General features: G+C 38.7%; 1 protein-coding gene across 3 annotated transcripts; it reads left to right on the top strand.

The window, feature by feature from the left end:
• Positions 1–14,406: 14,406 nt before the first annotated feature.
• LOC123610873 (cell surface glycoprotein CD200 receptor 1-like) lies at positions 14,407–42,897 on the top strand. 3 transcript variants are annotated; one of them, XM_045502050.1, is made up of 7 exons: positions 14,407–14,504; positions 26,997–27,080; positions 31,650–31,709; positions 34,663–34,983; positions 35,104–35,352; positions 39,692–39,815; positions 40,681–42,897. In XM_045502050.1, exons 1-7 carry the CDS (start codon positions 14,459–14,461, stop codon positions 40,685–40,687), a joined length of 891 nt encoding a protein of 296 aa, XP_045358006.1. In that variant the 5' UTR covers positions 14,407–14,458; the 3' UTR covers positions 40,688–42,897. The 3 variants fall into 3 exon arrangements, with proteins under 3 accessions (XP_045358006.1, XP_045358005.1, XP_045358007.1); XM_045502049.1 differs by lacking the exon at positions 40,681–42,897 and adding an exon at positions 39,942–40,113; XM_045502051.1 differs by lacking the exons at positions 14,407–14,504; positions 40,681–42,897 and adding exons at positions 17,660–18,002; positions 39,942–40,113.
• Positions 42,898–69,609: the final 26,712 nt, after the last annotated feature.

Below are 69,609 nucleotides of genomic sequence, written 5' to 3'. Positions count from 1 at the left end.
CAAAACACAGAATGTTTGCCTCATTTAGACTATAATCTTTAGAGAAACTGAATTGGTCTTTCCTTCCTCATGAAACCATCTCTAATTCTTGACTTTCCTTTTTTAATACCATCATCATTTTCCTCTTATGTGGTCTTTATTTATATTTATAATTATTTATTTATTTCTTCTTCTTTATTTCTTCTTTATTTGTATGTTTATAATACTGTATTTATATTTATCCTGATTTTTCTGTGCTTATATTCCGCCCCCCCCCCATCTTTTTAGATGTTAGGGAGCTTTAAAAGTTCCATTTTTATTGTACTAGAAATTATACACTACATTTCTATTCTTTTGAGATTTCACTCCAAAGTTTATGCTTTGGACCATCACCTGCAAAGAATGAAATTTGATCTTTATCTGACACCATATTAAAAAACTAACCCCAATTGTATCAAAGTCTTAAGTATGATTGCTAAAATGATCAAAATCTAAGAAGTGTAAGGTATTAACTCTATCTTTAGATTTGGCAATGATTTTTAGATATGGCACCAAAAGTCCAAGGATCCGAAGAAAACATAGAGAAATTACAGTTTATTGAAATTAACAGTTCTTGTCTACAATGTTTTGTGTATCAGAATACATATCAAGAATGAAAAACAGCCCATAGAATGTGAAAAAATAATTGCAAATAATAAATCTGATAAGATTTAAGTATTCCAGAATATATAAAAAATTTTTTACTGCTCAAATCAAACAACCTAATTAAACACTGGCTGAAGACCTTTAATAGGCTTTTTTCCAAGGAACATTTACAAATAGTCAGTGATAGTTGGCTAAGAACACATGATAACATCGTCAGTGTTATTCATTACTAGGGAAAGGCAAATGAAAACTACAGTGAGATCACTTCACACCAAATAGGATGGCTAATCATTCTGAAAATAACAAGTGTAGGCAAGGATTGGAGGAATTGGAATTCTCATGTATTGTTAGTAGAAAAGTTCCATGGTGTTACTATGATGAACAACAATTTGGTGAGCGTGTAATAACTGAAACATAGAATTACACATGGTTTAGCAATTCCACTTGTAGGTACATAGCCAAGAGAGTTGAAAACAGGTGTTCAAACAAAAACTTGTATGCTAATGTTCATAGGAGCACCGTTCACAATAGTCAAAGTAGGAATCAATCCAAATCTCATCAGTTGTTGGATGTATACACAAAGGTGGTATATCCATACAAGGGAATGTTATTAAGTTATGGAAAGAAAAGAAGTACTGATACATGCCACAACATGGATAAACCTTTAAAATACTATGCTACATGAAAGAAACCAGACATAAAATACCAAATATCGTATGATGCCATTTATCTGAAATATCTAGAATAGGCAAATCCATTGAGACAGAAAGCAGATTAATGATTGCCAGGGTGTGTGGGGTGAATATTTATGACAGCAGAGTTTCTTTTTAGGATGATGAAAATCCTCTGGAACTTTGTAGTGGTGATGATTTCTTTAAATTGGGAATTACTAAATAGCACTGAATTGTACACTTTCAAATGGATAAAATGGTAAAATTTGAGTTATGCATAATTGCCACAATAAAAAAAAAGTTTGTTTTAGTTACTTGTAACACCCAAGGGGAAATTATTTAGGCATAATTATGAAAGAGAGAATGGAATTTTCTTTTAATTTTTATTTTTTAAATTCAATTTTTATTTTGAGATGATGGCAGATTCACAAGTAGTTGTAAGAAATAATCTAGAGGAATCCTATGTGCCTTTTACCCAGTTTCCTCCAGTAGTAGCATTTTGCAAACTATAGTACAAAAACAACTAGGATTTCGACATTGATCAAGATACAAAACAGTTCCATCACGTCATCTTCAAATAGGAACAGATTTCTTTTTCTTTTCTCATCTGTATGCCCTGTATTTAGTTTTACTGCTTTATTACACTGGCTAGAACTTTCAAAATTATATTGAATAAGAATTATAAGAGCAGGCATCCTTGCCTCATTCTCTCTTTTACGTGGAAAACATTCAATTTTCCACAATTAATTAATATGTGAGCTGTAGGTTTTTATAGATGCTCTTCATCAAAATGGGGAAGTTTCCTTTATTCCTTTTTCTTTGAGAGGTTTTATCATCAATTTGTGTTATGGTAATAGATATGTTGAAGCCCTAATGCCCAGTGTGAGGGTATTAGGATGTAAGGCCTTTAATGAGGTCATCAGGGTGGGGCCCTAATCTAATGTAACTATTAGTTTTCAAGAAAGAAGAGACACCAGAGGTGTCTCTCATGAAGCACCTAGGCAGGAGAAAGCCATCTGAAAACAATACAAGAAAGAAGCTGTCTCTTAGAAAGAGAAAACTTACCAGAATCTTGCTGGTACCTTGATTTTAGACATCTATCTTCCAGAGCCGTGAGATAATAAATTTCTCTGAAGTCACTAAGTTTGTGATATTTCGCCACAGCATCCAGAGTGGACTTATACAACTGGTTGTTGAATTTTGTTAAGCGCTTTTTCTGTGATTGATAAATGCGCTTTAGTTACCTGTCACATGGAAGAGAAAAAAAAAGAAACTTTAAGGAAACTTACAGAGAATGGAATTTTCTTTTTTCGTTTTTTGTTTTTGTTCTTGTTCTTGTTCTCCTTCCTCTTCCCCTTCTTCCCCTTCTCCTTATTTTCCTCTTCCTCCTCCTCCCCTCCTCCTTCTTTTCCCTCTTCCCTTTCTTCCCTTTTTCCTCTTCTTCTTCCTCTTCTTCTTCTTGTTCCTATGTTGTTACCCAAATCATGCATTTAAATTCTACTGCAAAATTTGAGTAAACAATTCCAGAAGAATTCAAAGTTTATGTATATTTTGATGGCTGTATTATAAACTGTATCTCTACCATTTAAAATTGTATGTTGAAGAATAGTTCAGAATAATTTTTGACAATATTCTCACATTCTGTGAAAGGATTAAATATATTTGTTCTTTTAAGAAATAATGTTATCCAGAAAAGTTTTGAGCATCATAAGGACCATAAAAACAAATAATGCTCTAGAATATCACATTCAATATCTTATTTGTCAGCCACAAGGGCTGGTGACTACTTGAAATGTGACCAATCTCAGTTGAGATGTAAGATGCGACAAGCTGTCTTGGGAGATGTGCTAAGGACATGTGCAACTGGCCATCTGCAATGGTAGGAATGAAAAATGGCACTATTAGTTTGGAAGAGTATTAGTTTTCTAGGGCTGCCTCAATCAATTACCACAAACAGAGTGGCTGAAACATCAGAAATGATCATGTCATAGCTCTGAAGGCTAGAATTCCAAGATCACGGTGTCAGCAGGGTGGGTTTTTTCTAAGCGCTATTTGAGAGTTTTCCCAGTGCTGTTTTTGTTCATTTTTGAGGCCCTGGCTAGAGGCAGTTAGTTCCCCTTGTTGAGCACTTAAGTCCACATCTCAACCACTTCCTTATGGTGGCTCCTACTCTGGGTCAACATGTACCTACCCTGATTGCCCCAGGACCCAACACCAGATAACTAGAGATAGCACTTGTGCCCTGGATCCCATGAAATCATTCAAATTAGCCAATGCATGGGAAATCAGGAAACCTAGTAAACTCTGCTCTACGTAAGCTTCTCCCTACAGTTCTCACTGTCACCCTGAACCTGGTTCATCCCTGCATGGCCAAGCATGGCAGGTGTCTTTCATTTGGAATTACCATAGACAGTTTGCCTTTCATCTATCTGAGTGTCATTGTGTTGTGTCCCATCATCAAAAAAAAATCTTTGATCTTATAAAACATTGGCACTGTGGGCAAGATTGCATGGCCACAACTGCTTACTCTTGCATAACTTCTTGGGGGTCTGCTTTTGCCTTACTGATTTATTCCAAACCACCAGGAGAACAGCTTAGGAAGGAAGTGTTGCCTGTTGGTAAGCTTGTGCTTTAACTTGCAGCTTGTTGCTGTGTCTGCTGGTGGTTTCCATGTGTCTCCTTAGCCAGATTTTCTTGGTGTTGGAAGATTAAGAAAAAACAAACAACAGTCCTAAATGGCTAGACTCCACTTCCTGGATACTGTCACCTAAGGGCAATGGCACAAATAGGAAACACGGGCCACACTTTCCAGGGTGCAGCCATAAGTTGTGTTTTCAGTCTGCTATAGACTGCATATTTGTGTCTCCCTCACCCCGATTTTTGTATTGAAACCTATTTTTCTGATGTGATGGCATTTGGAGGCAGGGACTTTGGGAGCTAATTAGGTCATAGGGACATAGCCTTCATGAGTGGGATGAGTGCCCAGAGAGACCGCAGAGAGCTAGCTCATCCTTTCTACCATGTGAGGACACAGTGAAAAATTGGTCTATGAACTAGAAATCAGCTTCTCAGCAGATACCAGATTTGCTGGTGCCTTGTGTTTGAACCTCCCAGCCCCCAGAACTGTAAGAAATAAATTTCTACTGTTTATAAGTCACCTCGTCTGCAGTGTTTTGTTGTAGTAGCCTGAAAAGACTAAAATAGTAGGCATATACACTCTGTCTGACACAATAAGTAATCAACTAAAATTAAATTAATAAATACATAAATATACACATTATTTCATAAAATTGATAAAATCAGAACCCTGAGCTTCAGGTAAAATAGTTAATATGGCTCAGTGTAAGTTAAAACAGGTCCCTTAATGATTGAAACATTCTATAGGACCTAATCAATAAAAAGGTCATTATTCCCACTGACTCCCCGTTTGACAGCTCAGTTTGGCCTGTTCTTAAATCCACAAAGAATGAATGGTGCCTCATGCTAGATTATTCCAATCTTGATGACATTGCTGCCCCCCTTACAGCTCAATATCAAACATTATTAAAAATAGTAACATCATCTAATATGTTTTATTCAGTGTTTATTTCAACAGCTTCTCAGTTTGTCGTCAGCTCCAAAGGAACACAATATACCTTTACTGGACTGCCCACGGAGTACCTCAGCAGCCCTGCCATTACACACAGGTTTTGCAGGCAGGACTCTTTAAATAATTTATTTACTTAAATTCAAGTTAGTTAACATATGGTGTAGTATCGGTTTCAGGAGTAGAACTGAGTGATTCATCACTTACATATAACACCCAATGGTCATCTCAACAAGTGCCCTTAATGCCCATCATCCATTTAGCCCCCATCTCCCACCCCTCTGATTACCCTCAGTTTGCTTTTTCCGTATTTAAGAGTCTCTTACAGTTTACCTCCCTCTCCTTTTTCCTTCTCTTCCCCTATGTTCATTTGTTTTGTTTCTTAAGTCCACATATGAGTGAAATCATATGATATTTGTCTTTCTCTGACTGACTTAGTACAGCCAGTCTGGAAAACAGGGTGGAGGTTCCTCAAAAAATTAAAAATAGAGCTATTCTACGACCCAGAAATTGCACTACTAGGTATTTATTCAGGCAGAATTTTAACTGTATCCACCTTTCTTCATGAACACAAGTATGACATTACATTAATAACATTCTCATCCAAGGAGTTTTGTTTAACATAATCAGTAAGGACATATAAATCCAACGTCTTTTAATACCTTTTGGGTTCTGGAGGCAAGATATTCCTCATTTACTAATTTTATTTAATCTCCCTGAAGCTGCTACCTATAAATGAGGTCATGTCAAGTGACATCCAGCCCCAACAAAAGGTTCTACCATACATCTGAATTAAAATCAAAAGGCCCTCCCAAGAGTGGTCTCAGAGACTCATTCACTGTATGGTCTTTAGCTGCCTCTTTTCATACCTCCTGGAATCTTTGGACTGATGGCCGTAAATAGCCCACAAGTTTCTGACACAAAAACCTGACCCTCCCCATTTGTTTAGTTCATAATCCTAATATACAATCTGTTCTCTGGCAAAATGTTCATCCTTACACTCCCATGTCTAAGGAAAATCTGGTAGCGGTTACTACCATCTGTGTCATTCTAAAAAGTTAATGGATGTTGTTTCTTTCCCCAGGAAACAACTGCCTTATACGGGTCTATTCCCACCACCCCCGCACCCCCTCCCCCCCAGCGGTGGCGGGGAGAGGCAGCCACTCCCTGGTGCCTTCTCCTGCTTCCCACCTCTAGTTTGTCATCACAACCTCCCACCTTGCATCTCTGACAGTGGCCACCACAACTTGCCCTTCCTCTTGGTTACAAATGTCACTAATCATTATATGCTCCTTACAGAACTATATATAGTTCATATCCTCCAGCAATGTATCTGCTGGACTTGCCACCTTGAACCAAGTAACTCACCAAAATATTATCATCATAAAATGTATTCTTCAGGGAGCAAGGGCCAAGATGGTGGAACAGCATGGAAGTTTTTTTTTTTTTGCGTCTCTCGTTGCTGAAATGCAGCCAGAGCAACACTAAACCCTCTTGCACACCTAGAAAACTGCTCTGAGGATTAATACAACAACCTGCACAACCTGAACCACAGAACTCGGCAGATACACAGTGCAGAGAGGTGAAGTGGGGGGAGAGAGAAGCCACAGAGGGCAGGGAGCTGTTTTTGCTTGAGGAGAGAGGACAGAGACAGGGGGAGAGTATGGGAAAAGCACCCCCCCCCATAATCAGCTGGAGAGAAAGTAGAAACAGCCACAGGGACTGAACAAAAAAAGGGAGAAAGGAGAAAAAAGAGGTTTTAAATTCCATCAAGACTCATAAACAGGGGGAGCACAGAGTCTGAGGCTCTGCAGCTTGATACCTGGTGGTGTTCTGGTGGGAAGGATGAATTCCCAGGAGCAGAGAGTGAGGTCCAAGGGGTCCATGGCCACACAGGGAATGGTGGTTCCACTGTGGGGAGGACATTTAGTAGAGGCTGTGTGGCCACCCCACGGGCAAAGGTTCCAATGGACCCCAGAGAACAACCACATTCTCTGGCATTGGAACAAGGATGTTAAGGGTGAAGCCTGGTGCTGGATGTGTGTTGTGATTTTCCATAAACCCTGAAACACTGCTTTTACAAGATTGTGTGAACTTTTTCTGGGGTAGGCTGGCACCCAGCCGCAGTCTCTTCACACAAGCAGCAGCACAGTCTCATGAACGTTCCTGGGGATGGGCCATACTGGCCATTGCTCAGTGAGACCCTCCCCCAGAGAATCTGAGCAGGTCAAAGCCACAGTTCCTTAGAAGTGGGGTGAGGGGGTGGTGGAGGGAGGGGCCAACATGGTGGAGAAGTAGGGAGATCTGAAGTTCCCTCCTCTCTCAAACAAAGCCATCTTGAGGCCAAAGGACTTTGAACCCCAAGACTCCTGAAGGAAAAGAGGCAGAGTGGCTTCCAGGGACCCACTGGGACAACCTGATGAGCCATAGGTGGGGTGGCTTCAGGGAACAGATCAAGGGCCCACAGTGGAGGTGGGACATGCCTATACCAAACCACACCCTCTGCACCTTGTAACTGTGTATCTATGGGAGCGGGATTGACACTGATGAACCAGACAGCTTTCCTCCAGACCAAGGCTGTTGCATTGCCTGGTTTAATTCTCAGACAATTCTTATTGTCTGAGAGTTTGTTTGCTTGTGTGTTTTTGTTTTCTGTTTGTACGTTTGTTTTCCTTTCCAGGACTACTTCAAGGAACATATCAAAGCACACCTGGTGGAGGGTCCAAAACATCACTATGAGTAGGGAGATAAAGTAACCAAAGTCACAACAACAGAGAGCAAGTAACACTCTCCAAAAAACACCTCCTGAAGGGCCAGGCCCTAGACACTATATGACCCCTTTTCAATATAGTAGTGCTCTCAGGAGCAGGGCACATAACGAGCTATTAAAATTATAAAGGACAGAAAACTAGCAAAATGATGAAATGGAAGAATTCTCCTCAAAGAAATTCCAGGAAGAAGTGACAGCTAAATAATTGCTCAAAACAGATGTAAACAATATAACTGAACAAGAATTTAGAATAATAGTCATAAGATTAATTGCTGGGCTTGAAAAAAGCAAAGGAGACAGCAGAGAATCTATTGTTGCAGAGATCAAGGAACTAAAAAATAGTCATGATGAATTAAAAATATTGTAAATGAGGTGCAAAATAAACTGCAAGCAGTGACAGCAAGAATTGAAGAGGCAGAAGGAGGAATAGGTGAAATAGAAGACAAAATTATGGAAAAAGAAGAAGTTGAGAAAAAGAGAGATAAAAAAAATTCTGGGTCATGAAGGGAGAATTAGAGACCTAAGTGATTCAATGGAATGGAATAATATCCATATCATAGGAGTTCCAGAAGAAGAAGAGACAGAGAAAGGGGCCAAAGCTGTACTTGAAAAAATCAGAGCTGAGAGCTTCCCTGATCTGGGGAAGGAAACAGACATTGAAATCCAGGAGGCACAGAGAACTCCCTTCAGAGATAACTTGAATCCATCTTCTACATGACATACCACAGCAAAACTGACAAAATACAAAGATAAAGAGAGAATTCTGAAAGCAGCTAGGTATAAATGGGACTTAACCTACAAGGGTAGACACATAAGGGTAGTAGCAGACCTATCTACTGAAACTTGGCAGGCCAGAAAGGAGTGGCATGAAATTTCAATGTGATGAACAGAAAAAATATGCAGCCGAGAATCCTTTATCCAGCAAACTTGTCATTCAGAATAGAAGGAGAGATAAAGGTTTTCCCAAACAAAACTGAAGGAATTCACCACCACTAAACCAGCCCTATAAGAGATCCTAAGGGGGACTCTGTGAGTGAAATGTTGCAAGAACCACAAAATACCAGAGACATCACTACAAGCATGACACCTACAGATAACATAATGACTCTAAACCCATATCTTTCAATACTAACACTGAATGTAAATGGACTAAATGCTCCAATCAAAAGATGTAGGATATCACAATAGATAAAAAAAAAAAAAAATAAGACCCATCTATTTGCTGTCTACAAGAGACTCATTTTAGACCTGAGGACGCCTTCAGATTGAAAGTGAGGGGATGGAGAACTATCTATCATGTTACTGGCAGTCAAAAGAAAGCTGGAGTAGCCATGCTTATATCAGACAAACTAGATTTTAAACTAAAGTCTGTAGCAAGAGATGAAGAAGGACATTATAGCATAATTATGGGGTCTATCCATCAAGAAGATCTAACAATTATAAATGTTCATGTCTACGCACCAAATTCAGAAGCACCAAAATATATAAAACAATTAATCACAAACATAAGGAATCTTATTGGTAAGAATGTGGTAATTGCAGGGGACTTTAATACTCCACTTACAACAATGGATAGATCATCTAGACAACAAATCAATAAAGAAACAATGGCCCTGAATGATACACTGGACCAGATGGACTTGACAGATATATTTAGAACTTTTCATTCTAAAGCAGCAGAATATACATTCTTTTCAAGTGCACATGGAACATTCTCCATGATAGATTACATACTGGGTCACAAAACAGCCCTCAATAAATATGAAAGAATTGAGATCATACCATTCACACTTTCAGATTACAATGCTATAAAACTTGAATTCAACCACAGGAAAAAGTTTGGAAAACCTCCAAATGCATGGTTAAAGAACACCTTACTAAAGAACTAATGTGTCAACCAGGCAATTAAAGAAGAAATTAAAAAATATATGGAAACAAATGAAAATGAAACAAAACAATCCAAAACCTTTGGGATGCAATGAAGGCAGTCCTAAGAGGAAAATTGCAATCCAGATCTATCTCAAGAAACGAGAAAATCCCAAATCCAAAAACTAACAGCACACCTAAAGGAACTAGTTCCTAAAGGAACTAGAAGCAGAACAACAAAGAAACTCCAAAGCCAGCAGAAGAAGAGAAATAATAAAGATTAGAGCAGAAATAAACAATATAGAATTAAAAAAAAACCAGTAGAACAGATCAATGAAAAGAAAAGTTGGTTTTTTGAAAAAAAAATTGATAAACCTCTAGCCAGACTTCTCACAAAGAGAAGAGAGAGGACCCAAATAGATAAAATCACGAATGAAAATGTATTTATCACAACCAATCCCTCAGAAATACAAGCAATTATCAGAGAATACTATGAAAAAATATATGCTAACAAACTGGATAACCTGGAAGAAATGGAAAAATTCCTAGACACCCACACACTACCAAAACTCAAATGGGAAGAAATGGAAAATTTGAACAGAGCCATAACTAGTGAAGAAATTGAATCAGTTATCAAAAATCTCCCAACAAATAAGAGTCCTGGGACAGATGGCTTCCCTAGGGAAATCTACCAGACATTTAAAGCAGAAGTAATACCTATCTTTCTCAAGCTTTTCCAAAAAATAGAAACGGAAGGAAAATGAAGCCAGCCTTACCTTGATTCCAAAACCAGACAGAGACCCCACTAAAAGAGAATTACAGGCCAATATCCCTGATGGACCTGGATGCAAAAATTCTCAACAAGATACTGGCAAATCGAATTCAACAGCATATAAAAAGAATTATTCACCATGATCAAGTGGGATTCATTCCTGGGCTGCAGGGCTTGTTCAATATTCACAAAAAATCAATGTAATACATCACATTAATAAAAGAAAGGAAGAACCATATGATCCTCTTAATAGATGCAGAAAAAACATTTGACAAATACAGCATCCTTTCTTAATAAAAACTCTCAAAAAATCGGGATAGAAGGAACATACCTTAACATCATAAAAGCCATATATGAAAAGCCCACAGCTAATATCATTCTCAGTGGGGAAAACTGAGAGCTTTCCCCTTGAGATCAGGAACATGATAGGGATGTCCACTCTCACCACTATTGTTTAACATAGTGTTGGAAGTCCTATCATTAGCAATCAGAAAACAAAATGAAATAAAAGCCATCAAAATCGGCAAGGAAAAAGTCAAACTTTCACTTTTTGCAGACGACATGATACTCTACATGAAAAACCCAAAAGACTTCATCAAAAGACTGCTAGAACTGGGTACAAAATCAGTGTACACACATCTGTTGCTTTTTTATACACCAATAATGAAGCAACAGAAAGATAATTAAAGAAACTGATCCCATTTACAATTGCACCAAGTATCATACAATACCTAGGAATAAACCTAACAAAAGATGTAAAGATCTGTATGTTGAAAATTATAGAAAGCTTATGAAGGAAAATGAAGAAGACACAAAAAAAATGGAAAAACATTCCATGCTCATGGATTGGAAGAATAAATATTGTTAAAATATCAATATTACCCAAAGCAATCTACACATTCAATGCAATTGAACAAACAATCCTAAAATTTGTATGGAACCACAAAAGACCCTGAATAGCCAAAGTAATATTGAAGAAGAAAACCAAAGCAGGAGGCATCACAATCCCAGACTTTAGCCTGTACCCCAAAGCTGTAATCATCAAGACAGTATGGTACTGGCACAAAACAGACACAAAGACCAATCAAATACAATAGAGAACCCAGAATTGGACCCACAAATGTATGGCCAACTAATCTTTGACAAAGCAGGAAAGAGCATCCAATGGAAAAAAGACAGTCTCTTTAGCAAAGCTGCTAGGAGAACTGGACAGAAACATGCAGAAGATTGAAACTGGACCACTTTCTTACACCATACACAAAAGTAAACTCAAAATGGATGAAAAACCTAAATGTGAGACAGGAAACCATAAAAACCTTAGAGGAGAAGGCAGGCAACAACGACTTTGACCTCAGCTGCTGCAATTTCTTGCTCAATACATCTACAAAGGCAAGGGAACTAAAAGCAAAAATAAACAATTGGGACCTCATCAAGATTAAAAGCTTCTACCCTGCAAAGGAAACAATCAACAAAACTAAAAGGCAACTGATGAAATGGGAAAAGATATTTGCAAATGACATATCAGATAAAGGGTTAGTATCCAAAATCTATAAAGAACTTACCAAACTCAACACCCGAAAAACAAATAATCCAGTGAAGAAATGGGCAGAAGATATGAATACATACTTTTCCAAAGAAGACATCCAGATGGCCAACAGACACATGAAAAGATGCTCAACGTCACTCATCAGGGAAATACAAATCAAAACCCACACTGAGATACCACCTCACATCAATAGGAGTGGCTAAAATTAGTAACTGAGTTAGAGTGGCTACAACGAACAAATCAAGAAATTACAGATGCTGGCAAGGATGTGAAGAAACGGGAACACTCTTGCACTGTTGGTGGGAATGCAAACCGGTGCAGTCCCTCTAGAAAACAGTGAGCAGGTTCGTCAAACAATTAAAAATAGAACTACCCTGCGACCCAGCAATAGTACTACTAGGAATGTATCTAAGGGATACAGGAGTGCTAATGCATAGGGGCACATGTACCCCAATGTTTATAACAGCACTTTCAACAATAGCCAAATTATAGAAAAAGCCTAAATATCATCAACCGATAAATGGATAAAGAAGATGTCGTTTATATATACAATGGAATACTACTTGGCAATGAGAAGGAATGAAATCATGCCATTTGCAGCAACGTGGATGGAACTGGAAGGTATTATGCTGCATGAAATAAGTCAGTCAGGGAAGGACAGATATCATATGTTTTCACTCATATGTGGATCTTAAGAAAATTAACAGAAGACTATGGGGGAGGAGAAGGGGAAAAAATAGTTACAAACTGAGAGGGAGGGAGGCAAACCACAAGAGACTCTTAAATACAGAGAACAAATTGAGGGTGGATGGGGGGAGGGGTGGGGGAGAGAGAAAATGGGTGATGGTCATTGAGGAGGACACTTGTTGGGATGAGCACTGGGTGTTTTTGTAAGCCAATTTGACAGTAAATTATATTATGAATGAATGAATGACTGAATGAACATGTACAACTCATGATTTTAACATAATTTACAACTCAACCAGGGTATTGTTAGGGATCCTGAAAATTCCTGTTATCAAGGCTAATGCCATATAATGGTGACCTTGGCTATGGACTGGCCTACAAGGACTATACTTGTTTTCCTCTCCTAATAGAATGGTTTGTATTCTGTTTAGGGCAACTTATGTATTCAAATACCCCAAGTGAACAAACTGAAAACTGATGTGAAGATCAATGAGTCAATTTTATTATAGTTCTTAATTTTCAAAAAATGCTGTCCTGGTCCATTTTTGAGGTTTTGTCTAGAGGATGGTCAGTTCCCCTCTTGAGCACCTGATTAAATCCATACCCCACTACTTTTCTTATCCAGGCTTTCATATTCCAGGCCCCAGGGCCAAGTATCAGACAACTAGGAACAGGCTCATAGACAACTATGCCCATGAACCTGGGAAATTATTCAAGTTAGCCTGTCTTGGAGCCCTTCAAACCTAACCTGATCTCACCTGCCATATATCCACTTCATTCTATAATTTCAGCTTGGTTTTAGCCTATGAGTTAGGGCAAGGCCTATGTGGCCCTCCATGGCAACTTTCTCATTTTTGGAAAAATAAGTAACAAACAGATATGCTTCTCATTTATTAAAATGTCTTTGTGTTGTGTCCTACCATCAAAAGAATCTTGAAACTATAAAGCAAGAAAAAATAATCTATTCCTTGCTTCTCTCCTAGCTTCTGGTGGTGTGCTGGAAATCTTGGGAGTTCATCGGCTTGTGGGGGGTGTGCCTTGATCTCTGCCTTTATCTCTACATGGCATTCTCCATGTGTGTGTATCTGTGTCCCATTTCCCTCTTTTTATATGACACCAGTTATTGGACTACAGCCCAACCTATTCCAGTGCAGTCTCATCATAACTAAGTACATCTGCAATGACCCTGATCAAAATAAGGTCACATCTGAGGAACTGAGGGTTAGAATTTCAACATATGAATTTTGATAGAACACAATTCAACTCATAATAGAAAGTCTTTATTAAAGCCACACATTATGTCTATCCTATGGCCATCAATTTTAATATTTTGGTATATACCCAAGATATTAAATACCTAAGTAAACCAAAAGATATGTACAAAACACAAATGTTCATAGAAGCTTTATTTATGTTATTCCTGAAATGGAAAATCCAAGTACACAGCAAAATGGATGAATAAATTATGGCATGATGAAACCAAAAAACCTTTTCACAGTGTTACAAAACTGAACTATGTAAAGAATTTCATTTATATGGAGTACAAAAACTAGCAAAATGGTGATAGAAGTCACAGGAGTGTTTCTTTCTGGGGAAGGGATATCAACAGAGAAGGAGCAGGAAGGAAACTTCTTGAAGAGTGGAAATGGTCTTACCTTGGTTTTGGAGGTGACTATCTGGGTGCATACACATGTAAAAATTCATGAAGCTATCCACTAAAGATTTGTGCATTTTACGCTGAGTAATTTATGTTTCCCAAAATGCTACTTTCTAAATGAATTGCTATATAAATTATTTCGTCACTTCAGTACTGTGGGAGAACCAATGAATTGTAGGTATTGGCTTTTTTTTTCTTTATCACTGAACAAAACTCAACGACATTTCCCATCCGTGGCTAGTCCGTGGCTAACCGCTCCAAAGACATACTGTGGGGAGAATGTCAGCTTTGAGGGTACTGATCTCCATCAATGTTATAGTGTCTGGTAAGTATGATTTTTCAGAAAAAAGTAAAGATATTTTCAGTGGTGACAAGGAGGCCCTTGATCCATTCATAAAATGTTTTATAATTTGTCCTAGCAGCGGTGATAAATTTGTTTATTATCCAGCAAACCTTCTGATTTTCTTATGTCAATGGTGCACTGACTAGTTGTCTGGCTGAGTCCAGGGTAATATGGGGGCCCTGGAATGGAGTGAAACTGAACTTGTGTGACAAGGAAAAAGGTAGTGTTTCCTCCAGTATTTTGGTTTATATTTTTCTTGTCTCTTGGAATTCTTATATCTTGGACCTTATGTGTATTCATGTGTGACTATTGTTTTTCCTTTGATATTTCTAATATTTTTAGCTCACAAGCTAACAAAGAAACCCTAAATTTCTACTTGGGGTTTTTAAATTTTAAAATAGAGGCAAAAAGTATATGGGGAAAATTTGTTTCAGAAAACAAGGATCAGAGAACATAAGAATATAGTAATGATTATCTATTCAAAGTGTCTGATTTCAACCTCACACCAGAACAAATGGAATGTTATCCCAAAGCATGAACAGTAGAACGAATGAGTGGAGGAGCTAAAATTAGAGCAGACTCAGGCAGGTGGAAACAAAACCTTGAATGCACCCTGTCTTTCCTTATAATCATCCCAAAGAAATTCTAAAACATTCTGAGCAACACTGGCTTCCACATTTCCATATATGTCTGGTAAAGGGAGAGGAGAACCAGTTCTTAAGAGAAAGAAAGATGGGAAATGAAGGCCATAAAAAGTTGAAAGAAATTGGGAAGAAGGTAGAAAGGTAGAAGAAGGTAGAAAAATTTGGGAAGAACTCAGAAGACAGTGAATAGCAGATTTGACTCATGAAAGCACTAGAGAAATATTTAGATGTGGCAGGAAACAGATGGCGACAAAAAGATGTAATTGAAAAGAGTAATTAAACCTGTTCATGTAATTGACTCCATTACATATTTGGAGGGGAAAAACTGTAAGATTGCAATATGTATTTGATAAAATTAAATATCCACTTAGTATAAAAAGGTTTTGTTTTGTTTTGTTTTGCTTTTTGTGTTTTAAGACTTAATTTTTTTCAGTGCAGTTTTAAGTTTACAGCAAAATTGAGAGGAAGGGGCAGAGATTTCCCATATACCTCACCTCCTAACCCCACCTAGGCACAGCTTCTATTTCATTATCAACATACCCTCCAGAGTGTTACATTTGTTACAAGTGATGAACCTACCCTGACACATAATCATCTCCCCAAGGCCATAGTTTACATAGGGTTCATTCTCAGTCTTGTGCATTCTGTAAGTTTGAACAAAGGTACAATGGCATGTATCCATTACTATAGTATCATACAGAGTAGTTTCACTGCCCTAAAAGTCCTCCGTGTCCCCTGTATTTATCCTCCCTCCCCTCTAAACCATGGCAACTGCTCATCTTTTTAGAGTCTCCACAGTTTCTGCCTTTTTCTGAATATTTTATAGTTGGAATTATATGGTATGTAGCCTTTTAATAGGCTTTTTTTCATTTAGCAATAGGTATTTCAGTTTCCTCTTTGTCTTTTCATGGCTCTATAGGTCATTCTTTTTAGCACTGAACAATATTCCGTTGTCTGCATGTATCCCCATTTATTCAGCCATTTACCTACTGAAGGGCATCTTGGTTGCTTCCAAGAGTTGGCAATTCTGAGTAAAGTTGTTATTTTCTGACTTTCATATTTCCTTCTCCCTGAAGAACTTTTAACATTTCTTACAAGGCAGTTCCCCTGAAAACAATTTCCCTCAATTTTCGTTTGTTTGAGAAAGTCTTTTATGTATCCTTCACTTGTGAAGGGTAACTTTGTAGGATACATAGTTCTAGGGTGGTGGGTTGTTATTCTATTAACATTTTAAATATTTTACTTCGTTCTTTTTTTCCCTTGTATGGCTTCTTAAGAGAAGTTGTATATAATTCTCATCTTTGTTTCTCTATACGGTGTTTTATTTCTCTGGTATTTTTCAGAACTTTTTATCTTTGATTTTTCTATAGTTTTCATATGATATGCCAGGTCTAGGTTTTTTTCTTTGGCATTTTTCCTGCTTGGTGCTCTCCAAGTTTCCTAGATCTTTGGCTTGGTATGGAGTGAACTTGGGGAAATTCTCAGTCATTGTTTCAAAAATTTCCTCTGTTCTTTTCTCTCATCCTCCTCTTCTGATTTTTCCATTACACGTGTTTTACCCATTTTGGGAGTTGTCCCACAGTCCTTTGATACCCTGTTCTGTTTTTTTTTAAGTGTTTGTTTTCTTTGTTTTTCAGTTTTGGAGGTTTCTATTGATATATTCTCTAGCTTAGATAATCTTTCTTCAGCTATATCCAGCCTATTAATAAGGTCATCAAGGCCTTCCTCATTTCTGTTATAGTGTTTTTGATTTAATTTTGTCAATTTTGCCTCCTGTATTTTGAAGCTCTTACTAGGTATACAAGCATATCTTGTTTCATTGTGTGTCACTTTATTGTACTTTGCATATATTGTGGTTTCTACTAATTGAAGATTTGTGGCAAGTGTGCATCGAGTAACTCTATCAGCACCATTTTGCCAATAGCATCTGCTCACTTTGCGTCTCTGTGTCACATTTTGGTAATTCTTGAAATATTTGAAGCTTTGTGATTACATTATATTTGTTGTGGTGATCTGTGATCAGTGATCTCTGATGTTACTATGCAATTGTTTTGCAGTGTCACTATGTCCACGTGAGATGGTGAATGTAAGTGGAACGTGTGTGTGTGTGTGTGTGTGTGTGTTAGCTATTTCCCCATCTCCATCTCCCTCTCTTCAGACATCCCTTTTCCCTGAGACACAACAATATTGAATTTAAGCCAATTAATCACCTCCCAATGGCCGCTAACTACTCAAGTGAAAGGAGGAGTTGCATATTTCTCACTTGAAATCAAAACTTAGAAATGATTCATAAGCTTAGCGAGGAAGGCATGTTGAAAGCTGAGACGGGTCAAAAGCTAGGCCTCTTGTACCCCCAGTTAGCCAGGTTATGAATGTGAAGGAAAAGTTCCTGAAGGAAACGAAAGTGCGACTCTAGTGAACACACTAATGATAAGGAAGTGAAACAGCCTTACTGCTGATAAGGAGAAAGTTTCAGTGATCTGGAAAGAAGACCAACACAGCTACAACATTTCCTGAAGTCAAAGCCTAGTACAGAGCAAGGCCCTAATGCTCCTTGATTCTATGGAGACTGAAGGAGGTGAGGAAGCTGTGAAAGAAAAGTTGGAAGCTAGCAGAGGTTGGTTCATGAGGTTTAAGGAAAGAAACTGTCTTCATAGTAAAAATGCAAAGTGAGGGTGAGGAGTCAAGATGGAGGAAAAGTAGGGGGATCAGAATTTCCCTCCTCCCTCAAACACAGCAGTATTGAGGTCAGAACACTTGGAATACCCAGGAAATCAATCTGTGGAGTGGCAGAAGGATTTCCACAGGTGGAAAGAGACAGCTTGGTGTGACAGAGGTATGTATTTGCAAATTGGGAGAGTTAAACTGTCAGTGTAGGCATGGAGGGGAGGAGAGCCCTTCTATGCAGAGACAAAAGGAAGTGAAGAGATGCTGTAGAATTGTGGGATTGCATTTAGACAAGGGAAAAACCTCTCCGGACCACGGATGAGGAACAAAAAATACAGAGAGAGCCAGTTTCTAGTTTACAAACAGCCTTAGGAGTAACTATTAGGGTTTTCATGGTTGCACGACTTTCTCTGGACTGAAGCCTGCTGTGTGCATGCACGTGCTGCGGGGGGAGCCAGCCCCGGGCTTGGTGACTATCTTGGGGGTGCACTGGGAGTGAAGACTCCCCTTCCTTGGAGTACTGTGGGAAGAGGGCTTCTTGCCACCCCTTCAGATGCCAGCCAAAGGCTTTTTATCAGCAGGGCTGGGTCCATGTGGTGCAGGATGCTTTACAACCTTGGATTTTGGATCCCAGAGGAATGCCTAGGAGGCCCAGGAGATTGTGAAGCAGAACAGGCCACCAGTGCCACTCTGTGAGGGGTGCCTGAACAGTATGGTTCAAGACACCTGTCTGGGGAGGAGAGATTGGGGTGTCACCACTTTCTCTCCAACGCCAACTGGGTGGGGCATCAAGGAACAGGACAGCGGGCCTAAGTGGAGGTGGGATCTGTCTACATCAAATCCTGCCCCTCCATGCCTGGTAACTGCTTATCTACTGGGATGGAACTGACACTGAGTGAACCAGAGGGACTGTCCTCCAGACCAGCACAGCCACCGGTCCCAGGCACCAACAGACAACTGTCCCGTGGGTTTTGTATGTTAGTCTGGCTTTTAAAAGTTGTTTTTTTCTTTTATTATTTTTTTCTCTTTTCTTTACTTCTCTTTTCCCTTCTTTCTCCTTCTATGCCCCCCCCCTTTTTTCTTTTCCTCTTTCCTTTGGGATCAGGCTCATAGTTCCTGATTTGATTTTTGGTCTATTCTTACTATATGTATATGTATACGTATATGTATATGTATATGTATATGTATATATGTATATGCATATGTATATGTATATATATGTATATGTATATATGTATATGTATATATATATATATATTTACTATACTCTACTTACTATACTGTACTATATACTATACTTACTGTTTCCCTTTCTTTGTTCTGGTTGTTTGTTTAGTCAGGCATTTTCACTCTATTCTTTTTATACTTATTCTGTATCTCCTTCGTTATTTTCCTCTCTCTTTCTCTCTGGATTAAGCCTTACTAAACCTTAAGTTTGATTCTCTGCCTGGTCTTTTATCTGCCTCCCGCCTCATTTCTCTCTTTGTATGGGATAAGGCTCCCCCCCCCCCCATTTTTCCTTTTTTCCAGGGTTACTTCAATGAACAAATCAAAGCACATCTGGTGGAAGGTCTAATCCACTACTATGAGCAGTGAGATAAAGCAAGCAAAGATGCAATAACAGAGTACACACAACACACTCCAAAAACACTTCCTGAAGTGTCAGATTGGGGACAGTGTATGGCCTCTTTCTAATATAGTACTGCTTGCAGGTGTGGGACACATAACAAAGTATAAAAGCATGTAAAAGACAGAAACTAGCCAAAGTGATGAAATGGAAGAAATCTCCTCAAAGGAAATTCCAGGAAGAAATGACATTCAGAGAATTGCTCAAAACAGATATAAACAATATATCCAAACAATAATTTAGAATAATAGTCATAAGACTAAGAGCTGGGCTTGAAAAAAACATAGAAGACACCAGAGAATCTATTGCTGCAGAGATCAGGGAGTGAGAAATAGTTATGATGAATTAAGAAACGTCATAAATGAGATGCAAAATAAACTAGATAGAGTGATAGCAAGGATGTGAGAAGCAGAGGAGAGAATAGGTGAAATGGAAGATAAAATTATGGAAAAAAATGAATCTGAGAAAAGAAGAGAAAGGACATTACTTGATTACGAGGGGAGAATTAAAGACCTAAGTGATTTAATGAGATGAAACAATATCTGTTGCATAAGAATTCCAGAAGAAGAAGACAGAGAGAGGGGAAGAAGGTTTATTTGAACAAATTATGGCTGAGAACTTCCCTAATCTGGGGAAGGATGCAAACATCCAACTCCAGGAGTCACAGATAACTCCGTTCAAAATCAACCAAAACACGTCAACATCATGACATACCATAGTAAAACTGGCAAAATAGAAAGATAAAGAGAAGGGCGCCTGGGTGGCGCAGTCGGTTAAGCGTCCGACTTCAGCCAGGTCACGATCTCGCGGTCCGTGAGTTCGAGCCCCGCGTCAGGCTCTGGGCTGATGGCTCAGAGCCTGGAGCCTGTTTCCGATTCTGTGTCTCCCTCTCTCTCTGCCCCTCCCCTGTTCATGCTCTGTCTCTCTCTGTCCCAAAAATAAATAAACGTTGAAAAAAAAAATTAAAAAAAAAAAAAAAGAAAGATAAAGAGAGAGTTCTGAAAGCATCTAGGCACAAATGGGCCTTAACCTACAAGGGTAGATACAAAAGGGTAATAATGGATTTATGCACTGAAACTTGGCAGGCCAGAAGGGAGTGGCAGGAAATATTCAATATGCTAAATAGGAAAAATATGCAGCCAAGAATCCTTTATCCAGCAAGGCTTTCATTCGGAATAGATGGATAGATAAAGTCTTTCCTAGACAAATAAAAACTAAAGGAGTTTATGACCACAAAATCAGCCTTGCAGGAGATTGTAAGGAGGACTCTGTGAGTGGAAAGTAACAAAGACTACAAAGGACCAGAGATATAACCACAAGCATGAGTCCTCAATATAACACACTGAGACTAAATCCATATCTTTCAATAATCACTCCGAATGTAAATGGATTAAATGCCCCAATCAAAAGACAAAGGGTATCAGAATGGATAAAAAAACAAGGCCCATCTATATTCTTCCTACAACAGACTCATTTTAGACCTGAGGACACCTGCAGATTGAAAGTGAGGGGTTGGAGAACCATTTATCATGCTACTGGGTGTCAAGAGAAAGCCAGAGTAGCCATATTTATATCAGACACACTAGATTTTAAAACAGACTGTACCAAGAGATGAAGAAGGGCATTATATCATAATTATTGGATCCTATCCATCAAGAAGAGCTAACAATTATAAATGTTCATTCCCAAACATGGAAGAATGCAATATATAAATCAGTTAATCACAAACATAAATAAATGTATAGATAACAATACTGTGAGTGTAGGGGACTTTAACACTCCACTTACAACAATAGAGAGATCATCTAGGCAGAAAATCAGTAAGGAAACAATGGCTCTGAATGAAACTTGGACCAGATGGACATAACAGATATATTTAGAATTTTTCATCCAAAAGGAACAGAATACACATTCTTCTCGAGTACACATGGAACATTCTCCAAAAGAGATCACATATTGGGTCACAAAACAGCCCTTAACAAATATAAAAGGATTTATATCATACCATGCATATATTCAGATCACAATGCTATGAAACTTGAAATCATCTAAAAGAAAAAAAATGGAAAGCCTCCAAACACATGGAGGGTAAACAACATTCTACTAAAGAATGAATGGGTCAACCAAGAAATTAAAGAAGGAATTTAAAAATATATGGAAGCAAATGAAAATGAAACCACAACAGTCCAAACCCTTTGGGATGCAGCAAATGCAGTCCTAAGAGGAAAATACATTGCAATCCAGGTCTATCTCAAGAAGCAAGAAAGGTTTCAAATACAGAACCCATCCTCACACCTAAAGGAACTAGAAATACTGCAGCAAAGAAAGCTCAAAACCAGCAGAAGAAGAGAAATGATAAAGATTAGAGCAGAAATAAACAATATAGAATCCAAAAATACAGTAGAAAGTTCAATGAATCTAAGAGCTGGTTTTCTGAAAGAATAAACAAAATTGATAAACCCCTAGCCAGACTTCTCAAAGTGAGAGAGAGAGAGAGAGAGAGAGAGAGAACCCAAATAGATAAAATCTCAAACGAAAGAGGAGAGATCAAAACCAAAACCACAGAAATAAAAAAATTATTAGTGAATACTATGAAAAGTTATATGAGAACAAACTGCAAAATCTGGAAGAAATGGACCCACACACTACCAAAACGTGAACAGGAAGAAATAGAAAATTTGAACAGACCCATAACCAGAAAAAGTTGAATCAGTTATTAAAACTCTCCCAACAAATAAGAATCCTGGGTCAGATGGCTTCCCAGGGGAATTATAGAAGCCATTTAAAGCAGAGTTAATATATATTCTTCTCAAGCTGTTCCAAAAAATATAAATGGAAGGAAAGATTCCAGACTGATTTTCTGAAGCCAGCATTACCTTGATTTCCAAATCAGAGAAAGACTACACTAAAAAGGAGAATTACATGCCAATATCCCTGATGAACAGGAATGCAAAAATTCTCAACAAGACACTAGCAAGTTGAGTTCGACAGTATATTAAAAGAATTATTCACCATGATCAAGTGGGATTCATTCCTGGGCTGCAGGGCTGGTTCATTATTCACAAATCAATCAACGTGATACATCATATTAATAGAAGAAAGGATAAGAACCATATGATCCTGTCAATAGATGCAGAAAAAGCATTTGACAACATACAGCATCCTTTCTTTATAAAAGCCCTCAAGAGAGTCAGGAGAGAAGGAACATACCTTAACATCATAAAAGCCATATATGAAAGGCCCACAGGTAATATCAGCCTCAATGGGGAAAAACTAAGAGCTCTCCCCCTGAGATCAGGAACACAACAGAAATGTCCACTCTCACCACTGTTGTTTAACATAGTGTTGGAAGTCCTAGCCTCAGCAACCAGACAACAAAATGAAATAAAAATCATCCAAATTGGCAAAGAAGAAGTCAAACCTTCACTTTTGCAGATAATATGATAGTCTACATGGAAAACCTGAAAGACTCCATCAAGAAACTGCTAGAACTGATACATGATATCAGCAGTCACAGGATATAAAATCAGTGCACAGACATCAGTTCCATTTCTATACACCAATAATAAAGCAACAGAAAAAGGTATCAAGGAGTCGATCCCATTTACAGCTGCACCAGGAACTATAAAATACATAGAAATAAATCTAGCCTAAAAGGTAAATTATCTGTATGCTGAAAACTATAGAAAGCTTATGAACAAAACTGAAGAAGACACAAAGAAATGGAAAAATCTTCCATACTCATTGATTGGAAGAACAAATATTATTAAAATGTTGATACTACCCAATACTACCCAATGCAGTCTACACATTCAAAGCAATCTCAATTAAAATAGCACCAGCATTCTTCACAGAGCTATAAAAAACAATCCTAAAATTTATTTGGAACTATAACCAACCCTGAATAGTGAAAGTAATGTTGAAAAAGAAAACCAAAGCTGGAGACATCACAGGCCTGGACTTTAGCCTGTACCCCAAAGATGTTATCATCAAAACAGTATGGTATTGGCACAAAAACAGACACATAGTCCAGTGGAATAGAATAGAGAACCCAGAAATAGACCCACAAATGTATGACCAACTAATCTTTGACAAAGCAGAAAAGAGTATCCAATGGAAAAAAAGTCTCTGGCAAATGGTGCTGGGAAGACTGGACAGCAACATGCAGAAGAATGAAACTGGACCACTTTCTTACACCATACACAAAAATAAACTCAAAATGGATGAAAGACCTAAATGTAAGACAGAGAGCCATCAAAATCCTACAGGAGAAAGCAGGCAAAAACCTCTTTGACCTCGGCCACAGCAATTTCTTACTTGACGTGTCTCTGAAGGCAAGGGAAATAAAAGTAAAAATGAACTACTGGGACCTTATCAAGATAAAAATACTTCTGCACAGCAAAGTAAGCAATCAACAAAACTAAAAGGCAACCAACAGAATGGGAGAAGATATTTGCAAATGACATATCAGATAAAGGGTTAGGATCCAAAATCTATAAAGAACTTATCAAACTCCACACCTAAAAAACAAATAATCTCTTAAAGAAACAGGCAGAAGACATGAATAGATACTTTTCCAAAGAAGACACCCAGATGGCCAACAGACACATGAAAAGATGCTCAACATCACTTATCACTAGGGAAATACAAATCAAAACCACATTGAGATACCACCTCACAACAGTAGGAGTGACTAAAATTAGTAACTGAGGAAACAATGGATGTTGGTGAGGATGTGGAGAAAGGGGAACCCTTTTGCAATGTTGATGGGAATTAAAATTGGAGCAGACACCCTGGACAACAGTGTGGAGAAATTTTCCTCAGTAATTAAAAATAGAATTAACCTATGACCTAGTAATAGCACTACTAGAAATTTATCCAAAGGTTACAGAAGCACTGATTTGTAGGGGCCCATGTACCCCAATGTTTATAGCAGCACTATGAACAATAGTCAAATTATGGAAAGAGCCCAAATGTCCATCAACTGATGAATGGATAAAGAAGATGTGGTTTATATATTCAATGGAATACTACTTTGCAATGAAAAAGAATGAAATCATGCCATTTGCGGCAACGCGCATGGAACTGGAAGGTATTATGCCAAGTGAAGTAAGTCAGTCAGAAAAAGAGAAATATATGTTTTCACTCATATGTGGAATTTGAAAACTTAACAGAAGACCACAGGGGAAGGGAAGGCAAAATAAGTTACAAACAGAGAGGGAGGCAAAACATAAGAGACTCTGAAATATAGAGAACAAACTGAGAGTTGATGGGGATTGGGGGTTGGGGGGCGGGGGAAATGGGTGATGGGCACTGAGGAGGGCATTTGTTGGGATGAGCAATGGGTGTTGTATGTAAGTGATGAATCACTGGAATCTACTCCTGAAGCCAAGAAGACTACGTAGTATATGAGCTAACTTGACAATAAATTATTAAAAAAAAAAAAGTGCAAGCTGAAGCAGCAAATGCTAATGTTGAAGCTTCAGTAAGTTATCCAAGAGATCTAGCTAAGATAATGCATGAAAGTGACTACACTAAAGAATAGATTTTTAACCTGACAAAACTGTCTTATATTGGAAGAAGATGTCATTTAGGACTTTCTGATATTCTCCCTTTTTTGTATTCTGTACATTTGTGTTTTTCACCATAGTTTTCCAGGTTGAGTAAGTAGAGAATCAATGAGTAAATTGAATTCTGTTGTATTCTCCTAATCTGCCTACTTACTTTCTGGGGAGTCAGGTATAGGGGAAGCACATATTTCTTGTTTTTTTTTTTTAATTTTCTTTTTATTTCTTTAAACATCCTCAACACATTTATTTTTATACCCTATGTTTCATAATTCTAATATATGAGATTCTGAATCTTATTTTCTCTAGGAATAACAGACGGCAGCTAATGAAAATAATATTATCTGACTTTATGGTTCCTTGATTCTTCCTGCGTTTTGTAATTTTGAAATGTGAGCTCATAATTGTGTGGCTTTGAGTCTGAAAACTGGTTTGAATACAAAAACCTGATGAAGTACCATGATTTTCCATTATGGCAAATAACCAGAGTCTTTACTCACTGCTACCGACTGAATGTGTCCTCCAAAACTCCTATGTCAAAACCCAATCTCCAATGGGATGCCATTTGGAGACGGAGGCTTTGAGAAGTAACTTTGTCATGAGGATGGAGCTCTCAGATTAGTACCTTTATAAGAAGAGACCCAAGAGAGCCTGCTTTTTCTTTCTCTCTCTCTCTCTGCCACTACGTGTGTGAATACAGTGAGAAGACAGCTATCTACAAGCCAGGAAGTGGGTTTTCATTGGACACCATGCCTGCTAGTGCTTTATCTTAGACTTCCACCTTCTAGAACTGTGAGATAAAGTGTTTGTTATTTAAACAACTCTATTTTTTTGTTGTAGGAGGTAACACTGATGCAAGACACTCATTTATCCTTCATCTGGTCATATAGGCCAAACCATACCGTCTTTGGCTTCCCTTTTATTTTACCCCTAAGAACATTAAGATTTATTGAGCTTTTGCCACAAATTCTTCAGGTCAGAGCCTCTTGGTTGTCATTATGGCCTTGATACTGTTTATGATTATCTATATTGTCCCTGACTACTAAGTGCTATCAACTTGTCTTGGCATTACAGAATCCTATCACCCTCTCTGTGGCCTGCACCATACTTTTCCACAGATGATGGGAACCTCTGTAAATAGCGTGCATGGATGTCAGCAGTCACTTGATTCTGCTGGATTGGGAGAAACACTTCCTCAAAACACTTCAGGCCACTTCTCTCTTGTAAATAAATAAGAGGGTTTCAGAATTCTGTCTGGTTTTGTGGGATGGAGAGAAGATACAGAATCCTAAGACTTCCACCTCAAGAATGAGCCTGGGGATGGAGAACGTGCTTTCTTAGGAAAGGACTGAGAGACATCCCAGAATCTCTAGCTTGGTTGACAGGTGGATATCTTTTTCTGAAGAAGCCAGTCAGTAAAGACTGGGGGAGGTGATAGCTTCTTCAAGTGTGAAGACACTAGTAATGCAAAACTTTCAAAAAAATCAAGGAAGGGTGCCTGGGTAGCTCAGTCGGTTGAGCATTTGACTTCGGCTCAGATCATGATCTCATGGTTCATGAGTTCGAGCCCCACATCAGGCTCTGTGCTGACAGCTTGGAGCCTGGAGCCTGCTTCGGATTCTGTGTCTCCCTCTCTCTCTGCCCCTCCCCTGTTCCCTCCCTGTCTCTCTCAGAAAGTAAAATAAACATTAAACAAAATAAAAAAAAATTCTTTGACTTAAATGTAAACACAGGAGGGTGCAGACACTCTGGATCTAAAGTAGGGGTATGCCAAACAGGTAGGAAGTTCAGGTCAAAAATTCATCCTGGAGCAAATCGTTCTGAGACTGGCTTGCCTGTCATAATTTATGTTTTTATTGGTAACTGCAATCCAAACATGGCCTGAAGAAAGTGAAAAAAAGTGTGATTTTAGGTACAAGTCAGAAATACTAATATGTATTCCGCTAATCACTCCATCTTGTCTTTTCAGAATGCATAAATGCAGAAACGAGAACTCTGGTTACACCAAGCAACGGATTAAGGCCAAAAATGAGCAAGGACAATGACAGTGCAGGTAATGGTCATCTTTTAATGACAATTCTACTAGACATGAGCTTGATGCTGGCATAATTTTCATGTTTTAGGATCTTCAATTCTTATACGTATTTATAGACTGTATTGTCTAAAATTGTCTAAATAAATATTTATTTTATTATTTAAGAGTGCTCCTAAATTTTTCATTCTAAAATTATTTCTTTGCTTCTTTAATACAGAATATGCTTTATTAGTCAAGAATGTGATCCCTAAGTGGACCAATGGCATATCAAAAATTTTTTCATTTAATTTTTAAAACATAAGTTATTATGTTTCAAACATGGATTTAAAAAATTAGGTCTTAGCAGATATTAGTAATTCATTTTCTGTGTTCCTCACCCAGGTCTACTGTCTCCCAAAGTTGCCATTACAGTTAGTTTTTTATTTTTACTTTAAAATTTTATTTTTTTTTATGTATCTTACTTCATTGAAAAATGCATTCCTGGACTTATAAATATACTTTCTAATTTCATTCAGTTACTCACTCTCTAGAAAAATTCAGTTTCAGGTCAACTACAGAGTAAAATAAGAAAAATAATTTTATAAACTATAAATCTAAGGGTTGGGGACAATGCATAGATGGTGCCCCCTCCCCCAAAATGATAGGTTGAATGGCGTCCCTCTTCCCCCAAAGAAATATCCAGTTAGCACCTGTGAGTATGGCCGTATTTGGAAAAAGGGTCTTTGAAGATGTTATTAAGCTAAAGCTCTTGAGATGAGATCACCCTGGATGAGAATTGGGCCCTAAAGCCATGACAAGAGTCCTCAGAAGGGAAGAGAAAAGACATAGGAAGAAGGCAGTGTGAAGAAGGAGGCAGAGATTGAAATGAACATCTACAAGCCAACAAACACCAAGGATTGCTAGCAGCCCCCGAAAGCTGGAAGAAGCAAGAAAGGATTCTTCCCTAGAGCTGTTGGAAGAAACACAGCTCTGCTGACCCCTTGAATCAGACTTCTGGCTTCCAGAAATATAAGGGGGAACATTTCAATTGTATTATGTGACCACGTTGGTTATTATATGTTAAGGCAGCCTGAAGGGACTAACATAATGAGTAATTAAGTTACTTTTGTACTATACATATATTTAAAAGAACACAATTCACATTTCTCTCTCTCTCTCTTCACACACACACACACACACACCACATTGTGAAAGAGTTAAGTTGAACTTCTGACATTAACAATGTGAATTTATAATCTTTTTTTAATGTATATTTATTTTTGAGACATAGAGAGACAGAGCATGAGGAGGGGGAGGGGCAGAGAGAGAGGCAGACGCATCATCTGAAGCCAGTTCCAGGCTCTGCAAGTACCCCTTCAGCACCTTTCCCTCTCTCTTCCTCCTCTGGGATACCAATTATGCGTATATTATTTCTTTTTAGCGTATCACTTAGTTCTCTAATTTTCCCCTCATACTCCTGGATTTTTTTATCTCTCTTTTTCTCAGCTTCCTCTTTTTCCATAACTTTATCTTCTAGTTCACCTATTCTCTCCTCTGCCTCTTCAATCCGAGCCGTGGTGGTTTCCATTTTGTTTTGCATTTCATTTAAAGCGTTTTTCAGCTCCTCGTGACTGTTCCTTAGTCCCTTGATCTCTGTAGCAAGAGATTCTCTGCTGTCCTCTATGCTGTTTTCAAGCCCAGCGATTAATTTTATGAGTATTATTCTAAATTCACTTTCTGTTATATTATTTAAATCCTTTTTGAACAGTTCATTAGCTGTTGTTATTTCCTGGAGATTCTTCTGAGGGGAATTCTTCCGCTTGGTCATTTTGGATAGTCCCTGGAGTGGTGAGGACCTGCAGGGCACTTCCCCTGTGCTGTGGTGTATAACTGGAGTTGGCGGGCGGGGCCGCAGTCCGACCTGATGTCTGCCGCCCACCACTGGGGCCACAGTCAGACTGGTGTGTGCCTTCTCTTCCCCTCTCCTAGGGGTGGGATTCACTGTGGGGTGGCATGGCCTGTCTGGGCTACTTGCATACTGCTAGGCTTGTGATGCTGGGGATCTGGCGTATTAGCTGGGGTGGGTAGGCAAGGTGCACGGGGGCAGGAGGGGCAGGCTTAGCTCGCTTCTCCTTAGGTGATCCACTTCAGGAGGGGCCCTGTGGCAGCGGGAGGGAGTCAGATCCGCTGCCGGCGGTTTGGCTCCGCAGAAGCACAGAGTTGGGTGTTTGCGCTGAGCGAGCAAGTTCCCTGGCAGGAACTGGTTCCCTTTGGGATTTTGGCTGGGGGATGGGCAGGGGAGATGGCGATGGCGAGCGCCTTTGTTCCCCACCAAACTGAGCTCTGTCGTCTGGGGGCTCAGCAGCTCTCCCTCCCTTTGTCCTCCAGCCTTCCCGCTTTCTGAGCAGAGCTGTTAACTTATGACCTCCCAGACGCTAAGTTGCGCTTGCTGTCGGAACACAGTCCGTCAGGCCCCTCCGCTTTTGCCCGCCAGACTCGGGGGCTCTGCTTGGCCGGTGAGCCGCCCCTCCGCCCCGGCTCCCTCCTGCCAGTCCGTGGAGCGCGCACCGCCTCGCCGCCCTTCCTACCCTCTTCCGTGGGCCTCTCGTCTGCGCTTGGCTCCGGCGACTCCGTTCTGCTAATCCTCGGGCGGTTTTCTGGGTTATTTAGGCAGGTGTAGGTGGAATCTAAGTGATCAGCAGGACGCACGGTGAGCCCAGCGTCCTCCTACGCCGCCATCTTCCCTCCAGTCCAAGTTCCAGGCTCTGAGCTGTCAGCATAGAGCCTGATGTGGGGCTCGAACTCATGAACTGTGAGATCATGACCTGAGCCGAAGTTGGACACTTAACCAATTGAGCCACCCAGGTGCCCTGAAATCTATAACCTTTCTGAACTTCCAGGAAAAATTTGGTTTCAGATAAAGAAATTAAAGAAAGAAATCACAGGACTATTCATTGATCAGAAGTTTGACACATTTATTTTGCTACTTTGATGTATACAGAGCTTCAAGGAAGACTGCGAAAGAATGGTTTCTATTTTCAGTGAAGATGTGATACTTGATATGAAATCAGCCTTCTATGGCAACTAGCTGCCAGTCGAGATAATAAAACTAAAGGATTCTATATCAACAATTAATGAAACTTAAAAAGTATTTCCAACATCATAAAAATAATCAGGAATATTTGTGAAAACAAGTATTTTTTTTCCCTCTTCTGAAAATAATTATTTTGCACACTTAAGAGTACCTTAGAACATGTGGGTTTTATCTTTGGTATGAGAAGCTTCAGGGGTAATTGACTGGTATTTCTTCTCAGGGCATTCTTTGGAAGGAGGCATATTTTGCTCAGTTGTAGGAGAATTTGGTATCTGATTCTAGAGGCAGATTTCTCCATGCACCTCCACTCACTGGAATACCTTTTTAACCATAAGGTCTCTTTTTTTCTTGTTTTTTTTTTTAATTTACTTTAAGTTTTTTATTTATTTTGAGAGAAAGAGGCAGAGAGAGAGATGCAAGGAGGGACAGAGAGAGAGGGAGAAAGAGAATGCCAAGCAGCCTCCACACTGTCAGTGCAGAGCCAGCTGTGGGGCTCAAACTCAAGAACCGTGAGATCATGATCTGAGCTGAAATGGAGAGTCAGATGCTCAACTGACTGAGCCACCCAGGCGCCCCAGCAGAGGTCTCTTTCACACTCCAGCCTACTGGGAGATCATTCAACACAATGCTTGAAAACTTCTCTCAAATCAGTTATGAAAACATCACTTAATGCAAGACCAGGCTCTTCTAACAGAATCCCATACGACCCAGACGTGGATTTAGTTATATCTGCTAAGAACTAACTTGCTAATATTCCCACATGAGATGGCTAAAAAGAGAAGCCGGTGAAATGGTAAAAAGATAACAGTTTGTAGCATGAACATTATGTACTTTACCACTAAAAGTAACTATGTCTACAGGGCATATGAAGTAAAATCCAAAGGATACAAGAAAACCCTTTAAAGGTATCAATCACGACTAAATTCTTTGAACTTTCCATAGACAACAGTCTGTATCTTTAAAATAGGAGCAGTTCTCAGGCCTGTAGAGGCCAAAACGCCCATGAGAGAAATCCCTCATATACTGAACTAACCTTTGTCTGTCATGGTGGCCTTCATCCCCAGACAGTTCCCTTAGCTAGGGATGGAGAGGGGGGGCGCTCATTGCAGTTTTCTTATTCTTATCAGTCCTATTAGTTGCCCTCAACACTTCACTTAAGGCAAGGAAAAAGGAAGGAAAGAAGGAAAGGATGAGAAGGAAGGAAAGAAGGAATGATGGGAAGGAAGGAAGGCAAGAGGGAAATAAGGAAAGAGGTACCATTTATGGCAAAAATAAAATGGGAAATTTACTTCACTTGAGGGAGAACTTGGAGTTGTCAGTGGAGATTTGGTTTATTTTTTACACATAATATTGGGATAACTTGTAATTTCTTCTTTGTAAAGCTTTTTGTGGAATTAGGTTACAGTTAACTAATTTTCTGTCATGTTATATGTAAGATGTGGATAAACAGTGCCTTGCACTCCATTTAAGTCCCTAAAGTTGGTTTCATTTACTTTTCTCTCAACATTTTCTAGCTTCAACCAACAGTTCACTTATGGACAGACAACACAGAAGTTTCATATTCCCTATGGAAGGTAATATGTTTTTAATTTTTTTCTAGAGGCCAGAACTAAAGGGAAAAAGTGTTGAACTTCCTTAGAAACATGGTTGATGGTCTGGTCACGGGGCCGTCCTGAGCCTGGTCTCAGTACTGAGGTGTGAGGGATCCTGAATGACCCTGGGCCTCCTCACCCCGGGCAGTGCACATTCCGTCTGAGGATTATGGAGCTCTCCCTGTCAGGCACTGTGCTAGGCCATGTGGGGAACACGGGGACAAACAAGAGTAGCTAGAGCACCAGAGCGCCCTAAGGGGCTCTTTTCGAGGGGGAGCCCAGAGGTCAGCACAGATGGCAGTTGACGGAGGAGATGAGCACTCACATCAAGTGTGCTGGGAGTGTAGAGGAGAAGGCGAAGCAGCAAGGCTCTGAGAAGGCTTCACGACAGGTGCAGCGTGTGAAATGGCTCTTAGGGGAAGAGGAGCGTTTTCGTGGACAGAGAGTGGTCTGTAGGCCACCCCAGTCTGCAGGAACGATGTGAGAGGAAAGACCCAGATATGCAGCGGTGCTTGGTGTTTTCTTTGCGAAGTGTGGGGGCGACTGAGGCATGATAAGATGGCAAAGGTGAGTCCATCTGCAAAAGAGGGCTTTCAAAGGCAACACAAGACATGTAAGTGCTGTCTTCGGGCAGGGAGAGGTCTCTGAGGGGTGTGAGATGGAGGGGATCACACCCGTGTCCCAGAATCCTGGACCTGCTGCAAGGTCAGGTGTGAACCGAAGAGGGGAGAGATTTGAGACGGACACAGACGTCAGGAGACTTCTGCAGGAATCCGGGTGTGTGGTGATGGGGTCGTAAGCTAAGATCTGGCAGAGAGGACAGAAGGGAAAAGCCCAAAATCTCATAGGGATGGGTCTGTGTGCAGAAGGGCTGGAGGAGCCTGGAGGAGAGTCATAGACACAGGATGCAGAGAAGCTGGAAGGTGACTGCTGGTTCTGGAGCCAATAGGAGAATCCATCCACCATCCCGTGACGTAGGAGGTGAAATGACGGTAGCTGATCACAGGGCTGTGAGGAGATTATATTTGTTAGACAGGTGCCAACCCCACTGAGTGTGGAGGAATGACTGGTCACTGGCAAATTATTGCAACAGGTGTGAATAGAGAAAGAGGAGGACAAAGAAAGTGTGAATAACAGGAATCACAGAAGTCCCATCACAGGTGAAGGGGGATTGCTGGAGGGTCCTAGAGCAGAGGAAGGTGAAAGAACAGAGATTGTCCATGGTGCTTGCGATGCTCACCCTGGGAGCTACTTCTCTGGAGACGGCGCCCCTGTTAAAACGCGTATGATTATTTGATTATCTAGTAATTTCCTTTAAAAGAATAGAGTCTGATCGTGAGGCTCAATAGCGGGCAAAATATTAAAACCTTAGACTGTTCACAGGCAGAAGTGCAAACCCCTGAGAACACAAAAGAACATTCACAACGTGTTCTTCAGCCTTTTCCCTTTCTGGTTTCATCTTCAGCATCCTGCCCTTGAGCACCTGAATGTTCACCCACACCCACCTCTAGCTGCTCTCCAAGCAGCCACCTTCGTGCTTGTTTATAACCTTGGCAAAGGTGCATTTTCCCTGTGCATGCGGGTTGCCACTTAAATCATGGATTTAACTGCTCTCTTAGACCTGCTTTCAAATCCTCCCCCTTGCTTCACATAGTTATGGGATTGTGATTTGTTTGTGAAATGCAAGGGCGTGAGTCCATCACGCAAGAAGCAAGTGACACCAGAAGAGGAGAGGAGAGATTTCAACTGCAGGGTTTAGCACTCACAAGCGCCATCTGGATAGCTTTGCCCTCTCAGCTGGTTTTGCTCATGTGAGAGTGATGAGCTCCCTGCCACTCACCTGCGTCACTGGTGCGTCCCAAGCGATGCCCCAATCTGCTCTCAGCGAACCCCTCCCAGCCATGGACACATTATGTCGGTTTGTGGGAGAGCCAGAGCTTATATATTGCAGAATACTTGTAGGTTGCAGGGCTTAATTTTTACTTCAAAAGATGGACAGAAGGAGTGAACTTCTCCATTTATTCCTCGTAATTAGGTAGAAAGTCAGACACAATCTGTGAGCTAAGTTCACAGGCGAACTGTTTGGCGGGATACATGTGATTCAAAGGGAAGGAAGGATGGAAGATCTTGTTGATTTTATGACTGTGTGATTCTCCAAATAAAAACAACTCAAAAACTGTGCAGCTTGGTCAACCGGAATACCATGCTATTTATAATGAAAGTACCACATGCTTCTTATATTTATGTTTGTCTGAATTCCCACCTTTGGAGATAGGCATTTCATTCTGACATTAAGTGATTTATTGTCTCGCACTGAAATGTAGGAGAGAAAATTTTTCTCCTGTCTCAACTTTTCCACTTTTTATCCTGAGAAGCTTGAGTTATTAGAGAAATCTAATAGTCTCCATGGCCGAAATATTAGATATAATGATTTTGTCCATTAATTCTATATCGTGTTTTTTTGTTTGTTTCGTACATATCAAAACTTCTGAATCAAATTTAAGCCCTTAAAAATTTCTTTAAGTTTTTTTAAGTTTATTTATTTGGAGAGAGAGAGACCAGGAAAGGGGCAGAGAGAGAGGGAGAGAGAATCCCAAACAGGCTCTGTGCTGTGAGTGCAGAGCCTGATGTGGGGTGCAAACTCACAAACTGTGAGCTCTTGACCTGATCTGAAATAGAGTCACTCAGCTGACTGAGCCACCAGGGGCCCCAGGCCTTAAAATATTTCTAACACATATAATAAATATAGATTATCTAAAAACACACAATATAGAAGAAAATGGGTTTATCTTTGGAATACTTTTAATATGTTATATACATTTTGTGCGTAGCAAAATCATGTTCTAGTATACTTTATGGAATATGTTGTAGAAAATTTAACATGCATTTCTTTATCAACCTTTTCTTTCATCATTCGCTTTGTGTGTGTATTCAGCTAACACTTCCCTGTCGAAACCTGTGGGTACAAAGGCTGTGCTCTCTTGCCCTCTGATCACCCAGAAAGCTGTGCTGGTAACAATAAGATGGGAAATAATCCTCAGAGACAAGCCTTCCTGCACCAGAGCCTACAGGAGAGATACAAATGAGAGCAGGGCCATAAACTGTAGTGACGAGACAATATCCTGGGACTCCAGACCTGATCGGAATCCCGCCCTTCAGATCGATCCAGTGGCCATCACTCATGATGGATATTACAGGTGCGAAGTGGTCACAACTCATGGGCATTTCTCTCATGGATATCACCTGAAAGTGTTAGGTAAGGAGCATCGTATATTGTGGGATGTCAGATAACCAGATTTGGACTGAAAGAAATGTTTCTCTCTCTATTCCATATCCGTGTGTTAAGACTGACCCATTTTCCTCTGCATCTCTGCAGTGCCCCCCGAGGTGACCCTGTTTCAACTTGAGAATGGAGCTACCGTGTGTAGGGCAGCTGCAGGGAAGCCAGCAGCTCAGATCTCCTGGACCCCAGGGGGAGATTGTCACACTGTGGAAGAGCCACTGGGCAATGACACAGTGACCGTCCAGAGTTCGTGCCGCTGGGAGGACCACCGGGTGTCTAAGGTGTCCTGCTCTGTGTCCCATCTGACTGGCAACAGGAGTCTGTCCATAGAATTGAATCAAGGTAATCACCTATTTTATTTAGAGTAATGAACTTGTTGCTCAGCATTTTCCTCTATTGATTATGAGTCACCAAGAAGAAAGTAAGAAATCTTGTGTTCCTAATTTGAAGATATTCTCTAAAATGTAACTGGATAATGTGTTAGTATGCTAGGGAAATAGTTCCCATTTCTGTGTCAAATAGAAGGAATAAATTAAATAATTTCTTATCAATACATTCTCTAAATATCTTTCGTTCTGGAATCCATAAATTTTTTTTAACTTAGTATCTGTTGACTTGTACTTTGCGATTAATATTCACATAAAATAGCAAAACTTTTATATAATTTAACAATACTTATTTAGCAGATAGATAAGAACAATATGTATCCCTTCCTTCTTTTTATTTCTTGTAATCACCACTTTTTGTTACTCTGAGTAAGAGAGAAGATTTCCTTCCTCCTCTTCCTTGTCATCTGAAACCTATTCATCAATTCATTTGCCAAATATTTATTGAATGTTCTTATGTGTTTGAAGCTGTCATATAAAGATGAAAAGACAAGGTCCGTGTCTTCATATTATTCTAGAAAGTATAACCTGGTTGTTAGAAGAAAAGCCTTTGGCACAATATGGCTTCTTGTTTACCAGCTGTGTGAGTTGAAACAATATTTAATTTCTCTGTCTCATGGCTTTTGAAAAAATGGAGATATAATTAACATATCACAGTAAATTAATTTCAGGTGTAGAGCATAATGATTTGATATTTGTATGTATTACAAGATGTTCACACCAATTAGTTACATCTCATGTTTTCTTCATCTGCAGATGGGATGACAGAACCCACCTCACAGAGTTATGATAATTAAAAAGAATAATATATTTACCTGACCTGGTGCCTATCACATAGTTGGTACTCAATATATTTTAGCTAATGTATTTACCATACTAACACAATGTTAGCTCTTATGTTTATATTAGTAAGTGTTAGCCACTATATTGATTATATCAATACATATTAGCTATTGTATTCATTATTATACTATTAAAAGCCATCACATACTCTTAATTATTCCTCATAACATCTCTTATTCATTATTTTTGCAATAGTTTTATTGAGACCTAATTTATGTACCATACAATTGACCCATTTAAAGTGTACCATTCAGCGGTCTCTAGTGCATTCAGCTATGCAACCATCACCACAGTCAATTTTAGAACATACTCCTCACTCCAAAAAGAAACCTCTATCCTTTGGCTGTCACTCTCTAATTCTAGAAATCCTCCAGCTTTAGGCAACCACTAACCTACTTTCTATATCTATAGATTTTCCCATTTTGGACATTTCACATAAACAGAACCATATAATATGTGCCTTTTATTACTGGCTTCTTTCCCTTGGGATAATGTTTTCACGCACTATCCATGCTGTGGCATCCTTATTTTCCTTTTTCAATCTCCCACCCACTCTAGGTTGTTATTTCATACTTCTTATCTCTAGGTGTATGCATTTATCTGCAGTCCCCTCTGACTTTCTCTGCCATAGAGCAAATATTTAACCTATACTCTATACTCATTTTTCCCTTTCAAGTCCTGAGAGACTCTGCTTCAGTAATTATCCTTGCTCTCTTTTGTTCAGTCTTTTTTGTTCCACAAATCCTTTCCTTAAGGCTGATTATATGAACTTTCCTGTTTTCCTCTCATGTTTAAAAGTAGATGCTATGGGGGCGCCTGGGTGGCTCAGTCGGTTGAGCGTCCGACGTCGGCTCAGGTCATGATCTCACGGTCTGTGAGTTCGAGCCCCGCATCGGGCTTTGTGCTGACAGCTCGGAGCCTGGAACCTGCTTAAGATTCTGTGTCTCCCTCTCTCTCTGACCCTCCCCCGTTCATGCTCTGTGTCTGTCTCAAAAATAAATAAACATTAAAAAAAAAAGTAGATGCTATGACTTCCCCAAACTCTTAGCTCTTGCCTTTCACTTATATCCAAGATTTTTTAAAAGAGGCATCTATATTCACTGTCTCTTCTAAATTACCTCACATCTACTCCTTAACTCTCCTGGAATCTCTCTGCACAGGAAATGTTCTAACAAAAAGCCAAAGATCTCTCAGATGTCAAACGAAATATAAAATTTTAACTCTAAGTTATTAATTAGCTTCTCTGTGATATTTGATATGGCCTTTCCTCTCTTCTCACCTATTTTCTTCCCATAATTACTTGGTTCTTTAGTCAACTTCTTAATTTTCTTAATAGATTGATTTCCATCTACTCATTCCATGAAGGAAGGCATTTCTAAGAGTTCCATCATTGACTGTATTCTCTTTTCACCTTTACCCCTATTCCTTGAAGGATCTCATCCATACATGTGGCTCCAACTACCGCCTGATTCTTGACTGTCAAATATATATATTTAGCCCGGATTTCACTCCTTGGCTATATGAACAAAACCAATTTCCAATTGAATGTCTTCAAATGGTGTATCAAGGGCACCTCAATTTGCATATTCCTGAAAAGGAATCCCTCTTCTGTACTCCTTCATAAGCTCCATACTTATATTTTGTCTTGATAAATGACTCAAGCTGGAAAATTAAAGATATCCTACAATATCGCTCTTCCTTATTTCCCATATTCAAAATCAGTCACTATGTTATGCTTTTATCTTAAAATTTTTTTCTTAAATCTAGACCTTTTTCTTTTTCTCCTTTGCTTGGGTGAGCACATGATCATCCCTCACCAGAATTATTACAATATCCTTGTAACAGGTCTTTTGACCCCTAGCTTACCTCCCTCCAATTTATCACCTACAGTGTTGCCAGAGTGATTTTTCTGAAATGAAAAACATTTTAGCCCCAGTGGCCTCTCTTTGTCTCTTGGAAAGCTAAACCCCTTTGATCTGCCACTCTCCTTAGCCTCCTGTCTTGCTAATCTTCGGTCTGTACCCATGCATGTGGGGCTGTTTGGGCCCCTCAAATTGTATGTCATACATGCAATTGCTACTTCTCCACAATGCAGTTCTTTCCTCATACTCTCTTCTTTCATTTCATTTGTTCAATTTCTATTGAAGTTTTAAAACTTAGTTTGATATAGTTTCTCTGGGATAATTTTCTTTTGCCCTGCAGTTTGGTTAGCTGTTCCTACTCTGTGCTCATGTACTGCCCCATGTATGCCTCTGAGTACTTCATAGTCCTGTAATTGATGGTCCGCTTCTCTGATTCCCAGTGCATCATAAACTCCTAGAGAGTAGGAACCATAGTCTTCATTTTGTATCCACAGGGTCTGGCACAGTGCCTGACACATACAAATAACTACAGAATTAGGTTCAGACCATCCCAGACTTCATCTCTATGTACCCCGCTCTCTGCTCCATTACATTTGAATTAAGATAATGAATTCTTCAAGTCTTTGTTTAAATTATTTCTTTCCCTTTGCAAGTTCTTCCTTCTTTTCTTAACCTATTTAATCCTGTTATTGGCAAGGCTCAGTTCAAATTCCACTTCGCTCTGACCTCCCAGGTGGAGTTGATACAGTTTTCTTATTCCTTAGATGATTTATGATCTGTAATGCTCACTTAGCACTGTTTGCCCTCTTATAAGTGATCTTTTCATTTGTATGGATCGGACTTCTCTAATTGGATTGTGAGCTTTTTGAGAGCTGAGACTGTGTCTTCCTCTTCTCTGAAAGTGCCAAAGAAGGAGACTGTCTGACATTCTTCTAGTTTAGTATATGAGCAGGTTATTTAACAGGATGACATCACTTTTGGAGCCAAGAGTCAGAATAATTTACTTTGGTTGCCATTTTCACAGAAGAAAAACTTCAGAATGATAGTCCTAATTAGTTTCATTTTATCTTTTCATTTATTTATAATTTATTCATAATTATAATTTATTCATAATTCTGGGGGCCATCTTATAGAAAAATAAATGAAAGTAGGAAGACATAAAATATCCTACTAAATAAAGGGGTTCCAGCAACTCAGTGACAAAATTTCTTCTCCGTGTGAAAAGTATTATCAGATAGTGCTCAAAATGTTAATACCCCCAAAGACTAACATTTACACAGGAAATTAGAAAGTATATTTCCTTTTTTCTTATAAAATTGCAAAGTACTAACGATACTCACTGTACATTTATTCATTCAGAAAATATTTATTGGAAGTCTACTGCATATAAAATATAGACACAGTTCCTAAACTCTGTCATGAAAGAATATCTTAGCAGCGTTTGAACTGTAGTCTAGAAAATGTTTTTGATTATGACAGTGAACTTTTAAGAATATTTTAGAAATCTCTTTTAAACAATTGACCCTATTTTGTTCATTAGAGGAATCTTGAAATGACTCTTTACCCTGCCTGTGTTGCCTGTATTTAAAGGTGTCATAGTCCTGGGATTTCCACCATCAACCTTACTGATCGTTCTCTATGTGAAATTTTCTCTATCCCTGGTTATCCTCGTCATTGTGGGATTCATCTACTTTCAGAGAATAAAAGATTGCAGGTAGGAAATAAAGACTAAAAAATATATATAGACTCATTAGAAAGATGACATCATTGTAAGACTTTGAGTCTACAATGTTCTGGGAAAAGCTGGACATATTTTTTGGCATACTGTCTGTTCCCTTAGCCCCTTCTTTGATGTACAAGCTTTATTAACACCTGAGAGCCCAGGAAGAGATGCCTGCAGCCCTGGACAAAATCTTCTGATTCATTACACTGCCTACTGAGAGATAACCTGACCCAGGCCACCCTTCAAGAATTCTCTGGGAGGGAAATAAAGTTCAACTGGAGTTTCTTAAGTGTTTACTCTTTCATTTCTATGCCTCTGAAGGCTTGTATTCATTTCTACTTAATTATATATTTTTATTTTATTTTTACTTAAAAAATTTTTTTAATGTTTATTTATTTTTGAGAGAGAGAGACAGAGTGTGAGCAAGAGAGTGACAGAGAGAGAGAGAGAGAGAGAATCGGAAACAGACTCCAGGCTCTGAGTTGTCAGCACAGGTCCCAATGCAGGGCTCAAACTCATGAACCACGAGATCATGACCTGAGCTGAAGTTGAACACTTAACCGACTGAGCCACCCAGGCACCCAGACCCTATGTTTACTTTCTATTTAAGGTTATTTATTTATTTTGAGAGAGAGAGAGAGAGAGAGAGAGAGAGCATGTGTGAGAGGGTCAGAATGAAGGAGAGAGAATCTCAAGCAGGCTCCGCACTGTCAGCGCAGAGCCCAATGCAGGGCTTGAACTCACAAAATGTGAGATCGTGATCTGAGCCGAAATCAAGAGTCAGAGGCTTAACTGACTGAGTCATCCAGGCCCCTCATGCTTAATTATATATTTTATGTTTTTTTTCCTCTCATAGAGCATGAAAATTGAAGAATCTGGAAGTCGATTTAGATTTGATGAGACATCACAAAAAAGCAGCCAGTTATGATCAGTCTTCGGTTTCAACGTCAAACTCAACCGCTCTTGTCACTATTTGATATCTTTGTGTTTATGAGAATCCATGTGATAGTTGGCAAATTCTGTTTCAAACTCTTAGCATATATGTATTTACACACATGTGAAAGCTTGCTGCCTGCCATCACAAATGCCTAGGATGACTAATCTACTTTCCCCTTTGCCCTACTGAGTCCTTACTTGCAAACAAGAAACAGCCCTGCTTCTCAGCCTAAGAGGAAGAGGAGTCAGCAAAAGGCAAATAACAATGCAGGGTTGTTTTTCTACACCCCTTGCGTTCTTTGGCTAGTGCTTTCATCCTAGCTTCCCCTTTCCTCTGCCCTCTTAATATGCTAATTTTGCAATGTCAGGAGCCACAAACATTGCCTTCAAGTCAACCGGTAGCTGACCTCTCATCCTTTTCTTGCCTGCTAGTAAGTAGTGGGACAGATGTATTGCATGTTTGGCTTGATCATTGAATAAATGGCCAGGAGTCATTTTTAGCACCGCCTTTATTTTTGAAGAAATTATAAGTTGATTCCAAATAAGGAGTTGTTAGAGTCACTGGAGACAGTGCTGAATATCACCTCACCTTTTGGAGCTCCATGGTCTCAATTCTCTCTCGTCAGCAATCCAGGTTGGAATGGATTAATGGTGGAAGAATAAGGGTTCTTGGGGAAACCCCAACCTATGCTAGGGCCACTGTAAACAAGAACCCTATCTTCACTGATATATATGGTAATCTTATAGTAAAAAGTGTCCTTTCATTTAATAGAAGAATTTCTTTTGTAAGGTGGCAGGTGATTCAGGCTATTACTTTTATTTTTAGCAAGGCTTGAAGAGAGAAAATGAATGCATACTACTATCTGGAAGATAATATATGAGTAGGATAGTCTGATTGTTGAAACAAACAACCTCCCAATCTCAGTGTATTCATACCACAAAGGTTTAATTCTCACTCACTTCATATCCCGGGGCAGGTTGGTGACTCTAGGGCAGGAAACAGGAGTGGTTCTGCTCTAAGCTAACATTTTATCCTATGGTTCTGCCCTTGTCAGAGTACCCTCCATTCATCCAGTGAATGGGAAAGAGAGAGAGAATGGGGGATTCATGTGGGAGGTTTTTATGAACCAGGCCTGGAGTAGTAATGACTTCTGCTCACATTCTATTGGCTAGTACTTGTCACGTGGCCACCCTAATTTCTAAGTTGATAAATGTAGCATAGCAGCCTTGGCAGAAATAAAGTCAGGTTTGGGTACATTTGGCCAGTCTCTGTCTACCGTGGAGGATAGGATGAGTGCTAAGATTAGTACCTACTCCATTAGTAACCGAACATGAGCCAAGAAATAGATAAGTAAATAATTTCACGTACAACATATATCAGCTCTTTTCTCTCTTTGCTTTTATTATAATTCCCTCATATTTACAACAGGACATAGAATGGGGAAAAGTCTAGTACCATAAATCTTTCACAGACTCAAAAACACTGTGGCACAGACTGCTAGTTGCCTAATCCAATACTCATCTTCCCTTTCTCTTTGGGGCAGATTGTATTCATGATTTTTAATCTTTGCCCCTCCCTCTAGCCATGTAATTTGTCAGTGACTTTAAAGTTGGAAACATAAAGTGCATGTTTCCCTAACCCATATCATTTGCTTTAAGCCAATCAAATCAGGGCAGAAATGTCAGTGTACTGGTGTTGAGCCTAGGTCTCAAGAGGTTCTGTGTGTTTCTATTGCTAGTCCATGAGAACATGCCTGGGGTAATCTGCTGGAGTATGAGACACATGTAGAGCAGAGCTGGTTCATGCTAGTCCCATTCCCCACCTCGGTTGAGGCCAGTCTAGGTAATCCGATATTTAATCATCTCTTAGGCAAGGGAGAAGCTCATTCAAAATCAGAAGAGCTGCCTACCTGACCCTCAGATAATCCTAGACATTTAAGCAATTGTTGTCACAGAGGTTTTGTGATTGTTGCACAGCATTATTGTGATATTATTGTGGTATCGCTGGTACATTGTTTAATAACATAACTCCAATTTTATTTAGTATGGAGACACACTTAAATAAAAGACCTTTTTCAGTTTCCCTTGCAACTGTGTATGACTACCCATTAAAATTTTCACAAATGAGGTGTAAACACAAATCTTGTGTGATATTTTTTGGAAAGCTCTTTAGAAAGAAAGAAGAGATCCTCTTTTGTTCTTCCCCCTTATCTCCTGGACTACACCACTGATATAATGATGGGAGGCCCAGCAGCCAACTTGGGCCTTGACATTGGATGGATGACATTGAGGATGGAAGCCACTCAGTAAGAGAGTGGAAAGGAAAGACAGAAAGATCCTGGGCCCTAATGACCATGGAGTTGCCTATCAACCCTAGACTACCTGCCATAAAATTCTTTTGTGTGAGAGAAAATATACTATTTTGTTCATGCCACTATTATTTTGAGTTTTACTCCATACACAGTTGAACTTAATCCTGGTTAATGCAAATACCTAGTTTGCCAATTTCAAGGTTTGTGGTCAGTCTTGCAATAGGTTATACTCTATTCACGCACATTTTTCATGGTCTATTTTCATTCTTCCCGTAGAGATTATGCAACAGATGTAACTTCAGAAGATAGTAATGATAGGTATCAGAGCCATCTCTATAACAGTTCCAGAAGAATTGCTGGTTATGTAAACCTGAAGGATGTTATGGGCGTTTGATAGGAAAGGGCTTGGGAATCTGGAGATGTGCGAAGATCATCTAATAGTCAGCCCATCCCTAGACATGTGAGGACATGTCTGCATTACAGGATTGGGAAGATAAAGACACTGTCTTGGACTCAGAGAGATGTGATCAGGAGAAACAGAGGAACTGAAATCTATGGGGCTTTATTGTGTTAATCCCTTTCCTGCCATTATTGAAATGAAAAGACTCCATTATTCATGGAAGGGATTTATCTGAATTCACGCTTCTTCACTGCCATGGTTTTCTATGCGATATCAGACTGGAAGAGTGAAAAGCTATAGCTACTGTCTCTCAACTTCTTTATCCACCCTTGCATAAAGATAAAAAACATTTTTTTTCTTTTCTAAGCACATATATGCATATATATGCCCAATAAATTAAGTGTCATCTGAAATTGAGGGAAATTGGGAGCAACCTTTAGCAAAGCACAGTGGAGAGCCACTAGATGGTGCTTCAACTTAATTCTTTTAACATTTTGAAGCAAGCTAAAATCTAAATTCAGACAGTAATCCTTTCTTTAATTTTTCCAGACAACTGCCTGTCCATTTACGAATTCTTTATGTCTACTTGGGTAATTTGGGGACAATTACAGAAGGAAGGAAAAATTGTTAAAATTAAGGAGAAAAAAAATTTTTGGTTCTAAAACTTGAATTGCACTACTCTTGCCACTTAATTTTAGTAGAAACTTTTTTTTTTTTATTAAATGAGATAAGGGTGGATATTAACAGTCTCATTTCAGGAAAAAGGACATGTGAGAATCTCTTGGTGGTTAAACCAAGATTAGTACTTACTTATTTCTTTTTTTTTTCAACGTCTATTTATTTATTTTTGGAACAGAGAGAGACAGAGCATGAACGGGGGAGGGGCAGAGAGAGAGGGAGACACAGAATCGGAAACAGGCTCCAGGCTCTGAGCCATCAGCCCAGAGCCCGACGCGGGGCTCGAACTCACGGACCGCGAGATCGTGACCTGGCTGAAGTCGGACACTTAACCGACTGCGCCACCCAGGCGCCCCAGTACTTACTTATTTCTTAAATGGGGTCTTGAGCCTTGATCACTAAAGAGCAAACAGCTGCTTGTTAGCGTTAATAGCAGCAGATGGCTGGGACTACAAATAAAATTAGCTGGCCTTTTCTACTTCTTGTGTCCAATCCCATGTCTCATCTCCCATGACTTTTTAGAGGCCTATGTGGTATTCTAAAGCTGGAAGGAAGCTACAGATAAGTAGGCTGACTTCCTTGTTTCACAAAACAGGAAACTAAGGCACTCAGAGTTAAGTAACTGTTGGGTGTCACTAAGAAGCCAGCTGGAGTGTGAACTTGATTTGCTTGCTGATGAGAGCGCCCATAATGTGGACTTTACACTTTGTTTTATTTGGAGTGAGAGTTGGGGTTCAAGAGGGAATTTATGGGAGTATTAAAAAAGATGACAAAATGAAAAAGTGAAATAACACATGAAATACTCATGAGATTAATTGCTATCTTCAAGGAAGGACTGGATGCTACTATTAAAAATTGAGTGTCACCACATGCTAAGGATATCTATCACATCTGCACTTTGAGAATACAAGCACAATGGATAAATTTTTAAAATTGCTTGTTTAAATCGCACTTCAGTCCTTTCTATAATCTGGAAGCAAGAGAAGAGGCAGAAGAGGAAATTGTGGTTTTTTGTTCAGAGAAAATCTTGTTTAGGGAAATACACCAACAGTTTGAGAAGGAAAGGTAAAGCTCAGCTTGTGGAATGCATTGGGGATACCAAAATCATGGGAACTAAAATGATCAGCATAATTTTTTAAAAAGTGTTTTGGGGCTCTAGTGATTGGAATTTGGAGAGGCCCTTGAGGAATCAGGTCAATGAAGAAGTAGACTAGGTCTTAGATACAAAAAGAGAGTTGGTCGGTCAAAGTTTCCATGATAAGGTAGATAAAGAATTTTAGAATGAAGGATGCCTCTCTGTTAACATTTAAAGTCTGTTATAAACAACAGCCTTTATGTGATTAATGGTGATTTAGAAGTGAAGGAAGAAGGAACTCTACCCACATCCTGGGGAAAACAGTATATAGAAGGCAGCAGTTGGCAGGACTGGTGATGAGAAACCAAGGGTGACCAAGAAACTGGTCTGGGATTTAAAATTTAAAGTGAGAGATGACAAGAAGCCAGCAAGGAAAGGCAGATCATTAAAGTCCAGTACTGATGCTGTAATAGAGGTATGTACCCAGTGCCATGGCAATCAAAGGAAGGAATACTCAATTCTGACTGAATGTGTGGGCTGTAGGTCAGGAAAAGCATTGGGTGAGTTAGGAGGCTTTCAGCTGCAATAAACAGAAAGCAGTATTCTGACTTAATCAAAAAAGACCTTTATTATTTTATAGAGGAAGGCATCCAGGAGTAGAACCAACTTCAAGCCTAGTTGTTTCAATAGTTGTATGAAACTTTGAAAGGCCTAGATTTTATGCTCATCTGTGCTCTGCCATCGTCAGTGTTTGCTTCATCCTCAGGTTGGAAGTGAGAAGATGGCAGCCACAGACCATACATCATGTCCAGAGGAAGAGGGCTGACCTCCTCTTCCTCAAATCCCATCTTACTCATGAGGATGAACAGCCTTCCCCAGCCCCCACCCCCACTTGTTTCCTCTCTTGTCTGATTGGCCAAGACCACAGGACAATTCTTTATCCAATCTCTGGCAAAGAGACTGAGATCATGCTTATGATGATAGGTCTTTTGTGCAGCTGGGCTAAAGTCAGCACCTTTCACGTGGCACATATTTTAGTCAGAGAGGAATGAATAGAGACCTGAACAAAACCTGGAACTTTAGTAAGGAAGCAGAACTGGAGAATGCCTGGAAAGACTTAGTGGAGAAGATAGTAACAGTCAAGCTGAGTTCTAAAAGATGCACAGGAATGCTGTAGGTGGACAAGGGCAGGGAAGAAAGTCATGGTAGGAGAGAAGACAACATGGATGAAGGCAGGGGGCTGTGACAGAGCACGTCTCAGGGCAATGGGGAGACTGTATCATCCCATACAAGTCCTACATATCAGAAAGTCATCTGGGGACACAAGACTGCTATTCTATTGAGAATGCCAGGAGCGTTTTGCAGATCAAGCAAATCTTGATGAATTTATAACATTTTCTGAACAGAATGTCCAAATCTTCTGACTGATTCACCCAACACTGATTTTAAGATCAAATAAGGAGCCAAGAACATTGGCTTATACACAGTGGAGAACCAAAGAGAGGCAGGGGAGCTCAGCCTAGAGAGGCAGTGGGTTGGCGGGATGATGTCACTCATCTCCAAAGGGCGGGACTCAGCTTCTAAGCAGGGTAAAGCCTGCAAAGTTGAGCTACTTCTCCTTATTTTGGTTTCCTCTAATTAAATAAGGAAATAATTCTTGCTCTTAACCCAGCTGAAGAGAGGGTTTTGAGGATAGTCTTTATAAATTTATGAACGTCCTTGGGGAAAATGCTATAGAAACACAAAGCCTTGCTATTCATCCCTGTTTTCAAATGTCTTTTATACACACATAGAAATGTTAAAAAAAAAAAAAAAGTTCATAGTGTGTTCTGCCCTAAAACATCTCTCCTACCTAAAATACAAAAACCCCACACACAGACAGCCACAGACATAGATTTCCTTTTCCAGTTATGTCCTCTACCTTGAAGTTCCCATGCATTGAGGAGAGAGCTCCGTAGAGTATGGCAATCACTAGAGAGGGGGGAAGTGATCATCTCTGCACAGGTAGTGGGGAGGCCATGGGACTAATCAAGACAATTTGAAAATTTAACAAGAGGGCGAGAAAAAAATGTACACAGTCTCCAAATCAGAAGAAATTAATTTAAACAAGATACACTAAAACAAAAAGATTTGTGAAGGCCCACCAAATGTTAAGATTCTTTAGGAGCAGAGAAATGAATCGCTTTCCAAATTGCTGTTGTGATTTGCCTGTTAATAAGAATGTGATCCTCCTGGGAAAATGAGGTTATTTATGACATTAATTATTTACTCTTGTGCCTTAACATGATGAAAATGCTTGAGTACATCACATCTTGTTAGTTTCTTTTTTTATAATTTTTAATAATTTTTAAAAATGTTTTTATTTTATTTTTGAGACAGAGAGACCAGAGCACAAATGGTGGAGGGACAGAGAGAGAGGGAGACACAGAATCCAAAGCAGGCTCCTAGCTCTAAGTTGTCAACACAGAACCCAACATGGGGCTCGAACCCATGAACCATGAGATCATGACCTGAGCTGAAGTTGGACACTTAACCAACTGAGCTTGCCCCCTTGCTAGTTTCTCTTGTATCTCATTACCTTTATGAAACACGTTATCTTTATGAAAAGAGAGAGCAACAGACCTATTGAGCAGGGTGGTTTGTAGCTAACACACAAGTTTTACTATGTTTCTGAAGGGCATGTTGTCTACTCTGCTGCTTTCTGAGGCTCCATAGGGACCTCAGAACCTGAAGACAAAGCAGTTCTCCTTTATGGTTATTGTAAAAATAGATCATGCAATTGCGAAGATTATTTTGTGTATTGCTAGCGATCATTGAAATGGACATAAGCATCTCTGTACACCTGGCTGAAGCCCAAGAGGCCAGACCAGGTTATGTATTTCATGTCTGACGACAGCAGCTTACAGTTTATTTACAGTTTATGCACTCCCAATTTGAGGCTTTTGGCCTGAGGACACCATCTACGACATAATACCTTAAAAGCAAAACAACAACAACAACAAAAACACCCAAAACACTCTCCCACAGACTTTCCCGTATTCCATATTATGGAAAATCCCAACACAACACCATTTACAAGACATTTGAAAACGAAGGCGTGGCTCAAGATGTCTGTTCCAAGAAACTACAGTAAATGTCTTGGGACTAGAAAGAAAGATGAAACAACTAACATTCCAGCAAGAAGCATCTGTCTTTTGTAATTCTCTCCAAAGCAACATAAAATGTGCAGAGAAAGGCAGCCATTTCAATGGGGGCAAAGGAGGTCGGCTTTTTGTAACATTTTCCACCATTCCCTTGCAACTAAAACCCAAGTCCCATTACCTTCCAACTGCCTATCAAAGGAGGGTGTTTGCTGATGCAGCCCAAGGAGTCCTAATCACTATCCATGGCAGCCCCCGTGTCCTGGAGGATGATTAAATGGCGAAGCCTAGGGAGGAGCTGGATGTGAAACCTTATCTCTAAGCCAAACTCGCCTCGGGTATTTCAAATTTTTATTTTTATTTTATTTTATTTTTTTACTTTTTTTCAGATTCCTATCCAAAACATGCTTTCTTTGGCAGCCTCCCCAGAGGACTGTGAAGTCATAGCACATAAACTATCCAACTCCTACCTCTGCAGGATGGTGAAACAGACTCAAGACTTGCCAAGTGCAGCTGTTCTTAGGCAAGGGCTCTCTTTGGCCAGCAGAAACCAGCAGATACACAGGCAGTGTGCACGCACGCACCTGGAGGACCGCAGAGCGTCCATCTTCATGCTGTTGTCAAGCTTTCGGGAGACACCATCCATGTTCTCCCAGTCACTCCAGATCTTTAGTTAACTTCTCACAGTCAGCATTGTTCTTTACAAGGAGATTGAATTTATTACTGCATTTTTTAAATGTATGGATACCAGATTAAGATAGTTCCACCCTACCTTTTGAATCTGATCTTCCACTGACTTGACTCCTCTTATTCCTATGTACATTGCCACTATCCAGCTTTTCCAGAAATTTGAAATTTCTCCTCATCCTTCATGGCTACATTTTCTGCCTGGCTTGTGCTGTTCTTCCTGTGATGAAGACGTTTACCTCTCCCTGCCTTTAGAAAGACCGCTGTCTCTTCAATGCTATTGCATCTGTGAAACATTACCATAGGTCATGTTCTGAACTAGACATTGCCCCACCATAGTACTTTTTTTTATAGTACTTTGTGGATTTTTAAGACCCTTGGATTTACAGATATTTGGGTACATGTGTCCCCACCACTGGATTATGAGATCCATGAGGGCAGATGTCCAGTCTCAACTATTTTTATATTTTCCAAAGGGCCTAGCACATCGTCTTTTACAGAGTGAGTACTCAATAAATGTATGCTGAATTTGAATTTAAAAATTCAAAATAATAGGGGGAGGAGCCAAGATGGCAGAACAGCATGGAAGCTTTTTGTGTGTGTCTGGCCTCCATGAAATACAGTCAGATCAACACTAAAACATCCTACACACCTAGAAAACTGATTGGAAGATTAACACAACAGTCTGCACAACCTGAGCCACAGAATTCAGCAGGTATGCGACACAAAGAGTTGAACTTGGGGAGCAAGAAGCCGTGAAATGTAGGGAACCCCTTTTGTGGGCAGAGAGAGGACAGACACTGGGGAGGTGGGGAGCATATGGGAAAAGCACTCCTCCCCAAAAGCAGCTGGAGAGAAAGTGGAAAATTGGAAACAGCCACAGGGACTAAACTAAAAAGGGAGAAAGGAGAAAGAAGAGGGTTTAAATTCCATTAAGACTGTAAACAAGGGGAGTGCAAAGTCTGCAACTCTGCAGCTCGATACCCGGCGGTGCTCTGGTGGAAAAGGTGAATCCCCAGGAACAGAGTGGGGTCCAGGAGGTTCTTGGGCCACACAGGGAAAAGTGGTTCCACTGCTGGAAAGACATTTGGTAGAGCCTGTTGAAGCCACCTGGTCCCAGCAGACCCCGGAAGGCAGCCACATTCACTGGTGCTGGAGCAAGGTCATTGAGGGTGAAGCTTGGTGCCAGATGTGTGTTGTGATTTTCCATAATCCCTGAAATGCTGATGCTACACTGTCTTGCAATCTTTTTTGGGGGCGGGCTGGCACCTGGCTGCAGTCTCAGGGCACCAGCAACAGCAGGGTCCAGCAGGTGTTCCTGGGTGCAGCTGACATTTGGCCATTGCTCATTTGGCCATTGCTCGGTGAGACTCTCCCTCAGAGGATCGGAACGGGTCAAAGCTGCAGTCCTTCGGAAGAGGCCAGGGAAAACAGCCACATCTGAGACAAAAGTTGGGAGAGAGGTACAGCCTGGGGCCTGGTCATGGAGAGTGGGAAAGCACGGAGTGGATGAGAGCTGAAGACGGAGGACCGGTGTGCAATTGCTGATCCAGGAGAACACACTGGGTAGCTGGGTGGCGCCATTTTCACCGCTGCCGCGCATGCGCATGCGCACCTACAAGCACTGCAACAATCCACCCCAGTAGGCTAGCAGCGCCATCTAGTGGAGAGCAGAGCTGTTACACCGAGCCCCGCCCAACTGGGCCAACTTCGCTCTTCAAGAACACAAATGTCACCCCCAGCTTAATTTATGGACTGTAAAGAGGTACGTGGACTGACCTCTAGGGGAAAATGAAACAATTTCAGTCCTACTTCAAACTGTTAGCAGGTTCATCTATTCAATTTTTTTTTCTCTTTTTCCTTTTTCTCTTTTCCAATTCTTTTCTTTTTCTTAAATACAGACAGAAAAAAACCTCATTTTTATTTTCAATTCTTGTTAAAAATATCTGTCTTTAATTTTTATTACTATATTTTTAAATTTTGTATAAATTTTTTCAAATTCTACTTTACTTCCATCATATTATTTTAGTCTACTTCAGTGTACTCACCTTTTTAAATTTTCAAACAATTTCCTTTTTTTCTTTCTTTTTCTTTTTTTCTCTTTTTCATTTCTTTTCTGTTTCTTGAATGCAGAAAGAGAAAAACTTCATTTTTACTTTCAGTTTCTTTAAAAATATTTTTATTTGGGGCGCCTGGGTGGCGCAGTTGGTTAAAGCATCCGACTTCAGCCAGGTCACGATCTCACGGTCTGTGAGTTCGAGCCCCATGTCAGGCTCTGGGCTGATGGCTCAGAGCCTGGAGCCTGTTTCCGATTCTGTGTCTCCCTCTCTCTCTGCCCCTCCCCCGTTCATGCTCTGTCTCTCTCTGCCCCAAAAATAAATAAACGTTGAAAAAAAAATAAAAAATAAAAATAAAAATATTTTTATTTAATTTTTATTACTATATTTTTTGCTTTTATGTCAATTTTTTCAAAGTCTATCTTACTCCCATCATTTTATTTCAGTCTACTACAGTGTATCCACTTTTTCAAATTTTCAAACGATTTCTTTTTTTCTTTTCTTTTTTTATCTTTTTTCTCTTTTTTGTTTCTTTTCTTTTTTCTTAAATACATAAAATTAAAAAAATCATATTTCTTTTTAATTTTTATTAAAATATTTTTCTTTAATTTTTTTCTACTATATTCTCTACTTTTGTGTATATTTTTTCAAATTCTATTTTACCCACATCATCTCATTTTAGTCTACTGTAATGTATTCATTTTTTCAATTTCTAAAATGATTTCCTTTTTTTTTTCTTTTTTCTCCCTTCCACTTTTTTTTCATTTCTCTAATCTGACAAGCCACTTTCAACACCCAGACCAAAACACAGCTAGGATCTAGCATCATCTATTCAATTTGTGTGTGTGTGTGTGTTTAATTTTTAATTTTAACATTTTTTTAATTTTAATTTTTTTAATTTCAATTTTTCTACCTCATTAATGCCCTTTCTCCCTTCAAAATGACAAAATGAAAGAATTCACCCAAAAGAAAGAGCACGAAGAAATGACAGCCAGGGATTTAACAAACACAGATACAAACAAGACGTCTGAACCAGAATTTAGAATCACGATAATAAGAATACTAGCTCGAGTCAAAAATAGATTAGAACACCCTTCTACAGAGATAAAAGAAGTAAAAAATAGCCAGAATGAAATTAAAAATGTTATAACTGAGCTGCTATCATGGATGGATGCAGCGGCGGCAAGGATGGACGAGACAAAGCAGATAATCAGTGATATAGAGGACAAACTTATGGAGAATAATGAAGCAGGAAAAAAAGAGGGAGATTAAGGCAAAAGAGCACGATTTAAGAATTAGAGAAATCAGTGACTCATTAAAAAGGAACAACATCAAAATCATAGGGGTCCCAGAGGAGGAAGAGAGAGAAATAGGGGTAGGAGGGTTATGTGATCAAATCATAGCGGAAAACTCCTAACCTGGGGAAAGACACAGACAACAAAATCCAGGAAGCACAGAGGACTCCCATTAGATTCAACAAAAACTGACCATCAACAAGGCATATCATAGTCAAATTCACAAAATACTCAGGCAAGGAGAGAATCATGAAAACAGCAAGGGAAAAAAACTCCCTAACCTACAAAGGAAGACAGATCAGGTTTGCAGCAGACCTATCCACAGAAACTTGGCAGGCCAGAAAGGAGTGGCAGGATATATTCAGTGTGCTGAATCAGAAAAATATGCAGCCAAGAATTCTTTATCCAGCAAGGCTGTCATGCAAAATAGGAGAGATAAAAAGTTTCCCAGACAAAAAAAATTAAGGAGTTTGTGACCACTAAACCAGCCCTGCAAGAAATTTTAAGGGGGACTCTGAGGGGAGAAAAGATTAAAATAAATATAAATATAAATATAAATATAAATATAAATATAAATATACTTATATTTATATATATATTTAATATAAATACATATATATTATATATATTATATATATTTAATATATATACATATATATTATATATATTATATATATATATATATATATATATATATATATATATATATATAAAAGCAACAAAAGATTGGAAAGGACCAGAGAACACCACCAGAAACTCCATCTCTACAAACATCATAATGGCAATAAATTCATATCTTTAAGTACTTACTCTAAACATCAATGGACTCAATGCTCCAATCAAAAGACATAGGGTAACAGAATGGATAAGGAAATAAGATCCGTCTATATGCTGTTTACAAGAGACCCATTTTAGACCTAAAGACACCTTCAGATTGAAAATAAAGGAATGGAGAACCATCTATCATGCTAATGGTCGACAAAAGAAAGCCAGAGTAGCCATACTTATATCAAACAATCTAGACTTCAAAATAAAGTCTGTATCAAGAGATGCAGAATGGCATTATATCATAATCAAGGGGTCGATAGACCAAGAAGACCTAACAATTGTAAACATCTATGCACCAAATTTGAGAGCACGCAAATATATAAATCAATTAATCACAAACATAAAGAAACTCATTGATAGTAATACCATAATAGTAGGAGACTTCAACACCCCACACAGCAATGGACATATCATCTAATCAAAAAATCAACAAGGAAACAATGGCTTTGAATGACACATTGGACCAGATGGACTTAACAGATATATTCAGAACATTTCATCCTAAAACAACAGAATATACATTCTTCTCCAGTGTACATGGAACGTTCTTCATAATAAACGATATACTAGGACACAAATCATCCCTACGTAAGTACAAAAAGATCGAGATCATACCATGCATATTTTCAGACCACAATGCTATGGAACTCTAAATCAACCACGAGAAAAAATTTGGAAAGGTAACAAATACTTAGAGACTAAAGAACATCCTACTAAAGAATGAATGGGCTAACCAAGCAGTTAAAGGGGAAATTAAAAAGTATACGGAAGTCAATGAAAATGATAGTACCACAACCCAAAACCTCTGGGATGCAGCAAAGGCAGTCATAAGAGGAAAGTATATAGCAATCCAGGCCTTCCTAAAGAAGAAAGATCTCAGATACGCAACCTAAACTTACACCTTAAGGAGCTGGAAAAAGAACAGCAAATAAAACCCAAAACCAGAAGAAGAAAGGAAATAATAAAGATTAGAACAGAAATTAATGCTATCAAAACCAAGAAAAACAGTAGAACAGATCAATGAAACCAGAAGCTGGTTCTTTGAAAGAATTAACAAAATTGATAAACCACTAGCCAGTTTGATCAAGAAGAAAAAGGAAAGGACCCAAATAAGTAAAATCAAGAATGAAAAAGGAGAGATCACAGCCAACACAGCAGAAATACAAACAATAATAAGAGAATATTATGAGCAATTATATCCCAATAAAATGGGCAATCTGGAAGAAACGACAAATTCCTAGAAACATATACACTACCAAAACTGAAACAGGAATAAATAGAACATTTGAACAGACCCATAACCAGTAAGGAAATGGAATTAGTAATCAAAAATCTCCCAAAAAACAAGAGTCCAGGACCAGATGGCTTCCAAGGGGAATTCTACCAAACATTTAAGGAAGAGTTAACACCTATTTTCTTGAAACTATTCCAAAAAATAGAAATGGAAGGAAAACTTCCAAACTCTTTCTATGAAACCAGAATTACCTTGATTCCAAAACCAGACAGAGACCTCACTAAAAAGGAGAACTATAGACCAATTTCCCTGATGAACATGGATGTAAAAATCCTCAACAAAATATTAGCCAACCATAACCAACAATACATTAAAAAAATTATTCACCACGACCAAGTGGGATTTATACCTGGGATGAAGGGCTGGTTCAATATCCACAAAACAATTAATGTGACTCATCACATCAATAAAAGAAAGGACAAGAACTATATGATCCCCTCAATAGATGCAGAGAAAGCATTTGACAAAATACAGCATCCTTTCTGGATAAAAACCCTCAAGAAAGTAGGGATAGAAGGAGCATATCTCAAGCTCATAAAAGCCATATATGAACGACCCAACGCTAATATCATCCTTAATGGGGAAAAACTGAGAGCTTCCCCCCTAAGGTCAGGAACAAGACAGGGATGTCCACTCTCACCACTGTTATTCAACATAGTATTGGAAATCAGTCTCTGCAATCACACAACACAAAGAAATAAAAGGCATCCAAATTGGCCAGGAGGAGGTCAAACTTTCACTCTTCACAGATGACATGATTCTCTATATGGAAAACCCAAAAGATTCCACCAAAAACTGCTAGAACTGATCCATGAATTCAGCAAACTTGCAGGATATAAAATCAACACAAAGAAATAGGTTGCATTCCCATACACCAACAATGAAGCGACAGAAAGAGAAATCAAGGAATCGATCCCATTTACATTTGCACCAAAACTCATAAAATACCTAGGAATAAATCTAACCAAAGAGGTGAAAAATCTATACACTGAAAACTATAGAAAGCTTATGAAAGAAATTGAAGAAGACACAAAGAAATGGAAAAAGATTCCATGCTCCTGGATAAGAAGAAAAAATATTTTTAAAATGTCAATACCACCTAAAGCAATCTACATATTCAATGCAATCCCTATGAAAGTAACACCAGCATTCTTCACAGAGTGAGAACAAATAATTCTAAAATTTGTATGGAACCAGAAAAGACCCTGAATAGCCAAAGCGATCTTGAAAAAGAAAACCAAAGCAGGAGGCATCACAATCCCAGACTTCAAGCTATACTACAAAGCTGTAATCATCAAGACAGTATGGTACTGGCACAAGAACAGATACTGAGATCAATGGAACAGAATAGAGAACCCAGAAATGGACCCACAAACTTAGGGCCAACTAATCTTTGACAAAGCAGGAAAGAATATCCAGTGGAATAAAGACAGTCTCCTCAGCACGTGGTGTTGGGAAAACAGTGACATGCAGGAGAATGAACCTGGACCACTTTCTTACACCATGCACAAAAATAAACACAAAATGGATGAAAGACCTCAATGTAAGACAGGAAGCCATCAAAATCCTCAAGGAGAAAGCAGGCAAAAACCTCTTTGATCTTGGCTGCAGCAACTTCTTACTCAACACGTCTCTGGAGGCAAGGGAAACAAAAGCAAAAAATGAACTACTGGGACCTCCTCAAAATAAAAACCTTCTGCACAACGAAGAAAACAATCAGCAAAACTCAATGGTGACCAAAAGGATGGGAGAAGATATTTGCAAATGACACATCAGATAAAGGGTTAGTATCCAAAATCTACAAAGAACTTATCAAACTTAACACCCCAGAAAACAAATAATTCAGTGAAGAAATGGGCAAAAGACATGAATAGACACTTCTCCAAAGAAGACATCCAGATGGCCAACCGACACATGAAAAAATGCTCAACATTACTCATCATCAGGGAAATACAAATCAAAACCACAATGAGATACTACCTTATACCTGTTAGAATGGCTAACATTAACAACTCAGGCAACAATGTATGTTGGCGAGGATGCGGAGAAAGAGGATCTCTTTTGCATTTTGGTGGCAATGCAAGCTGGTGCAGCCACTCTGGAAAACCGTATGAAGGGTCCTCAAAAAACTAAAAATAGAACTACCCTACAACCCAGCAATTGCACTACTAGGTATTTATCCAAGAGATACCGGTGTGCTGTTTTGAAGGGACACATGTACCCCCATGTTTATAGCAGCACTATCAACAATAGCCAAAGTATGGAAAGAGCCCAAATGTCCATCAATGGATGAATGGATAAAGAAGATGTGGAGATATAGAATATATATATATATATATATATATATATATATATATATATATATAATGGAGTATTACTTGGCAATCAAAAAGAATGAAATCTTTCCATTTGCAGCTATGGGGATGGAACTGGAGGGTATTATGCTAAGTGAAATTTGTCAGTCAGAGAAAGACAAAAATCACACGACTTCACTCATATGAGGACTTTAAGAGACAAAACAGATGAACATAAGGGAAGGGAAACAAAAATAATACAAAAACAGGGAGGGGGACAAAACAGAAGAGACTCAAATATGGAGAACAAACTGAGGGTTGTTGGAGGAGTTGTGGGAGAGGGGATGGGCTAAATGGGTAAGGGGAATTAAGGAATCTACTCCTGAAATCATTGCTTCACTATATGCTAACTAACTTGGATGTAAATTTAAAAAAATAAAAAATAAAGTTAAAAAATAAATAAAAACTAAAAAAATAAAAAAAAATTCAACATAATAAAGAAGGATAAAGGTATAATCATTAAAAGGATAAATAAGAATGAGAGGAAACATTTGCAACATATGTAAGACAAAATATTACTAGTTTCAGTACATTAGCCTCAACAAATCAAGAGAAAAGCAAGAAATCCCATAGAAATATGGGTAAAAGATATGAATAGCCATTTTATGAGATAGGAACTATAAATGTCTAATAAACATGTGAAAGCATACTCAACGTAAGTGGTAAAGGGAAGAGCTAATTACCAAAAAAAAAAAAAAAAAGAAAGAAAAATCCAAGACTCCATTTTTTGGGGATGCATCAGATCAGTAAAACCAATAATTTTTGATAGTATTAACTAAGAGAGGTATGGGAAACAAACAGTTTCTGATGGGTGTAAAGATCAGTACAGCTGTTTCAGACAGCAGTTTGCAAGGATGACCCAATATCTCTGTTTTTCAGCACCTACTCAAAGTACTATTGTTCATGTGCACAAGGAGGTAATATTACAACATGATTTGCAACATCAAAAAATGGGAAACAAACTTCGCTATCCTTCTGAAGGGCAATTTCACGCTAGGCTACATAGGAGCTAAAAAGAATGAGGTTGCCTCTGTGGAGGAGACCTCTCTGTCTAAAACACCACCTCTGTTTCTACTCCTTTATCCCACTTTCTTTCCCCTTGTACCCATCACTCCATGTTATATTACTCACGCACATGCATATTTGACTATTGTCTTTCTTCCTTTCTAACATGTAAGCATAACAAGAATAGAGACTTAGTCTATTTTTCCATTGCTGTATATGCAGCCCCTGGCACATAATTGGGACTCAGTAAGTGGAAACTGAATGAATAATGTGGAGCTATATGTAACAACATGGAAATATTTTCAAGGCATACCGAATAAAGAAGAAAAAGCAAGTTATAGAATAATACATCTAGGATGATATAGTTTATGTACAGTAGGTAAAAAACCAACTTTTTAAAAATACCTTTCTAACAATTCCACTCTCTCCTCATCCCCTTTCATTTCACGCTTGGCCATCTTAGGCTCATCATCTTAGCAGAAATGTATATTTGGACAGAAGGTAGGAATGTCACAAATATGTTTCTTCCTAACTCTCTCTTTCAACAGTGTAAATTCTCTTAGGGGAAGAAAGAGAATTCTGAGTCTTCTCCCTCCACCCTCTCCACAACCTAAACAAAGCAACAACCCACCTTGAGCTGAGAGGAGAAGGGAAAATGGGGCAAGTGATGAGAACATAGATTCCTTTGGGGGAACTATCTCACCCAGGCAGAGCTCAGGAGGTGAAAAGCAGAGGGGTTTGGGCAGAAGGGAACTGGGATGGCACTGCAGGGTTTCTCTTATTTTAATAGGCACTACCAGGAGACTGATTCCTACTCTACCCATGTTGACGTGGCAAAGGCAGAGTCTAGTTCTAAGGAGCCAGGCTGAGGGAAACAAGGGTGTTCTCCACAGATGACTGTGGGGCAGATCACTTAGAGGACCAGATGCTTCTCTAACTGCCACTAAATGTACCTTATTTTTATTTTATTTTACTTTAATTAATTTGTAAAAATGGAGTGTAGTTGACACACAATGTTACATTAGTTTCAGGTGCGCAACATAGTGATTCAACAAAGGTGGACATTATGCTATGTTTCGTACAAGCGTAGCTACCATCTTTCACTGTACGACACTATTATAATATCATTGACTACATTCCTTATGTGGTGGCTTTTATTCCTGTGGCTTCTTCATTCTCTACCTGGAAGCCTGTATCTCCCACTCCTCTTCACCCATTTTTCCCGTCTCCTGCACACCTCTCCTGTCTGGCAGCTGGCAGTTTGTTCTCTGTGTTTACAGGTCTGATTCTACTTTTGTTTGTTTGTTTATCTTTTTTTTTTTTTTAGATTCTACATAAGATGAAATAATGTCTTCCTCAGTCTGACTAATTTCACTCAGGGTAACACTCTCTAATACTCTCTAGGTCCATGCATGTTTTCACAAATGGAATACTTGTGTACCCTGGGTGGGAATGTAAATTGGTACTGTGGAAAACAGTATGCTGGTTCCTCAAAACATTATGTATAGTAAGTACATACTCTCTGATGTAATAATTCTACTCCTGGGTACTTACTCAAATAAAAAAAACCCACTAATTCAATATATGCACCCCTATGTTTACTGCAGCATTAGTTACAATAGTCAAGATATGGAAGCAATCTAAGAGTTGACCAATAAATGAATGGATAAGGAAGATGTAGCCTCTCTATATAGTGGAATATTACACAGCCATAACCACCACCAAATTTAAATGCAGCCATGTCAAAAGAGAGGAAGGAAGGGGCTGATGGACTGGGAGCAAGGTTTTTCATGCTACCAGAATAAGTCCTCTAAATATTAATGATTTTCCTACATTCAGAGTAGAGGCTGAGCTTTACAGCTGTACCTGTGTAATGTAATAGGTGCATAGAGAAACATCTGGAAGTTTGTAAGCATGAACAGAGGACGTGAACTATGGTTAGTAGTGAAGAGAGGCTTTACCTTAATCTATAATGTTTGGACTTTATACCAAGAATGTGTTCAGGGTGCCTGGGTGTCTTAGTCGGTTAAGCATCTGACTTTGATCACATGGTTTGTGAGTTCAAGCCTGTGTTGGGCTCTGTGCTGACAGCTCAGAGCCTGGAGCCTTCTTCAGATTCTGTCTCCCTCTCTCTCTGCCCCTTCCCCTGCTTGCTCTCTGTGTCTCTGCCTCTCAAAAATAACCATTAAAAAAAATTTTTTTAAACAATGTGTTCATATACTCAGTGTAATTAAAAATAAGAATTTCCAAAAGATAAAAGATAAAAAGACAACTCAATGGACTTCTTGCCAAAAGGTAGGGCAAGAGTTACTGGATTCAGTAAGGCTGTGCAGAGGAACTGAGTTTAGAGCTGATGGGCTTCCAAGGAGGAACCCAATAAGCCAGGGGTAGAGCTGGCTAAGTTCGACCTATAGGAAGATGTGATTCTGCACTTTTACTGATTCTTCATGTAGGTAATTCCTCTGGTCTCCCTACAGATTTGTCTACCAGCCTAAAAATACTGGAGTTTATAAGAATTTGTAACTCAAGAATTAATCAAAGGTTTATGAGGAAAAAGATGAAACATTAAATCTAAGTTCTGTCATAGATATGCCTTTTTAATTACTTGGGAAAACAATATAAAAATCTGATATTTATGACTGTCTCCTGCTTTTACAGCTGGTTTCAATTATGTTAAGTTGTGTATAGCTTAAATTTCATTTTCTACGTGCCCTTGCTTTATTTAACTAGTATGGCTTTAAAATTAATTGTGTTTTTCATTTCTTGATGCCTTCTGTTTCTTGAAGTTAATGACTTGGTTTGAAATAATTTTTAGTAAGCTAACATGTAATTATAAAACAACTGAAGTAGAAAAACGTGGACTTTGAAAAACATTTCATTTAAAAATCACTAGTGTTTGAGGGTCCCAAACTCCAGGTGCACTGATGCCTACCCATAATGATTTATCTTAAAGACGCTTTTTTTTTTTTTCCATATCATGATCCTTTTTTTTCCTTTTTTTTTTTCCATATCATGATCCTTTTTTTTTTTCCATATCATGATCCTTTTTTTTTTCCATATCATGTTAACCCTTTTTTTTTTTCCATATCATGATCCTTTTTCTTTCCATATTATGATTGGCAACTTCTTCCTGCCAATTAAATTGTTCCTTTCAAGACTGATTCAAGGATGAAGTCATCCTCTCTCTCAGGAAGTTCCTATCGACCTCGTGATGTATCTGATGGTCTTGTGATTTCCACTGCATTGCCATGATGCAGCAGGCATAGAGTAAATGATGATTTAAGCACAAAAGAAATTTAGTAAGGAATATGCATAGCTCACAGAATCTCTGTAAGCTGGAAAACCAGCACTGTGAAATGGGCAGTCTAATGAAGGGGAACACTGTTGCTGGACCACAATTGGTGCCATAGCTTACAATACCATTACTGTGAACAAGTGCACCTGACAAATCATGCCTGGGGCACTGGTCCAACAACTGCCAGATGGGCTGGCAAAGTAAGTATTCTGCATTTTCTGAGTCTGGAATGGAAGGAAGCCTCTACATCTCTCCTAAACTCAGAAGGTAGAAAACTCACAAACACAAGAAGGGAGTTCAAAGGCCACGGAATTGCAAAAAATCATAAATGTGTATCACAGGGATTAAGTGGAGCCTTTTTTCATTTCCTGACCCTGAGAAATTTATAAACACTGGATCTCTAAATATTGGGTATTAAATGCCTAATTAAGTGTATTAGCTTTCCTTTGCTACAAAACAAATTACACCAAAACTTAGTGGTTTAGGGGTGCCTAGGTGGCTCATTTGGTTAAGCATCTGACTTCAGTTCAGGTTATGATCTCACAGTTTTTGAGTTTGAGTTTCGCGTCTAGCTCTGACAGCTCAAAGCCTGGAGCCTGCTTCGGATTCTGTGTCTCCCTCTCTCTCTGCCCCTCCCCTCCTTGTTCTCTCTCTCTCTCTCTCTCTCTCTCTCTCTCTCTCTCTCTCAAAAATAAATAAACATTAAAAAAACTTAGCGGTTTAAAACAAAAAGAAGCACGTATTAATTTCACACAGTTTGTGTGGGTCAGAAACTTAGAGGCAACTGAACTGGGAAGTTCTGGCTTGGGAATCTCTCATAAGGTTGTAGTCAAGATGTCAGCTAGGACCGCAGTCTTCGGAAGGCTTGACTGGGGCTGGAGGATTCACTTCACAGAGGGCTTACTCACAGGCTGACAGTTGATACCAGGGGTTGGCAGAAGAGCTCTGTTTCTCCCCATATAAACCTTCTACAGGGTTTGAGTGCTTTCATGACTTGGAAGCTGTTAGTAAGCCAGGAGAGAGCAAAGCCCAAGCTGTAATGTTTTCTATGATATTTCTGCAAAATATTCTACTGCTTATACAGGTTAGTGCTATTCAGTACAGGAAAAAACTACACTGGGGGCATGTAAATGAGGAGGAGAGGATCACTGGAGGCTGGACATCACACTAAACAAAATAGAAACTTGAAAACTCTTGAGTTAATTTCATAATCAAAGTGGAAAGTCAAATAGACTCACTATCCCTTTGACTCTGAGATATGTAGACACAAACTTGGAGTGAGGTTATCATAATTATTTGACTTGAAGGCCACAAACTTTCCTGAATCTATTAAGTTATGACTTAATGAAAGCCAGAAATTAAAAGTGTCTCACAAAATAAATTATAGAATTTTTTTCCATTGAAGCCAATTTGGAATTTCTTCATCAAAAGATACTTCCTGTTACCATTCCAAAACTGCCAGAATAAATAAGAAACCAGAAAATTAAGGGGATTTGTTCTCCTTGATGCATTGTTTGGCTGGAATGCTACCTTATTGGAAGGTTCTTAAATTGTTTAAAAACATTAGATTCTTTTTACCTAGAATTATGAACAGTCGTGCAGTTTTGGACATGGATGGTAAAAGATAAAGGTCATTATTTTCCATGCTAGGACATGTTTAAGACATTTTCTTGTTTAACTCTCACAAGCTTGACTTATTCCTTTCTTACCCTAGTGCTCCTACAAGATCAGTTGAGAAATGGAGAAAATTTTAACAAGTTTTCCTTTTTTGGCCCTAAGTGAAATTGTTTGTATACATGTCCCTTTGGGTTTACATACATATCACTGTACTTAAGATGGTAAACAGAAGAAAGAAGAGAAAGAAGAAAGAAAGAAAGAAAGAAAGAAAGAAAGAAAGAAAGAAAGAAAGAAAGAAAGAAAGAAAGAAAGAAAGAAAAGGAAAAGGAAAGAAAAAAGAAAAGAGTAACTTCCCAATACTCCCAATAACCAGCTTCTCAAGGGTAGAGAGAATGTGTTACCATCCTCAGGAGGTGAGTGAATTCATATTCGAATCCTGGAAGGGCTGGGGACTTTACTCAGCTCAAGGGTATGCCAACCACTTTAGCACTGCAAATGGGCTAAAAACCGAAGTCATCCCTCAGCTGGAAGAGGACATCATAGAAGGCCCTATGAAATTTGATAGTGTTTACAGAATACAGGATGATACCCCCTCACCCCAAAAAAAGAAGCAACATTTGGCTAGAATCTGTGCCAGCCATGTGCTGGAGCCAGCACTTTTCTAACTCATAAGATCAAACACCAAATGTTCAGGAAATTTGTGAACTGATTGTTAAACTATTGGTAGCTGGCGGGAATGCTTACATCATACAACTCCATGCTCTCTCTTCACTCCCCTGCACTTTGCCAAAGAACCAGTTGTTATGGGCTGAATTGTTTCTCCCCAAAATTCATATCTTGAAACCTTAACCCCTAATACCTCAGAATATGATTGTATTTGGAGATAGGGCCTTTAAAGAGGCAGTTACGTTAAAATGAGGCCATTATGGTGGGCTCTAATCCAATTGCACAGAGGAAAGACCATGTGAGGACACAGTGAAAAGTGGACATTGAAAGACAGGGAGAGAGGTCTCAGAAGTCAAATCTGCTGATCTTGATCTTAGAACTCCAGCTTCCAGAACTATGAGCAAATAAGTTTCTGTTGTTTAAGCCACCTAGTCTGTGATATTTTTGTTATGGCAGGCTAGAAAACTAATTCACCAGTTTCCTGGGACCTGTAGGAGGTTTACAATGGGGTCCCTCAGAAAAGGTGGTACTATGATTTAGTTTACAACAGTAGGTGGTAGTGGTGGTGATGGTGATTAAAAAGCAGAGTTTTTTCTGGAAATAAAGCAGGTTGGTTCAAGTGAAGGCAATGCTCACAGCACAGAGAGAATTGGTCCAGGGACGTATTGAGGATCTAGAACCACGGAGGCTTTTAAAAAGTAAAGGTGACTGCAGATCAGCTTGGGATGGTCTACAGCCAAGAGGGAGAACTTAAGGTTGCATTAGGAAAAGGAGACAGAAGCCAATACTGATAAGGACACTTGCTTTATGTGCCATAATCTTTCATCAATCTGCCCAAGAAGGCAGTTATTACTGGTTTTATGTATTTTACAGTCAAGAACATTGAGGCTCCAATTATTAAGTGGTGGAGAACCAAAGTTCTAACTCAGGGTTTTCCCACGATACTATTACCTCCCAGACCTTCCTTTAGCAAATTGTGAACAGGAAAAGGAAGAGGTCTAATGGTTTAAGGGCCAGAAATCTTCCAGGAGCATGAAGGTATCTCCAAGTTCATGAAGAATGACAAGAAGTTTAAGGGATGAATATCTGAGCAGACAAAACCTTCCTCACTGAAAGGAGATAGGCCGAACTGTGAAATGGGCTTTGCATATAAGCTTCTGCTGTACAGCCAGGAAACTATGTGCATGAATAGGAGAACTGCATTCTTGTAGAAGCCAAAGGAACATTTTTATAAATTAGACCTGAGCCATCATACATAGTTGACGGTCTATAGCCCTTACTGAATGGTCCAAAGGTAAGGATATGTCTTTGGCTTGGAACTGACCTCAAGAGGGAAAGCACATGTCCTTCAACTTAACTTTACTCTGATGATCTCTTTTGAACCTCTAGTTCCTTAAACTGGTATTCTCTGTGCATGAAGAAGGGCACTGCGGAGTGAGACTCGTTGCTCTTCAAAAAGATTATATGCTTCTGGAGGACAGGAAGTTTCTCTTCTTTGATATGTCTCTTGACAGCATGGCACACTGGGGGAAAATACTTTTCAATAAATGTGTTGAACAGACATCTGAAGTCTTTGCTGAAAACAAAATTGGCTTCAGGTTCTGTAGTTCTACCTCTGTGGTCTCACTGAACAAACATATGTTTTAGATCTGAAGCTATTCAAGACATGTGTTCTGACTTATTATTTATAACAAGCTGAAATGGAAAATGCAACCAGAAGGCTTAAAGAATTTGCCTGAGGACTACAAACACATGCAGGCTGTGAGATGGAAATCTGGGGACCCAGGAATAAGCAAGAATTATTCATTCAAGCTATGTGGCTCATGACCTTGTAATGGACTTTTCCCATCCTGCTGTGTAACTCACCCTGCAGAGGATCTGAAACCTTTAGCCCAAACTTTGTTAAAACCTCAAGCATTGTATTTTTGTGTGTTTTGTTGTTGTTGTTTTCATTCTGGCTCAAAATCCAGAAGATATTGAGGCAAGGGCAAACTTTGTTCTCACTCCCCTCTGCCAGGAACTATTGAGGTAAAATTGACAAATAAAATTGTGACATACTTAAAGTGTATGATGTGATGGTTAGATATACATATACATTATGAAAGGTTTCCTCCCAAGTTAATTAACACATACATCACCTCAAATGTTAAGTTTTGTGTGTGTGTATTTGTGTGTGTATGTGTGTGTGTGTGTGTGAGAGAGAGAGAGAGAGAGAGAGCATTTAAGTTCTACTCTCTTAGCAATTATATGATACAGTGTTATCACCTATAGTTACCATGTTGTACGTTAGATCCTAAGAGCTTATCTATCTTATAGTTGAAAATTTATATCCATTTATCTACGTCTTTGTATTTCCTCCATCACTTAGCCTCTGGAAACCACTTTTCTACTGTTTCTATGAGTTCAACTTCTCTTCTCTTCTCTTCTCTTCTCTTCTCTTCTCTTTTCTTCCTTCTCTTCTCTTCTCTTTTCTTCTCTTCTCTTCCCTTCCCTTCCCTTCCCTTCCCTTCCCTTCCCTTCTCTTCTCTGTTCTTTATTTCTTTTCCTTCCTTCCTTCCTTCCCCCTTTCTTTCTTTCTTTCTTTCTTTCTTTCTTTCTTTCTTTCTTTCTTTCTTTCTTTCTTCCTTTCCACATAGAAGTGATACTGCACAGTCTTTGTCTTACTCTATCTGGCTTATTTAGCAAAATGCCCTTCAGTTTCATCTATGTTGTCACAAGTGATAAGAATAGTTTTGGGGCACCTGGGTGGCTCAGTTGGTTGAGCGTCCAACTTCAGCTCAGGTCATGATCTCGTGGTCTGTGGGTTTGAGCCCCGCGTCAGGCTCTGTGCTGACAGCTCCAAGCCTGGAGCCTGCTTCTGATTCTGTGTGTGTGTGTCTCTCTCTCTGCCCTTCCCCTGTCATGCTCTGTCTCTCTCTGTCTCAAAACTAAATAAAAAAATAATAATAAAAAAATTTAAAAAAGAATAGTTTTTAAAGGCTGAATCATACTCCATTGCATGTATAGACCACATTTTCTTGATGCATTTATCCAGTGACGAACACTTAGCTTATCTCCATACTTTGAAGAATGAATAATGGTTATTTTCATTCTTTGAGTTGTGAATAATGCTGCAATGAACATGGGAGTACATTTTGTCTTAGATAATGATTTTGTTCCTGTTTTTATGTCCAGAAGTGGAATTGCTGGGTCATATGGTATTTCTGTTTTTAATTTCTTGAGGAATCTCTATACTTTTTTCCATGGTGACTACCAATTTATATTCCCAACAACAGTACAAGGTTTCCTTTTCTCCACATCATTGCCAGCATTTTTTATCTATCTCTTGTCTTTTTGATAATGATCATCCTAACAGGTGTGAGGTGATATCTTATTGTTGTTTTGATTTTCATTTCCTAATGATTAGTGATGTTCAGCACTTTTCATGTATCAGTTGGCCATTTGTATGCCCTCTTTGGAAAAAAGTATATTGAGGTTCTTTGCCCATTTTTAATTGGGTTATGTTTTTGCTATTGAGTTGTATGAGTTTCTTGTAAATTTTGGATATTAATCCCTTACTGGAAATGTGGTTTGAAATATTTTCTCCCATCTCAAAGGTTTCTTTTTTATTTTGTTTACAGTTTTCTTTGCTGAGCAGAAGGTTTTTAATTTGATGTTTATTTTTATTTATTTTTACTTTTTTTTTATTTTTACTTTTTACTTTTTTACTTTTTTACTTTTGTTGCTTTTGCTTTTGGTATCAAATCCAAAAAATCATTACCAAGACCAGTGTCAAGGAGACTATCCCGTATGTTTTATTCTAATGGTTTCACATTTTCAGGTATTATGCTTAAATCTTTAACCCATTTTGAGTAGATTTTTGTGTACAGCGTAAAATTAGAGTCCAGTTACATTCTTCTGCATGTGGCTATCCAGTTTTCTCAGTAACATTTAGTGAAAAGACTATCCTTTCTCCTTTGTATAGTCTTGGCTCCTTTGTCATAAATTAATTGGTCCTGGGCTTATTTCTGAGCTCTCTATTTTGTTTCATTGATCGGTGTGTCTGTTTTTATGTGAATACGATACTGTGTAAATCGTTGTAGATTTGTAATATAGTTTGAAATCAAGAATTGTGATGCATTCAGCTTTGCTTGTCTTTCTCAGGATTGCTTTAGCCATTCAGAGTATTTTGTGGCTCCATACGAATTTTAGGATTGTTTTTTCTACTTTCGTGAAAAATACCATTGGAATTTTGATAGGGATTGCATTGGACCTGTAGATTGCTTTGGGTAGCATGGACATTTTAATATATTAACTTTTCAAATCCATGTGCATGTAATATTTTTCCATTTATTTGTCTCTTCTCAGTTTCTTTATCAATGTCTTACCATTTTCAATGTATAAATCTTTCACTTACTTGACATTATTCCTATTCTTTTGCATGCTACTGTAAATGGGATTGGTTTCTTAATTTCTCTTTCTGATAACTCATTGTTAGTGTACAGAAATGCAAGTGATTTGTGTATATTAATTTTGTATACTGCAACTTTACTGAATTCATTTATTCTAAAAGGTTTTTTGTGAAATCTTTAGGGTTTTCTGTATACAATATCATGTCATCTGAAAACAGAGACCTGTCTAATTTGGAAGTCTTTCATTTTTATTTCTTTCACAGTTTCTCTGGCTGGACTTCCAGTGCTATGTTGAATAAATATGCAAGAATAAGGCATCTTTGTCTTGTTCTTGATCTTAGAGGGAAAGTATTCAGCTTTTCACCAGTGAGTATGATGGCTGTGGGCTTATGATGGCTTTTATCATGTTAACTTATGTTCCCTCTATATCCATTTCATTGATAGTTTTTATTAAGAAAGGGTGTCAAATTTTGTCAAATGCTTTTTCTGTACCAATTGAGATGATCATGTAATTTTTATTCTTTATTTATTAACATGGTGTATTATACTGATTGACTTGCAGATGTTGAACCATCCTTGTATCCCTGAAATAAACTAAGTTGGTGATGATGTATGATTTTTTTAAATATACTGTTAAATTCTTGGTAATATTATGTTGAGAATTTTTGCATCTATGTTTATCAGGGTTATTGGACTGTAATTTTATTTTCTTGTAGTGTCTTTCTCTGGCTTTGGTATCAGAGTAATGCTGGTCTCATTAAGTGAGTTTGAAAGTGTTCTCTTCTAATTATTTGGAAAATTTGGGAATAATTGGTATTAATTATTCTTTAAATGGTTAGTAGAATTCACTAGTGAAGCCATCTGGTCCTGGACTTTATTGTGGCGTTTTTGATTACTGACTCAGTCTCCTGACTAGTAATTATTTTGTTCACTTTATCTATTTGTTCATAATTCAGTCTTGGCAGGTTGTATGTGTCTAGGAATTTATCGATTTCTTGTAGGTTGTCCAATACATTGGCATAAATTGTTCACTGTAGTTTCTTGTGATCCTTTGTATTTTGGTGGTATCAGTTGTAATGTCTCCTCATTTACTTATAATTTTATTTACTTGAGTCTTCTTTTTTTCTTGGTAAGTCTAGCTAAAGGCTTATCTATCTTGTTTATCTTTTCAAAGAACCAGCTCTTAGTTTCACTGTCCTTTTCTATTGTTTTGTTGGTCTCTATTTCATTTATTTATTTTCTGATCTTTGTAGTTTTTCATTCTTCTACTAATATTGGGCTTCATTTGTTTTTCTTTTTCTATTTCTTTGATGTGTAAAATTGTCCATTTGTGATTTCTCTTTTTTCTTACTATAGACATTTATCATTGTAAACTTCCCTCTTACAACCACTTTAGCTGAATCTGATGTTTTGATATGTTGTGTTTCAATTTTCATTTTTCTCAAGATATTTTTTTAATTTTTATTTTTATCTTTGACCCATTGGTTATTCAGGAGCATGTTGTTTAATTTCCACATACTTGTGAATTTTCTAGTTTTTTTCTTTTAACTGATTTCCAGTTTCATACCACTGTGGTCAGAAAAGATAATTGATAAGGTTTCAATGCTCTTAAATTTATTAAGACTTGGTTTGTAGCTTAACATATGGAGAACGTTCCATGTGGGCTTGAGAAGAATGTGTATTTTGCTGCTATTAGATGGAATGTTCTATAAATGCCTATTAGGTCCATGTAATCTAATGTGTAGTTTAGTTCCA

This window comes from Leopardus geoffroyi, chromosome C2 (genome assembly GCF_018350155.1).
Source record: "Leopardus geoffroyi isolate Oge1 chromosome C2, O.geoffroyi_Oge1_pat1.0, whole genome shotgun sequence".
Taxonomy (NCBI): Eukaryota; Metazoa; Chordata; class Mammalia; order Carnivora; family Felidae; genus Leopardus; species Leopardus geoffroyi.
This window is presented reverse-complemented; position numbering and strand designations above follow the sequence as displayed.

Excerpts from the sequence above, each read along its gene's own strand:
- LOC123610873 (XM_045502049.1), top strand. The coding sequence starts at position 14,459 with ATGTCAGCTTTGAGGGTACTGATCTCCATCAATGTTATAGTGTCTG. Across the intron at positions 27,081-31,649 it reads CAAGGACAATGACAGTGCAG|CTTCAACCAACAGTTCACTT; the intron begins GTAATGGTCATC and ends AACATTTTCTAG. Across the intron at positions 35,353-39,691 it reads GTCCATAGAATTGAATCAAG|GTGTCATAGTCCTGGGATTT; the intron begins GTAATCACCTAT and ends CTGTATTTAAAG.